The 72,089-nt window shown below is 45.4% G+C and overlaps 2 pseudogenes; both read right to left on the reverse strand.

The window, feature by feature from the left end:
- Positions 1-16,906: 16,906 nt before the first annotated feature.
- Positions 16,907-36,124, reverse strand: LOC133924074 (dynamin-related protein 3A-like; annotated as a pseudogene).
- Positions 17,840-19,327, reverse strand: LOC133923461 (pentatricopeptide repeat-containing protein At5g12100, mitochondrial-like; annotated as a pseudogene).
- Positions 36,125-72,089: the final 35,965 nt, after the last annotated feature.

The raw sequence follows: 72,089 nt of genomic DNA on the forward strand, positions 1-72,089 counted from the left end.
CAGCTCTGTATTCCAAGGATGATATCTCCATCGTCCGGACTCCAAATTGGACGTTTCTTAATTTTAAATTGTAGTACTCGAAAATATATACAACTTTGGTAGTCATTGGAACTTCTGAAAACGTAATCTTAATTTCCAAAAATGCGTCACAAGATAAACTGTTTGAACTCGGACTTCTCTGCGTAGCACTGATTTCGGAGGGCCATAACTCCTAGCTCCCTTATCCAAAAGAGGACTTCCATAGGTTCAAATCGAAGCTCTCGACGAGACCTACAACTTTGGTATTGTCAAGATTTGCATTTGAGGCCGTTTTGAACTCCGAAACATCATGAGAAGATGAGGCTGTCCAGGACTCCGCGAAAATTTACAGATTTCGTGGATCCTTTGTTGGGCCATCTAGAAGACTTGGCTAAGGGTTTGGACTTGAGCAAGATTGAGCCCAAAGACACTTTACATATATCTAGGGTTTAGAAAAGAAACTTTTGCAGAGAAATTTGAATAGGATTTGAATTTGAATTGAGTTTGGAGTGAATTTCAGAGAAACGAAAAATGATGTTGAATAAGAATAAGACTAGATAAGGAATTTGAACTTGGATTTGGGTAGAATTTGAGAAAGAAGAGTGATTGGCTTTAAACAATGATTTGGATAAGATTTGAATTGAACTAAAGAAGGATCAGGTATGATCAAGGATTGAATAGATGATGAATTCAAAAAATTTAAATTCCAACCATTAAGATCCTTAACTTATTCACTACTGAGTTTTGTAAAAACTTTTTCAAAATCTTTTTCACTCAAAACACTAAAGAGAAAGAAAAGGAAAAAGAACTCTAATGCATATACCTGGCTCCTAGCAAAACTCATCATGCAATGCACAGAAAATAATAACCTATATTGATTGATTGATTAAGAAAATAGGTTTTAAACCTATACTACTAGTGAAGCTATTCAATACTCTTGGAACATTTTAGAAATTTGAGAAATCTGAAAATCAGGGTGTTACAATCCCCATCCAAAGGTATTTAAGATAAATGAGCTACATGCAAAAACCTCTAAATTATTCTCATTTACCTTATATAGGATTGAATGTGCTTATTTCAATTTATTGCAATGCCTAGTGTAGGTTTTCAAATGGTAGGTTGCTTGTGTTTATCTCTAACCTATGAGAAATCTACATGGTTTATTAGTTGTAGGTCTCTTACATAGCACTAGTTTTTCATTTGATATCTTTTATGTACCATGATCCAATGTATAGGATAAATTCTTATTGTTATCAATAACAAGTGCATATATCTCAAGTATTCAACACTTGTATGCACACATTTAGGGGGAGTATATCATATAGGTTGTGATTTTGAGACTAACATGTGTTGCAAGTTGTATCTCTTGTAGTCTCATGGAGCAATCAACATGTCGCCGGAGGTATGCAATGCTTAAACGCTTCAATTGTATCATTGTCAAATCTTTTGTCCATTTAAGCAATCTCCATGCATAATATAGTTTAAACTTCCTATCTTGACATATTATTTAGTTGTGCATATATTTTATTCTCATCATATGTATGCACACATATAGGGGGAGTTTAGACTATATTATGTGAGTTTCATAAATTGTTATCCATGTGCTTTCATAGCTTACAATTGGTATCATACCCTACAATTGGTATCATTCATTTATAGTGATATCCATTCAATTGGTATACTTTCAATTAGATCATGATTTATGAAGCTCTCTTACATGTGCTCTAATGTTTTTGTGTTTGAGTTCAACATGTGCATATAGTCCTTTTTGGGGATTGTTGATAAAGGAGGAGAATTTGGACGACCAAAGCAAGAAGCAAGTAACAAGGTAAGGGAGATTGTAGCAACAAGCAAGATGGTCTAGGAATTCCGAAGTTGACAAACGGAGAGAAGAAGAAGATGCTAGAAGCAACATAAGGTGCCTAGATTAACCAAAGAGAAGTTCTTGCATAGGTCGATCAAGGGAGATAGTGGCAATGGATAAAGGGGGAGCCACAATAAAGGGAGACTAATTGGTAAGACTTTGTGCCTATTTATGATCTTTACATTTGGAATCATTTGTTATTCACCACTTGCTTTGATTGTGTTGTCATCAATCACCAAAAAGGGGGAGATTGTAGCGAAAATGGCACTATTGGCCCATGATTGTGATTTTAGTGATTAATGACAACATAGTCAATGGGACTAACATGTTTGTTAAGAATATATGTTAGTAGGTCTCATGGATACAATACATGAAGAAGCCACCGAAGCTAGGAAAAAGTTTGGTTGAATTGGAGAAGTCCCAGGAAAAATGACTTCACCGGATGGTCCGGTGTTCACATCGTTGAACACACCGGAGCATTGTATCCATAGACATTTGACATCACCGGATGGTCTGGTGCTCAGAGGAGGATACACACCGAAGTATTTCCACCAGAGAAGGTTGCAGCCATTGAAGATCGAAGGTCAACACGCCGGGGGTCTAGTAATGAAGAGAAGTGCACCATATAATGAACAGTGCAAAAACAAAGAAGAAGCAGAAGACCCCGCCGGATAGTCCAGTGATTAATTTGAACACACCGGAGCATTGTTGACAAATGGAGAATGCAATGACCTCACCGGAAGGTCCGGTGCTCTGAAGATGTGTACACCGGAGCATATTTTCCAAAGAGGGTTGCATTGGCTCAGCTGGCTGAGAATAACACACCTGATGGTCCGGTGATGAAGTGATGTGCACCGAAGAATACACCAAAGCAATTTACACAGAGAAGATGTTAGCTCGGATGGCCAAGGTATACTCACTGGAATATCCGGTGATGAAGATGAAGTATACACCAGAGTGTCCGATGTTCATAGAGGCTTGAGTGTGGTTCCAACGGCTAGTTTGTGAGAGTGTACTCACCGAATGATCCAGTGTTAGTACTATTGTTCTCACCTGATCATCTGGTATTAACAACTTTTTAGAGCCGTTAGATTAATGGCTAGTGCGCGAGTTTGAGGCTATAAATACCCCTCCACTCAGTCATTTGAGTGTGCTAGAGTCTAGAGAAGTTCATATACACCTGAGAAGACATCCAAGCCACCAAAGTGCTTAAAGTGATCATCTAAGGCAATTAAGCACAAGATTAGAGAGTCATTAGTGCTTATAGGCCTAGAGAGTGTGTTGCTAGGTGATTGCTTCTTAGAGAGTGGATCAAGGAGTGATCCAACAGTGTACCTCTTGGTACGCTGGCACCTTAGAGTCTTGGTGACTCGTTGTCAAGTTTGTTGACCCTCCGACTTGGTGTGGAACGACGGCAAGGTGATTGTGCGGGGATGCGGAGACCCTTACCTTTGTGGCTCAAGCTCTGAAGTGATCATGGCGGCAAGAAACCGAAAGAGAGGATAGTGGTGAGATCTTGCCTTGGTGGCTTGGTGGCTCATCCGGGTGGAGGCCTTGTCTTTGTGACTTGGTGGCTCAAGATCCGTGACCAGGTGCCGTCCGGGAGCATATCCTTTGTGGAGCTCTAACGTGGACTAGGGTGGCATTCATGCTATCGATACCATGGGAAAAAAATCCTTGTGTCGAGGTTGCTTCTCTACCTTCTTAGATAGATTGCAAGTGCTTTGATCGGTAGAGTAGACACACTAGATAAACCTAGAGCATATTTAGATATTGATATGGGTTTATCTTGTGTTATTTTTGGAGCCGAAATAGCTATAAGTGTCCTAATTCACCCCCCTCCTCTTAGGATATCATCGATCCCTTCACGTGTAATTTGGCCATGTTCAATTCTTCGAGTCATGACTTGGTCCCCCCCCCCCAAATAGTGACAACTCCCTTTGCGCTAGGCATCTTCATGCATAGATAACCATGGTGAATGACTGCATCGAAACTAGCCAAGGTTCCCCTTCTGATATCGTGTTGTATTGGTATGGGATATCCACCATGTAGAACAATATCTCCTCCATTCGCACTCTTTCCCCACCACCAAAGGTAACTGGGAGTGAAATTCGCCCAAGGGCCTCAAGCGGTTGGCTCCCGAAGCCCATAAATGTTGTCCCCGGGGGTCGAAGGTGGCTCTTGACTATCCTCATTCAATCAAACACTTCAGTGAATAGCAGATATGTCGAGATCCCTCTGTATCAACACTCATTGCACTTAGGACTCCAACACATTAGATGTGATGTATGCGGGTAGTCCATGGCTCACATGTCTTCCTGAGAGAAGGTGATCGGGACATAGGACCATTCGGACCTAACGTACAGTGGGTTGGTCTCTACATGATTGACCCTTCGCATATATTCTCTTCGCTGCCTCTTGGATTTGAGGTCATGGTTGGATCCGCCAAAGATGGCCAATAACGCATCTCGAGTTCCCTCAATGCTTTGTATTGACCTTGTTCCCTCTGATAGCCATTCGAGGTGGTGGCAACGCCAACTCTGCTAGCGAAGGACATTGTGGATGATAGGCTTTGATCCTTTTTAATGGATGCAGGTGATATAACTGTGGTGGGACCATCGGTGAAGGTCTGAAGGCTTGCTGGCTTTGAGGCTCCATGTTGTATACCGCTCGAGGTTTGTGGGGCGGTCTAGAGGCAGATGATTCTGAAGCATGCCTACGCATTCCTTCCTTCAAAGCTATAACATGTGGGCACCACATTGTAGGATGACTGGCATCTTCACCGTGTATCGCACAGTAGAGTATCCTGGAGCATCCAGCTTCACACCTACGACCTCTCGTTGGAACCTTGTCCTTTCGCCTACTACTACCTTTACCCTCATTGATGTTGAACACACTTTGCTTCTAGCCTCTTGATTGACAAAAGTGTTAATGCAGCTTTTGCTTCTCAGGAGACCGATGGGGCCTCCTCGTCTCTCACCATGTGGCTTCGGGGATCTAAAGGTATGTAGCTGGCGTGCCTCCACAGGTCATCCTCCTCCGCTATAGAATACTCCTCCATTTTCATAAAGAGCTCATCCATGTTTTTGACCAGCTTTCACACTAGTCGTGATGCTAACGCTCCGGCTTGAAGCCCCTATTGGGCCATATCAATCACAGTATTGCCTCTTAGACCCTTCGCCTGGCATTTCACTTGCACAAAGCAGAAGATATATTCTTTTAAGCTTTTGTCCTCCTTTTGCTTCACTGCAAACTATAGTGATAGGAGCCGCATAGTTGCCTTGGAAGTGTGAGAACAGTGCCTCCTGAAGTTGCTCCTAGGAATATATCTTCCCCGAAGGGAGCGAAGTGTACCAAGAGAGAAAGATCCCCTTAATGCCTAGGATGAAGGCATTGTCCATGGTTGTGTCATCTCCTCCCGCAGATTCAACTCCAGCTTCAAAACTCATCATGAACTCCCTTAGATCAGTTTCACCGTGGTACAAATGAAGTCATGGTACCTTGAACCCAGGAGACCATGGTTGTGCCTGCAAGCCCTGAGATAGTGGGGTTTGGGTCAACAACTCGTGATCAGACAGACTCCTCTAAAGCCTATTGTGGCACCACTTCTGGGTCCCTGTTTCCTCTATGCCCCCTGAAGGTCCTTTCTAGAAAGCTGCGGATTGGTGAAGGAACCTGAGTTCATCTTGTAGCTCCCGCACCTACTTCATCGCCTCCTTCACCTGATGCTTGTATTGGACTTCGCTGTCATGATGTGCCCAGACTTCACAGACTTCTCAGACTTTGGCTTCGAGAACTTCCCTAGTTCTAGTTTTGCGACCTCCTTGGACTTTGGCTTCATGGATCTCGGTTGAAGCACTTGTCCCTTTGGCCACCTCAGCCCCCACTAGTTGCTCTGGGCCAGCCGAACCACCTTCAGCTTCCTCCTCCTCCATCACCTTTCCTTTACTAGTCTTCGGAGGCATGCTTGATCACCATGTGGTCGTGGGTTCTATTCGCATGGACAGTGTCAATTGTTAGGACCCGAATCACAACACGGTGAACTAGTATTTTGTGGTGTATTAACAATTTATGCCATCACATCAATAGGGTGGGGTTATTTATAGCTATACCCCAACCACTCCAATTTATATTACATTAATACTATAATATTCTAGGGGTATTATTGCCACTACACTATTACTGATTGTATCATCCTAGGATGCGACACGTATCTGCCGGTACATGTGTCAGTCGGCCTTTTGGCGACCTGGTTGGCCACCTTCGAGCTTTTTTTCATCCTCGTTTCCCTTTCTAGCCCTTCATCCCACATCAGGTGGTCCTTCACTCCTTGTTTATGCCTTCAGTGACCCTCATCCTTCCGATCAAGGCGTGGGGACCTTCGGGACCTTTAATCCTCGTCGAGTGGCTCTTTGGGCATCATCGATGCCTTCGGTGACTCTTGCCCTTCAGGACCAAAGACTCGACCTTCGATCCTCTACATTGGCGTTGGCTATCCCTTTGACTCCACCTCTACAAGACAATGTTCAAAGACAACTCCACCGTTATGTTAGCACTGCCAATTCCTATCTGGGGTTGGCCGAAGTCGAATAGGGGACTAACGTGGTACCATTCCCCCAACGATGTGTTTGTGTTTGTGTGTGTGTGTGTGTGTGTGTGTGTGTGTGTGTGTGTGTGTGTGTGTGTGTGTGTGTGTGTGTGTGTGTGTGTGTGTGTGTGTGTGTGTGTGTGTGTGTGTGTGTGTGTGTGTGTGTGTGTGTGTGTGTGATGCAGATCTAAGACGAAGTGAGTTACTAGTAGCTGGTCAAGTCATTGAGGCATTTGACTTTTGTTAGAGCCTGGCCGATCTGCTTTTTCACCTCGCAAAGGCAGTCCACGCTTACTTCATTGCAGCAGTTAACATACGGCTTGCTTGATGAGTTTTGGAAGAACCCGGGCTCTCCTTTCTTAAGCAGCTCAAAACATCTTTTTTTCTCTGTCACACGCCGTCGGACACATCCGCAGTGAGGGCTGTGGCTGTGGCGAGAACAATGTACACCGCAACCAGCACTACCGTAGACTGGGCAGCCCACCTCAAGAACACCGCCATGAGAAGCTACTTGAGATAGATGGACGATGAGAGTAACTACCCGAGAGAGGTTGCTGTGCTATATGTATGGAATCAAGTAACATCTTTTTGTTCCGGTCCATTATTCCACGTAGCACAACGGATAAAAAGGGGAGAGCCCACACCTCACGAGACCAACATTCGCGTGAGGCTTGTCTCACCCCAACGTTTTCAAACCGATCCTAACGCACGTTGCTAATGGAGTGAAGGCCGCCGCCGCAACACCGATGCCATCCACAACATAGCAATAGCAACCATGTTTGCGTCAACCACATCTACATCGTCGGTCTTCATCAAGACAAACTGATCCATGTCATTGTTCTGCCCCGAGACATCATCAAGCCCTAATGGCTTCTTCCTAATTGGGTTAGTGCTCAAGCTTCAGCATTATGATGTGTGTTCAATGGTTAGGGCTAGCTAGTAATCATGTTGTCTAGATGATTAGCCCCTAATAGTGGGCACTTGCCTTAATAGATAAAGAAGCTCACAAAATGACCATGCCGAAGTGGGGGTTGTGTAGACAATTTAATTTGAAAGAGTAAGCTCATGGGAGTTTTCCCTTTTTGAACCGAGATCAGATTCCCTACTTCTCAAGTATCCAAATTGAAATATACTAAAGTACATAGACTACCAGAGATGTCAATGCTTATTGAGGGTTGTTTTTGGTTGGACGACATTGAGGGTTGTTTGTGGCTGGATGACATTTTTTTTTCGAAGAACCTTTGCAAAGTGCAAGGAGTTCCTACAATTCACTAAAAAATAATAGAGTTGACCTAGTTTATAAGGAAAACCGGGCCTGAAAACCTTACAACCACATTGTTCATTAGAAGGAAAAGTCGGCGAAAACCCTAACAACGGTAGGAAATGGACAGGATGGCCACCTAGGGTGACGCACCACCACACACCTATAATTGACAACCGGTGGAGTCCAACATGAGTCATCGTTGCCAAGCTTATCGCTAAAGTGAAAAAGCAGCTCCGACTTCCCACAGCAGACCTAAGCCACTAACTCTTCGACACCGCACTCAGACACACAGCAACCACCAAGAGACCCGTGAGAGAGAGCCTGCTGCATGCCATCATCGCCAACCTACATCGCCACCCTACGATGTACTCCAACGTCACGTAGCAAACTCCCCCCACACATGCCAGCCATCCACTGCGAAGTAAGAGGCAAGTCCAAGGGGGTAGAGGCTTCGCCGAACGTCCCACCAAACATGCCCCTACCCGGGGCAGGTGTGTACATGGTCGCACCGATCAAAACCACACAGCACCCTAGCCGGTAGCCACCATACCACAATGAAGGATTTTCACGGTGACACCTCCAATAAGGGCACGACGCCAATGGCGTCATCATCACAAATCCAGGAATTGGACTGGGTTTTCACCCCAAAAATCCAGCTGATGGGAAGGGGAGGCACTTCGACAAACGCCTCCACGGAGGAGAACGGCGCTCGAGGGCACCATCGTCATCGACACCGGCAGAAGCCTGGCAAGGCTTTTTCCCCGACCTCCCCCGATCCACCTACTGTGAAGGCAACCCGACCTTGACTGCTCCGCCTCTACAACGACCATCGTCCTCGTGGGCACACCCTGCCCTGAGGCCTCCTGAACGTCAAAAGTCTCCCTGCAGGCTAAATCTGAGGGGAGGGAGACATATCCGGCAAGGGGAGGAGACCACACGCTAGGAAGCTAGCGATGACCACGCTGCAAGGGGACCAGCAGTCGTAGCAGCATGCGCAAGCCGGCCAAGAAAGGGTGACCTCCGGTCATGTCCCCTCCGCGCACCACATCCGCCGCATCGTGTCGTCACACACAACCCCCTGAGCACTTTGACCTGCACCTTGCAGTGCCGCCACAAACTCCGCAACCATCGGACAGGGTGGCTCCAAATGCACAAACTCCTACCACCTACGTGTGGCACCCATCGGATATGAACAAAGCCGAGCAGATCCGCCGAGGCATCATTCATTGATGAGGCTCTATTGCTAGCCCGGGAGCATCAATCTCATCCAGACGAGCCCTTCAATCTCTTGCTCCTGGCTCAGCCACATGAATAGGAACACGTGGTCCGATGAGCTCGCCCGCATGACCTCCTGGTGCATAGATCTGGCTCACGTGCCTCTGGCCTGCCACACCATGCTGTCGGGGGCACGATCGAGCACCCACCCGCACCAAAACGAGGACCCCGGTGGCCCCACACCTAAAGCCGACAATCCGCACGCTGCCACCGAAGAAGTCGCTGGACATTGTGCGCCCACACGCCGCCGCGCGGATCCAAATGGCGGAGCGCAGATCCAGCCACCAAATGATGAAGAATACTGAACCGATGATTATGTTACTTGAGTTTTGTGGTGCAACAAGCAACCAGCTGGGACCGTGCTCTGCAGGTCCTATATGTGTGTCATTATATGCGTGCAATGAAGATGAACCTCAAAGAACTCACGGGGGTTTGTGATTCTACCAAATATGATACTAGTTTAACCTTTTCATATTCAATTGATTATGACTTGTTTTTCCCCTTCCATGGTGCACGGAACGTGATCAAAGTGCACTTCACTATTCCGAGCTATAAGAAATCCGAGGCGAGATGTGCTACTTGTTATAGAGGGAGGTCATCAACTCGACATTAGAGTTTTATGATACTGAACTTATCTTTCATGAATGCTCTTCCGATGAACTTTGTGACTACACGTGAATATGTTTCGTTGGTGCTCTTACAGTAGTGATTGAGACTATCGGTCTCAATCTTTTTGTTGAACTTGTTATGCTCTATGTGATGAACGAATGTATGTGTCTGTGCATGACAGCAGATGATGAATTTGTGAATGTATATGTATGTATTTGTTGTTTTGTTTCAGAGGACATAGCTAGCAATTTCTGGCGCTATCCTGAATTTGAAATATTTGGGATGCTTGCTGTACCAATCATAGTACGATGTGAGGTATGAAGCATATATAGGGATTTGCCAAGCCATGGCTGACTCATTTTAATCTGTCGGTGTTTACTGGGAACTTAGGAACAAAAAGAAAAATAACTCGGCTTGAACGTCGGTGCACGAGCCGTGTTCGAGATGCCACGTGCGCAAAGGCATGATCCGCAGTGGCCCAGTGTTGACAATGTTGAATCCTTCTCATAGTGGTGATATAGCCGGTTGCGGATTAGTGTTTGTGTGGCGGCGATGGCGATAGCCGGTCGCGGCAGTGATACATATGTACTGTTGTATGTTCTAACGGATAAGTCAAGTATGCAATGCACGACCAATATATCTGGGCCGTACGTTACCACAAAATGCAAGAAAAGAGAACATGCATGATCCGGTGTATAGAAAAAGTAGACAGCACGTGGCCACGAACAAACTATACATTCCCTTCCATATATAGAGTTTACACTCAGGGGACTCGAATCTGACGAAAAACCATATCAACAACATGAGCAGCACATATGCTAACACACAGTACTATATGACACTCAAGGTCGACCGACTGACCGACCAAGTGATACATCACGGATATTATTCAAGGGAGCCTCGCTGACGCACGTACTGTAACGAAGCCCTTTATACAGCAAGCAGGTATATAGCCATGGATATATATATATATAGGTGCAGATCTCAGACGAATTGAGTTACTGGCAGCTGGTCAAGTCATTGGGGCACTTGACCTGGCCGATCTGCTTCGTCACCTCGCAGAGGCAGTCCACGTTTACTGCTTTGCAGCAGTTGACATACGGCTCGCTTGATGAGTTTGGGTAGAACCCGAGTTTTCCTTCCTTAAGCAGCTCAAAACATTTTTCCTCTCCGCCGCACGCCGCCGGCACCTCGTCCGCTGCGAGGGCTGCGGCTGCGGCGAGGGCAACGCACACCACAACCAGCACCGTCGTGCACTGGGCGGCCCGCCTGAAGAACACCGTCATGATGAGTAGCTACCTGAAATAGGTGGACGAGAGCAATTATCCGAGAGAGATTGCTGTGTTGTATGTATGGAATCAAGCTCTTGGTGTCCCTGGGGTCTTTTGGAGGAGCCGTTTTATAGAGGCCATCAGGCCAGCGGTGACACTACTAAAGATCCGGTCATGGCATACGGCTCTCAACTAACGTCACAGACGGAATATGAAACCTCCTCCCGAGTGTGTGTGATAACGTCTATCATTACCCAGCATCGTCACAAACGGCCCGGAGTCCACAATCGATTGTTACCACCATTTCTGAACATACAAAAAAAGAGGGAGTGTCTACAGAACACCTGGTTTTTTTAAGTTCCTAACATCTAATTTTTCAACTATCTAATTTTTAAGTATACGGTTCAAATTAGATCAAACTTTGTACTCCTTCAATCATAAATACATGATATTTTGAACAAAACATGATCCTTAATACATAACTTTAACCTCGATTTTCTATTAGAATATATTTTTAAAATCTAGTAAACTTATAATATATATTATAAAAGTATTTTTCAAGACAAATCTTCTCGTATGATTTTAAACTTTTCAAACTAAATATTTAAAAAAATATTATTAGTTAAAATTTTAAAACTTTATCTAAATATTATCTAAAACATCATGTTTTTATGACAGTAGAGAGTGCTAACTAAAAAAGTCAGGCATACCTGAATTTTATTACAACAACATTAGTAAAAAATTATAAAAAAAAGTTATTGCAACTCCTACGCAAAGTATCTGTAATTCGAATATAAACTAATTGCATCTATGGTATACAAAATCCAGGTATATAAACGATTTGGTCAAGGATGGGCTTGAGGGTTGGGTACTCCTTCATGCATGTGAAATAATGCCCATCTGCTGTGTGCAGTTGGCGAGGCAGGGCACGAAGCGGATTGGAGCACGACGACAGCAGCGACAGACCTTCATCTGTTCTGGGGCATTTCGCCGAACACATCACCTACACAAGCCACAGGAGGGTTGTCACACACTCCAACTTTGCAGGCCGCAGCAACAACACAAACGAACACATTCTTACCTCGGCGTGGGATGGGTGCGTGGGCGATTGGCTCCTAAGGGCAGCGGGCTCGTTCTCCTTCGCGGTATCCGCCTCCACCTCCGCAGCGGCTAGATCCTCCACCTCGGCCGTCGGGACTTTCCTGAGCTGCTCCGAGATTTGCCGCACCTCCTAGCTGCATGGCGGTCACGCGACTGCCATGGTTGTGGCCTGCCACACTTGATGCAGGAATATCTTGGTCGTATGCATGCAACATGTGAACGGTTATTCAAAACCATTCGAGATTTTCAAAAAACTGACTCTGATTTTTTTTAATGTCACATACTTTTTTTTAAGAAACCGTTTGAGATTTTTTTTTTAAACTGTCTCTGATATTTTCAATGTCACATCTTTCTTTTAAGAAATATTAGCTCATCATGGATAGCTTTTGCTCAGTCTTTATCACACATGGTTTTTATTGAAAACAAACCGTCTATATGTGGTTTTTATATACGGAATTTGTAAATTGTTTGTAGGTTGCCATCACTTTTGACCCTTCCTATAAGTAGTATGATTATGTCAAATTATTTAACTCGTACGGTTGTACCAACTAGCATGCATACAACATATGAACTTATATTTTACATTCTATCGAGTATAAAATGCAGGAATATATTGGTAGGATCGAACATTCACCAACTAATGATGATGATGAAGAGGTCATGAATGGAGGGACACATCATACTTGCATTGCCTTTATCGCTGGTAAAGATGTGTTGACAATGAAAGATGCTGTGAGCGGAGAGACGAACACATCCTATTGTGCATTGTCTTTATTGGTGTATGGCACTAATTAAAGATGACGAAGGTAAGGACCCTATCCTGCATTGCCTTTAATGGTGTATGACACTAATTAAACACGTTGAAGACAATGATCTCAAAAAAAAAAAGATGATGAAGACAATGGAGAGGTGAAAGCAATTATACGCGCGCGCTCCACATGGATGATTGCACATGATGTGGGCACTTGCCTTGATAGATAAAGAAGCTCACAAAATGACCCTGTCGAACCACTGGTGGGGTTATTTAAACAGTTTGAAGGAGTAAGTTCAGGGGACTCTTTGCTCTTTGAACCGACCCTGCTTTTTAAGCATTCTGACGAATAATAGATAGTTACTATATCTAAATAATGTAGGATTTTTTCTAATTCTTAGGACATATCTCTGTCTTTAGAAAGATAATCTCTAGAAAAAAGAAAACTACCTGTAGGTACTAAGGCATCCTGTAACCGGGAAGGTTTATCTCTAAAAATAGAAAAGACTTTGGAGGATATATGACACCCCTATATATACGGAGTCAGGGGCTCTACGGAGGACAAGTCCAGATAGATCGATACAAGCTAATAGAAGTCAAAGAAGTTGCTCAAACCTTTTCGACAAACTAGAAGACACCCAAAACCGAGCAAAGAAGTTGCCGATTAAGTTTAGATCCATTTAGGCTAGCACATACCTCTTGTAATAGGCTCAGATCAATACAAGATAAACAGGACGTAGATTAATGTCCTAAATGAGGTCCGACCCTGTATAAAAATCCCGTGTGTTCTCATGCAATTCGGCTACTCAAAGCATTCTCTATTTCTTCACAAATTTGTTACATTAGCGGTTCACAAATCGTTGAAATATCCAAATATCCAATTGTGAGATGAAAATATGTAATGACTATATATACTTAAGTACAAAGACTACAAGATGTGGATGTTTCTCGATGGTCGTTTGCGGTTGGACGACAATATTGTTCTCCTTTGGAGAATTTTCTCATATAACTATAAATAAGACTAAACATCATCCAAGTTAGTTTAAAAAATCTAACTGTGTAAAGGTTTGTCCAGCCGGTTCTTTGCTCCATGGGTATATTAGAATTGCACAGTTAGTTTTTAAACACATATTACAGTCAGTTCGAGACGGCACCTGACTGGATCTTCTCCTAGCCACTTCTTCTATGGGACGGAATGTGATATATGCATTATTGTAATTGGTTTCATCCAAGAACCGACTAGTATAAGACCTAGTCAGGTGCCATCTGTAACTAACTATGATAGTCTCCCACATCGTATAATCTCCCACGAGCAACTCCTGTTCAGACCAAGCAAAGCTACCCAAACAGTAGCTACTCGAGAGTGGCGGTCATTTTCTAATATTTCAGTGGAGGAGATTCAATTTTTTTTATGAGGCTTTAGTTTTTTTTATACAAGGTAACTAGTTTTGATCTACCTAGCTTGATTGCATGCATAGATCTAGAATGGTTAGTTCCTTAGGGTTTAGGAGTTGTATGAGATGCATATGTTTCTAGCTATTTAGGGCTTCAATTTTGCATGTAACTCTGTGCATGGTAAAGATCCATTTGAATCTAACCATCTTGTAGAGATCCAAAATCTTGCTCCAATTTATGATTTATACCTAGATCCAATTTAAGAAGGTTCATGAATGTTGGGATTTTATATTTATTTAACAAGGTGAATATGGAAAGGTAGCTATTAGATAAGAAATTTTCCATCTCAGTTCTATGAAATATACATTATTTTAGTTATATTTTTTCAGAATTTTAATTATTTTTATTACTTATAGTTTAATTATTTAAAAAATAATTAAATGATTAAAACTTAATTTTTTCTAAATTTATATATAGATCGAGAATAAATGTATGATGCACCAAAACATGACCAAGAGTATATCAATGGCGTGTCCGCTTTTGTAAAACCCGCCAAAGAAGACAAGTTGAAGAGGAAGAAACAGCATGTACTCTGCCCATGTATTGAATGCAGCAATAAGATGTGGGATGACTTAAAACATATAATATTACACTTGATTCAAAGGGATTTTAGCGAGAAACGCTATCAGATGCAAGGGAGACGATCGGCTCGGATGTGCGTTCTTCACACGTTTACAACATTTCATGGAATATATGTTGTGCAAACGTGTGCACTCACACAGTCGCATAATCCGTTGGATGAACTCATGGCACTCAGGACCGTGATGATATCAAATTTTGGTTCATATTGCGATGTGTCATGATGGTCACAGTATTGTATGGTGGATCACGATCCTAACAAGGTGGTGAAAATAAAGTAGTTTGATCTTATATTTTTAATTTAAAATATAAAAATAAGATGGCTCACTCAAACACCTTGGTATATCCATAACATTGGCTCTACAAATTATTAGAGCTATAAATATACAGCTCCAATAACTTTTTGAGTTAAAAATCTACAAAACAAACACAATGTGTATGTTTTTTTGGAATGGACTGGAAATTTCCTCACGGTGCCCACCGGCCTCATGCCAATGCCTTCTTTCCAAGCCAGGCCACGATGGAGATCCAGGAGAACACCTGACGAACAATTGGGTCCTTCTGAACATCCTGACGCTACCTGGGCTGGGAGATCAAATTGCTACCTAGTAGCGCACTCCGGTAAATTGCTACCTACTGCCACCAACGCATCCCTTACTGGACATCTATACTACCATCTAGCGTGATCTACATGTCAGTAGTGGGTCACTAGCAGTACTTGGGTAAAAAAGGAAGTTGTGGAGAGAACCAAATAGATTTGCAGATAGGGATTGGAGACATTGGGAAAGAAGTGATTACACATTCATGAAAACTGCCCCCGATGTGGTCATCTGACCTACTTCAGTTCAGCGATGTGCTAAGCCGTATTTGTCTAGAGAAGGTCGAAAAAACAGTGGCATCCCATCCAAAAAAAATGCAATTCTACGCTTGGACATAACTACGTCCAAGTTAACTTTGTGCAGATAAGAGATTATTAGAGGACACACACAACGCGGTCGTGTGAGTAATTGGATCAGAGGCCAACTGGGTCAAGTATGGCCTGAAATTCTGTACATCATATAAAATAAATAAAATCATACACTAGACTAATCACCTAGCTAGATGTGTACTAGATCTAAACTAGCACTAATAAAATCTTTGACATTTTGTTAATTACCTTAATCTTCAACTTCAACTCAGGTGGCTATGAAACTCTCCAAGATAAATATGTGTCTATTTATATCCAAAAACTAGCCATTGAAGCTCGGGTTGCAAAAACTCCCATCACCGCATGTAGGATTGCCTCCTTCCAATTGCCAAAAACTAGCCATTTATACGGTAACTAGCACTATGGTACCATTGCCTTGTATGTTATGGTGACCCACCCTATAATACGGGAACCTCTGGTCTTCAAGCCACAAACTCTATGTCTAACAGTACGATGATCTCGTGCTACCATCATATGATGCAGTGACCTCCCCCACCATATGATACGGTGGCTTATCTACTTGGGCACCACATTGACAAACTCTCTATCCAGCAATACGGTGGGTTTGACTAACTCTGTCCAGCGGTACGGTGTCCCACTATATAATAGAGAAGATTTCCAATTCAATCCATCTTAAGCTAGCCAATTCTAAAGTACATCAGCTACTAGTAGGTTACTAACCTAAAGACATTGAGCAAGCTACTAAAGTCAAACCTTTTTATAGTATGTCTAAAAAAAAAACCTATCTACACAAATGAAAAACACTATAATCACTTATCTAAATAATATGTTTATATCTTCATAAAGCTTTTATTTGACCTTAATAATCATCCATTTAAGGTATTTGAAACCCTAAGTTAATCATATAACATCCATGATACTAAGACCATCTCTAACTATATTTCCTTCATTTCATTCTCTTCCCGATTCCTTTTCCTGTTCACATTCCCTTTATTTTCTCTTATCTTTAACAGTTTTCTTTCAAAAGAAATCGCGAAAGGAAAGGAGAGAGAATCGCGTCTTGAAAGAAATGACTCTGAGAATCCCTTCGTGAAGAGAAACCGTTGGAGCGCTAAAGAGAACAAAAATCCCTTCACGATGAAATTTTCAACCACGACAGGAATCCCTTGGACGTGGTCTAAACTCACTAGGAAACAATGTTAGTTCTATTAACTATATTAATATTAATTATCAAAGTAAAAACCCAATTCTAGAGTCACTGATCTTTCACCATAGTTACATGAATTCTAACTGTAATCCCTAATCCCTCTTACATGCTGCATGGGCTTAGATACAGTTCTGCAACTTCGAGATTGCATGCCATACGTCTTAGAGTTACACTGTTCTCATTCTCAGAGGTAACGCAAAATTGATACCTGGGGGCTGGGGCTAGTTGAATATGCTACACAACAACCTTATTCACGATGCTTCTATGTGGGTCCTGGCATTTTCAGCAATACGTAATGAAGGTGCTCTACCAGAAGTAGCTTTCGACTAGGATGCAAATAGCTTGCTAGCAGAACAAACGGAATTTACAGGTCAAAACTCAAGCTCATCGCTCAAAATCCTCGAGAACTGAATCAAAATCATGTGGAAAGCTGCCCTCCATTTGCATCTGGGTACGAATATGACGTCACCACGCATCATGCAGGATCCTAGTGATTAGGGAAGGATGTGTAAATGCAATATGGGTCGTCATCGTTGAGTCCACGGATCTTTGGCAGGCCTGTTGCATATTCAGCTAGGTTGTAGTCCTTTTCAATCTTTTCAGCTTCAAGGGGAAATTCCTCAAGTGTCTGAAAAATATAGATGCCAAAAGTGTTAGGAATAGCAACTTGTATTCAATAGTAGCTCATAGAGGTAATATATAGAGTACATGAGAAGTAGGGATGAAAACAGACGGGAACGGTCGGGAAAACATCCTAACCGTTTTCACTTTCATATCTTCTCAACCGGGACGAAAATGAAAACGGGAAAACCAAAAACAAAAACGATCACAGGATTGCCGGTTATACAAAAACGAACAGATCCGAACGAATATATGTCAATACAGGATGGAAACCGATGATTAAAATCGGGAAGGTGGAACCTCATACCACTTTTTTCATGCATCAGATGAACACTTGAAGCTCCCAAAATCACACATGAATCACGCACTTCCAAAAAATAAATTACTGAGTCACTGACACTGACATTTGTCCACACCTAATTCTCAAAACAAGATAAACATAAATAACAATATATGAGTAATAACTCTGGCGCCATCCATGCCTATTTACATGCAAATCATTCACATGGATATTGGAACCGGCAACAGGATGCCATATTTCAAGAAAAACAATCTGGATTAGAGTATTGTTGATAACTCTTATTGGGACAGTCCTGTGTACCAACATCTCCAATACCTGTTCTGCCTTTGAAACCTTACCATCTTTGCATAGACCATTCAGGAAGATACTGCAACTGTAAGCCCCAATCATGACACCCTTCTTCAAAGACTCTCCAAACAAGGAAAGCATGATCCACGAGTCTCCAGTTATTGAGACCATCAAACAAAATGCTCTATGTAAAACCATCTGGCAACATGCGTTGTGATGCCATCTCATTCAACAAGGTTCTTGTATCACCCGTCCTTCCGGCGCGGCACAACACTAACAGAACCACATTCTGCGTGATCACATTCGGCCTTGGACTATCACGTAGCATTCGATCCTACAGCCTGAAACCAGCCTCCAGGTCCCCACCCTTGACGTGTCCATCAATCATTGTGTTGTAGGTGATCCAATTCGGCGCGACGCTCCTCTCCATCATTTCATCAATCACCTGCAGGGCGTTACCACCCTTCCTGGCCCTCCACAGCCCAATGATGACCACATTGTACAAGAACGCGTCAGGGAGCAGCATGTCGTCGCGACCCATCCGACGTGGCATGCCAACGGCCTTGTTGAGGTCGCCGGCGGCAACGCAGCCTAAATGGCCTTGTTCCACGCGAAGGTGTCCAGGCGCCCCCTGATGCCAAGAGGAGGTCGAACGCGGCACGCGCGTCGGCGTGGTGGCCGAGGGAGAGTAGGGACTTTAGGAGAAGGTTGCATGATGAGAGCAAAGGCATCGGCGCGCGCACACCTGTGTTGGCCCCCACGCCGGTGAGAAGGGAGAGAAGGCGGAGCACGTCGTCGGGGAGGCAGAGGCGCGCGAAGGCTACTACAAGGGCAGAGGCAGCATCACAGAGGAAGGAATGGGGTCGTGGGTCGTCCTAGGTGTCGGCAGTGGCGGCAGGGTTGGCAGCGAGGGCGCGGCAGAGCTCGACAGCGAATGCACCAGGGAGATAGGAGAGGAATGACTTGGCGAGATCCACTGAGCGGTGGAAGCGCCCGGTGGCGAGGAGGGAAGCGAGCTCGCTGAGGGAGGTGATGGCTGGGGGAGAGAAGTGGCGGCGTGGGAGGAGGCGAGACATTTGGGAGGTACTCCTTGCTCTGCTCCTTGGGTGGGTTGGGCCTAATGCATTGAGCCATTGACAAATGAAGCATGTGTGTCTTCAAAACGGGATGGAAATGGCTAAATCCCGAATAAAAACATGATTCCACAAAAACGGGCGCGACGAGGCCTCACCCATTTTCGGCCCTGTTTCCAGACGTCACCATCCAGTTTTCGTTCCGTTCCCATGTAAAAATCGAAAAAACAAAAACGATCAGGAAAAAATGGAAAACAATTGCGGGACAGGACGGGATTTTTCTGTACCACTTTCATCCCTAATGAGGAGTACAGGATAAGAAATCTATCTAACACCCCCTTCAAATACAAAACATATGCAATAGCATTGCATTTGAAAGAGGTGACACTAAGTAATAAACTTATACTAATACAACCAAAAATTGTCTCTTCGAAACCGTCATAAAGTGGAGTCTTGTAATCTCGGAAACACGGATACTGCAGTCCGGTCCCGTATCCGCACCGGATACCGTATCGGATACAGATACACGGCCGATATGTGGCCGATACGTATCCATGGAGTATCCGCTCGAAAATAAATACAGAAAATACGGATACGTGGGCCGGTACGTATTGGTGCCGTTGCGGATATGGCCTAGCCCATATGAAGGCCTAACCTAACCGGCCAACGCACAGGAGCAGTTTCGCGCACAAAAGTTGACCAGCGCGGTGTGGTGGCTCCTCCACGCACGGCAGCGGCGGCTCCTCCACGCTCGGGCGCTCAGCAGCTGCTCCGCCTCCTCCACGCACGGGGGCGGCTGCCGGCGCACGCACAGGCGTAGCCGCGGCGCACAGGCGCATACGCAACGGACGGGCGCAGCTGCGCGGGAGCAGCCGCGGCGGGCACACGGGCGCAGCCGCGCAGGAGCGCGCGCGGTTCCAGGCGACAGGCACACGGGAGCAGCGGCGCGAACGGTGACCGGCGACGGTGAGGACCAGCTCCACCGGTGAGTTCTCCTTCTCCCCCTCCCCTTTTCCCCCTCCCGATTGCCTTAGGCGCTTAGCACTTAGCAGTAGTTGCCGGCTTGCCGCTACCAACATGATGTGGCTGTCTGTTTCAGTGTTATCACCGTGATGGCGACCGAAGGTTCAAGTAGTGATGCTGTTGCTGGTGCTTTTGCAACATCGATAGATATTAGAGCTCCATTGTGGGATCATATCCACATTTTAGAGAGACCTAGAGCAAGGGGGCAATACTAGATGTTAGTGCAAGTATTGTCCATATGAAGGATTCAGTAGCTACACTCGAGTTGAAGCTCACTTGCTGCAGAAGAAGGGAAAGGGAGTGGGTATTTGTCCGAAGGTGTCAATAGATTTGCTTAACCAAATGAGGAGATGTTCAAAGGTGCAAAGACTTAGTAGAAAGGTCAAGACAGAGAACTGTGTCTTTGCCTACTACGGGTTCTTCATATGGTGGCAGCACGAATAAGAGGGGACCTACAAGTGCATTGGAGAAATCTTGGGCAATGGAGGACCGCAAGCACTTGGATGCTCTAATTGCTAGATCATTCTATTCTGGAGGTATTCATTTTCATTGCATTGCACTGATCATTATAAAGTTGCAATTTTAAGTTTTCTTTACTTGTGCAGTTGTGCTAATTCTGTTTTTAATCAATTTACAGGGATATCTTTCAATTTTGCAAGAAATCCATATTTTCAACAAGCAATTTCCTTTGATTGTACCCGCAACTTGGCGGGTTATAAAATGCTCGGGTACAACAAGCTTAGAACTACGCTTCTGAAGCAAGAAAGCGATCACATTGAGATGCTATTGCAAAGTTCAAAGAGCACATGGCAGAGAAGGGAGTGACAATTTGCGCTGATGGATGGTCAGATCCGCAGAGGCAACCACTCATCAACTTTGTTGCTGTTTCTGAGAAGGCACCTATGTTCTTGAGGGTTGATAATTGTGAAGGGCAAGTGAAGACAAAAGAATACATTGCTGAGAAGCTGAAGTCTGTTATTGAAGAAGTGGGTCGTCAAAATGTGGTACAAATCATCACAGACAATGCTGCAAATTGCAAAGGTGTGGGTCTCCTTATAGAAGCTGAATATGAGAATATATTATGGACACCATGTGTTGTGCATACTCTCAATCTTGCTTTGAAAAGTATTTATGAGCCAAAACTCCCAAAGAATGAAGAGGAGGAATTTGTTTGGAAACAACTTGAATTTATACATGTTATTAGAAGTGAAGCCCAAATCATCAAGAATTTTATAATGAACCATGGCATGCGGCTTTCTATGTTCAATGAGTTTAGCCATTTGAAGCTACTAGCTATTGCTGAAACACGGTTTGCATCAGTTGTGTGTATGTTGAAACGGATGGTGGAGGTAAAAATGCCTCTTAAGCAAATGGTAATTAGTGAGGCATGGGACATTTACAAAGATGATGCTCAAACAGCAGCTCTTGTCCATGACAAGGTATTGAGTGAGGTTTGGTGGAGGAATGTGGAGTATATACTTAAGATTCCTACTCCTATCTATGAGATGATACGTGTGACGGACACTAACACACCATGTCTTCACTTGGTTTATGAGATATAGAATTCTATGATTGAGAAAGTGAAGAAAGAGATATATCAATGGGAAGGAAAGCAACCAGATGAGGAGTCGGACTTGTACTTGATTATTCATAAGATATTAGTTGATAGGTGGACAAAAGGCAATAATCCACTTCATTGTTTGGCTCATTCACTCAACCCAAGGTAATAATCAACACTTGCTGTCTTGCTTATGTTTATAGCTCAATTGCTAATTCACTTGCCTATGTTTATATTGTACATATTATAGCCAACAGTGGCTAGATGGAGGTGTTGGCCGTGTACCTCCACACAATGACAAAGAGGTATCAAAAATAAGGATGACATGCTTCAAGAAGTACTTCCGCATACCAATAGAATTGTCTCAAGTGAAAGAAGAATACGCAAGGTTTTCTAGTTGTTCCGAAGAATTCAATGATCCTGACTCCCTCCATGATAGATGGTTTGTTTCTTCCATGACTTGGTGGACAAATCATGGATAGTCTGTTCCTTTATTGATGAATTTGGCCATCAAATTGGTTAGCCAACCAGCCTCATCTTCATGCTGTGAGAGAAATTGAAGTACATATAGCTTCATTCACAGTGTCAAAAGAAATGCCCTAAATCTAGAGCGTGCTGAAGATTTGGTCTATGTGCACTCAAATTTGAGACATTTCTCAAGAAGGACTGATGATTGCAAAAAAGGGGAATCAAGGATGTGGGATGTGGGAGGAGATTCTTTTGAATCTCTAAGTGGTTTAGGAATTCTTGAAGTAGCTAACATTTCCCTTGATGAGCCTGAATTGCAAGCCGTGTCTTTTGGAGATGTGGAGGCTGATATTTGGGAAAATGAAGCTGAAGCAAATCCTGAACAAGCCTAGTTGGATGAACTTGCAAGATACTATCCTAGCTATTATGTTATGTAATAGAACTTAAGTAGAACCTGCTATCTGCTATGTTGAACTTCTATGTTTTATTGTGTGAGCTACTGTCTACTGAACTTTCCAATTTGCTATCCGTGAGATTGTGTTTCTTCTATGTTCTTATGTGTTATTCGATCAATAAGAGAAGAAGGGAAGGGTTGTAGGTCGGCTGGAAGTAACTCCTTAAGGGTGATGACCCAAATGACAGCTACTTATTTTTAATAAAATATTATTGAAACGTATCCACGTATCGGGTTTTTTGGAAAAAAGACATATCCGCGTATCAGTATCGGTGCGATACCAATACACGTATCCGTATCCGTGTAACATAGCTTGTAATCATGTCGAATCAAGCCAAAAAAGCGCATAGCAAAGCACGCGAGTAGAGTTGTCATGATGACAACAAATGAGTGCCCTTGGTCGAGAATCGCAACAAAGTAACTACAAGTAGCAAGACAATAAATAAAGTTGTCATTGTAGGTACGGAAAGACTAAGATGACACAAGGACACCCTAAATCAAGAATTGCGAACAAAGCAATGATGAGTTGCAAGACAACAAAAGAAGTTGTCACTAATGCTACGAAAAAATCTAGATAGCTAACTTGCATCAATAACAATAGGAAAGAAATCGACTAATTGACGAAGGAATATGTGGACTCGCACAGTATAGACAAACTCAAAAAAAGACCGAAACTTGGATGGCTACAGCAGAATTCAAAGACTAAAGCTAAACACCGACGAAGCAAGCATGAGACTCAATATACTAGCAAACCGTAGCATCGCACCCAAACAGTAGTTGCTAGTAGTGAGCACAACCAAACTATTATGAGCATGATGCTATGATATACCCTGAAGGAAGAGCAGCTCACTAGCGGCAGACAAGCACAGGTAGCAACAAGAGCAGAACCAATGGTGTGCAGTAGCAAGACCAAATAGCAAGATATGAAGCCCAAAGCAAAGCCCAGCAAGCAGCCCAAATAGCAATTGCAAGCAGCTTGAACCACCTTGCTAGCCGATGATATGGCTGACATTCTCTCCTCCCGGACGCTGCAACTCATCCTCGTAATTTCCACCGCCAGCTCTCTCCTACCGTCGGCTCTCCCTCTCTATCCTAGTCCCGATCTAGTCTCTTTTTCCACCGGCGGAGGTCGCATCCGTCCTCCGGGGGGGGGGGGGGTACGCACACACGGCCTCCTCAAGGAGCCTCCTAGACCACCCGCTAGACCCCAAGCTTGCCGAGGCGTGGTGTGCCGCCATCGATGCCTCCATCGCCGCTTCCTCGTGCATGGTTGGATCCATCGACTGCTGCCCTCGTGTGCCCAGCCGTCGTCCTCCCGCGCCAACCCGTCGCTGGATCCGATCACGGACACCGCTCCCTGCTGTGCACCCGTGCACTGCTCTCCGTTGTTCGCCCGGCCTCCTGCGCGGCACCCGACCGTCCGCTGACCTCCCGCGCTCCCCCGCCCATCCATGCTTCTACCTCGGCTAGATCCGTCGGTCGTCACGCCGCACGCACCTCCGACCCGACTGGATCCGGCGCTCAAGCCGTGCCTTCTCTTGTATTCAATAGTAGCCCATGAAGGTAATATATAGAGTACATAAATACAGGATAAGGACTCTAGTAATAGATAAGAACTCTATCTAACAAAAAGATTGGAGCACAGATAAAAATGAGAACATTTAAGAATATATAAATACCCTATGTGCCTGTTCAAGAACTTCAAGCGTTTCTTGGATATGCTGCCGTCTGATAAGTACTTCATCAGTTTCCCTCATCAATTCATTGAGCAAGTTCTCTCTGCACAGCAGATCATCATTTCAGAATGATTCTTATGTAAAAAGTTGGAAAAAAAACACTTCAAGAAAACTGTTCATAAGAAACTATAAAACCAAAGAACAACTCATGCACCTGTATAGTTTGCGAATTAAAAAGTTGTGGAGATCCCGCTTTGTATGGTTCACCTGACAAAAAAAAAATCCATCGAACAAGAGTGTCAACAATACATAGAAACCTAAGATTATATCCCAGTTGAACAATAATCAACAAACGTTAGTTTTCATGCACAATGACTAAAGTGCTGGGATATATGACAATTAGCAAACATATCTTAGTCGACGCAAGAATATGTTCACTGGTAACAAAAAAAAAATCAGTTGTAACGTGAGATGCTATTGAAGGTGGTCAGTTTCCATGCCTTAGATTCAGTTTGAGGTACAATACATTGGTTGTATCTGCAACAGGCCATATCCTCAATAGCTAACTCCTATATAGCTTTTCGTGACCTCAGAAACAACATTGTGCCCCCAAAACGTCATATTTGCACCTATGCCACCTCATGTTTTCCTCATTCTCTCGCTCAATGATATCAACTCATGTTAAGAAAATAATCATGTACCAAGTTCAAATTGATTATTTTAAATTTAAGATACGGATGGTACACCATATTTAAGAGACTAAGCAATATCAGTTAGTGTAAAAAAAGAAAAACTTTTTTATTGGACTATGTTTCTCTTGTTTATTTTATTTTATAGTTTATTAAATTAATTGTGATTATTTCCATATACAGTAGAAGCTGTGCACAACAGCTACCATAGCTTTGTCCAAACCTTGCCACGACAGTGCAACAATCACAATTTAATACTTTGGCAACAGGAATTAATAATTCAACATTTTTATTGGAGGTGTGAACATGTAACATCTATGAATACTGGAGCAAACAAAAAGCAAATAACTACATGAGAAAGCCAGAAGTACATGGTCACCAAAGTAGTTTTATAGATATCACAGCATTACGGAAGGTAAACTTACCAGAAAGTGCATTATAGCTTTCGGGATCGCATCCTCAATACTTTTTCTGACAATGTCATAGTAGGATTTGATCAACAGTTTCACAATAGCTACCTCTGTTGCATCCTGCTCAGTCTGGTTTTCTGATGGCTTCAAGGTAATGGGTGGCTGGTACAAACATGAAGAAAAATCAGACGTTAAATATTAAAACAAGATGAATTCCAACTTCCTAGGCTCACTTGGTGATAGTAAACTCTCACCTCTTTTAGCTGAATGCTAGAGTACATGTTATTTAGGCTGCGAACTCGTGGAACTAATTGGCTTGATGAAATCCCACCAACCTGTGAGTTACCCATCTGAGTTCCACCTGTCAGACAATAGCCAAAAATATCTTTATCAAGAGCTACAACAATCAAATTAATTTATATACTGTAGTTTGCAACTATAGAAGAGGAAAGCAAGTTACTTGTGAATGAACATACTTAAGGATCAAAGACTAACCATCTATGAGACTATGCCACTATGGTGGCACCAGAAAGAAAGGGAGGGGGGGCCTTTTTACTACAGTTACCATGTTGTAAGTCAGAGTGCATTTTTAATTAATTGTTCTAGAAATTAGACAGTTGCATGGCCAATCTAATCTCATCACTGATTAAAATGGACCAATTAAATTTCTCAACCAAAGTGTATTCACGTCATGCAGCTTTCAAGTGAGCAAAAGCTCTTAAGAATAGTTAAAAATTGCAACCAGAGGATCGAAGACCATCTGTTCATCTCCATTGGTTGGGAGAATAAAGCAAACAAGACTGAACAACAACTACCGCTGCCACTGCCAGGTACCACTGGTAACTGATTGAAACTCATGTTAAACCAAGATGGTGCTGAACAGCAAATACACTCATGTTTGGGCTTTGGACAATTTCCATTTATGGATAAAGAAACACAGCTAGTAAGCAATTGGCTGTTTTTTCAGGCATTAGGAAAATTGAAAAGATAAGGATATAGGATGGATATAATTTAGTTAATGGCTATCCAGCAATGTGCAGATCATGATTTCACCATACTGTCATCCACAAGATTAGCTCTATCCAGTTTAGGCCATTTTCAGCAGGAAGACAATTCACGATCTCAGCATGCCATCACTAAATGGCCAAGCCGCCAAGAAATGGAAACTCAATCTCACACAGAGTACCGAACATAGTGCTTAGCATTCATAGACTACATAATTGATTGACCTATAATATGATTACATCTAAATCATTAGGAAAGAATGGCTCCAGAGCGAACCATACTACTTAAAAAGAACACTAAGCCCAAACAGAGAATACCATTGGCATGTCTAGTGAACGAACATAAACAATCAATTAAATGCAGCCCAGATCAACATCATGGTTACGCAGAAATACACAATGGTAAAATTCATAAAGCAAAACAAATGCAGGTGAAGCATGTGATTAGCATAATTACAGGTGAACCAATTTACCTGCATCCATATCAGGCTGCAATCCCTATCAAGACGAAACGGAAGACATAAAGAAGTCAGGTAAAACAATTGTTAATATCTTCATACCAAAAACTTAAACAATAAAATATTATTATTTGAAATTCTGATAACCTGTTCACATGTTGCTCCTCTGGTAGCATCTCTTGCAAAAACAGCACGTGACTTTTGACTTCTTTCAGCTGTTAATTGTATCTCAGAACCAACAATAGTACCATCCTACAGTGAGGGGAGCCAAATGGTAAGCAGCAATATTTTTGTCTCCAGGGTAGAGACAATGCCAAATGACACTAGTAACATGTTACATGTATGTGGTGACATGGTTTGAAATAAAAATTAAGCAGCATCTTGTTCAGAAAGTGCAAAATAATTGACCCAACACAATCAAGATTTATTCAATCTAATTGGGCCAACTTATATAGATTGAACAATTTCACTATCCTCCATCCTAGTCAAGGCCAGGGCTTGGGCTGGCGTGGCACCGTAGCAGGTTCGCTACTGCAGCACCACGATATATACTGTATCGCTCAGCAACAGGCACAACTCTGCGTTCAAGGAAACACCCTCATCTGTCCCTCAAGTTTAGGAGTTGCTGATTTGCCCTCAAAAAGGAAAGGTTAGGAGTTGCTACCTTTAGTTATTCCTTTTCTTAAGATAAGGATACATGAGGACCCTACTGAATAAATTATGTTAGAGAATAAAGGTACTATGTACGAAAGGTCCACGGGACTCAAAATAGAAAAGAAAGGGTTTATCAGAATGTACAGGACCACTGAAACAGCTAAAAACAGAAGAGTTACAAAGGGATATTGCTCTAAGTCCAGTTAAGTAGAAATGGCAGGAATTCCTTGAAGGTTCTCTCCTTTAGCAAAATTATATCTTTAAAAGCATTCTCTTGCATCTGTGCTTATTGGGAAGAACTCAATCAAAGATGCATCTGTTTCTCTGGACCTAAATATGACAGCATCCCAAAGTGATAAACTCTTTAGACACCTTTTTAAATGGAGATGGTACATTTACAAAAGCATTCAACCTGCCCAAAAATACTAAAAGAGATCTACAAAAATAAATGAGCTTATTTACTCCTTCAGCTAATACCAAGAAATCCCAGCAGGTTCTAGTGAAGGAACAAGAGAAGAATAAGAAATCATAATCCTTCTGGCTGTTATTTCTACAAAGCAGTAAAGCAAACATAGATCAGAGTCAATGTGGAACCTTTTTTTCTTTAGCATGAGTCTTGTATTAGTCATTCCATGATCTAGTTCTTCTTTTGGGCTTTAAAAGTTACGGTATTCCATATCTTATTAGTTGCACATCCTTTAGATCAGATTGTTAGAATAATCTATTTCCTTAATATTAGAGATACCTTACGACCCAGGATTCCAGCAAAAAAATTGGTTGCAAAGGTACAAGCTCAGGATTCCAGCATTCAGCCCCATTAGATTTTCCCTTTATTCTCTTTAATGAGTAAATGCAGCATTACAAAATCTGAGGTGGAAAAGGAAGTACCTTACGAGCCGATAGTGAAGTTGATGTCTTGGAATGTAGAACTTCATGCTTAGCAAGCTCAACAACCTTGCTGCCTCCAAGAAAGCTTGGATGCGAAGTATTTATATAATCCATCTGTAACAGGAGTACAAAACTTGTCACTACTCACTAAAACATAAGAAAACAAACAAAAATATAGATGTAATGTAGGTACATGCACAAGTGCAGGTTAACCAACAGGGGGGCACGTTAATATGTATATGAAATTTCACTAGCAAGTAGCCATCCCTGAAATTCAATACAAAAAAGAAATATATGTTCACCATTGAAGTAGGAAGCTAATCGAACAACTAACTAGCAACTAGCACAATTGGTACCAGTACAAGACATGAAAAAATTAAACAGCATTGAGATGGTGATATAATCATGCACATGACAGATTCTGAGCTCGTAAAAACCTAATTATTTCTTGGAAGTGGCAAATGAAGATCTTCCAAAAAAAAACTATAAGAAAAGAACACAATTCTCTGAGATTCAACACAGTTAAAGCAAAACTCGTGATAAAAGAATCTTAACCTAACTACTTTGAAAAGGATATGGATATCCAATAGTGTACAATAAAATAATGTTTGATGGAAAATAATTTTCTATGTGAAAGTAATCCGATGGTAATGATTACCTTTTGCTGGAATAATACGATTAAGAGAAAAACACTCAGACAAACAAATTTCGTTTTTTTTTAAAGGAAAACAGCGAGGGATACCCCGACTGTGGGGGGTTTGTGTGTGTGTGTGTGTGTGTGTGTGAGAGAGAGAGAGAGAGAGAGAGAGAAAATAAAAAAGGGAAAACAAAGAGATCAGAACTTAATGGTTTGCCTACAATTGGAAGATCAGAACTGAGGAAAGTAAACACTTGCCTCCATTTCAATAATATGGGTTATCATTGTCTCCACGGGTCGAAGACCATCTCTCAGAAAATTGCTAACTACTTCACCCATCCGCTTTTTAAGAATTGGAAATTTCTGAAGCTCATTGGTTAAGCAACCATGGCTAATCTGCATCAATTAGGATATTTTAAATAGTTTAATTAAAGGCTCATAGGATATAAGTATATAACAGATATAGGAGAGCATACTTTGATTAACTCGTCATAGATAAATTGTGCACACTGAAGACTTGGATCGAGCAGACGACCTATCTGCTTTCGCACAAGGATCTCAAATGGCACCTAAACTCAATAGAAAAACACATTGTTCTGAGCATGCCAAGGAATTAGGTAAAAAGAACATTAATTAGAAATACCAAATGTTCACAAGATAGGATTATGCTACAAACTTAAACCTCTGGCAGAAACATAGCACCCTTTGGACCGCCAGAATTCTGGATGGCTGTGCGGATATCTTCATCAGTAATACTCTTGCAAGGGTTGATTTCCTGCCAGTATACATAAATAATTAAGAGCTGCGAACAACTGAACTACCAGACAAGGCGGTTGATAAAAATGATTATGCGTATTCTTGCTAAAGAAATGGTGGAAATGCAAAAGGATTTGTTGGATGGATAGAGATCAGATACAATCCAAGGCTAATTTTTTCCAACCCATCCAAACGGATATCCCCAGCTATCCAAACAAAGCATTAAGTAGTTTGTGATGCCACTCGGCAACATGGATAGAGATAAGATACAATCCATTCGGATTGATAGGTTCATTTTTTCCAACCCATCCAAAGGGATATCCCCATCTATCCAAACAAAGTGTAAAGTAGTTTGTGATGCCACGCAGCAACGTATATAAAATAATGTGAAAGCTGAAAAGAAGTATTATATTTGTTGGATGGATATCAGAAGGTATTATTCTATGAGACATTGCACAATATTGTTATCAAGGAGCATGGTGATAAGGGGAGGTACAAAGTCAGACTTAGCAGCCAAAAGGTACTATGACCAGAGCATAACTGCTCTTTGCCTGCAGCATAATTGATACATGATGCATCTTATAGAGAGAATTGTTCTATGGCAGGACTGCAGGAAAACTTTCTCACCAGTCACAGCTCGTATCTAAAGGGGCATATCTCATCAACTATTTTGTTGATCATATAAAACTTAAAACCCTAACTTGATCTATATGGAAACAGAAAAAGCAAAGTTACATCAGAAACTAAAATAAAAAAGGAAAAAATTTGTCATCCATTGTGATTTTGTTTTACTCGAAATTTTATGTAAAAGTATATTGTTTCAATATCCATTTCGCACCCATTTTTTTAGAATTTACATCATCATGCTCTTAATAGTGATTCGTGAGTCGTTCTCACACTGGGACATGTTTGCTAGCTAAAAATTTAAAATTGTTGCTTTTGCAAACCTCCAGACTCTTGACAAAAATTGACTGAAAAATGTAGTGAATCCTAGCTCCACCAGAAAGTTTATCTGTTGACACTCTATTTTTTCCCTCCACCATTGAAGAAAAAGCTGAAAACAGGAAAAACAACAAAATGTTAGAATAATATAGCTTTGATAAAATTTAAATTGGCAGATAGAAAGAAGACATCATGTTGGATGAGCAACGACCTTACAAGATAAGCAAGTGACTCAAATTTCAATGTCATGTAATATAAAGAGTTACACGATGGGAAGAACAACAAGCAAATGATTCCTGATTAGAAAAAAAAATACAGATGACTTCTAGTAGTATATTTAAAATTCTTTAAATATTCAATGGGACGACAAATGTTTGTTGCAGCCAGTGGAACATCACATAAGCATAATAGAAACATGTATTTCTAATTTCAAAGAAAAGAGGACAAACAAAACAAAATGTTGTAATTCAGGTTGTTATGAAGGCAGAACAAATTAATCTTTTTCACCTTCACAATATTTTCTCAATATATTCAATAGTTTGACTCCCTGACCAGCCTGCACCCATCAAGATCAAAAAGCTAAGGTTAAAAGGGTAATAATGTCAGTAGAGTAAACTTCACAAAACTACACAAATGTGCTGAAAACTATCATAAAACCATTTCAAGAAAATACACCAATTTGACTTTATCACAAAACTATACTTTTAAGATCCTGTTATATGCGATCTCATCTGACTGCCAAATCCCATTTATAAGACTCATGTGGATCGACTTATTATAGATCACTACACATGGCTTGCCATGTAACTTGAGTCATGCCAGGACACCGCTACTCCACACGGCTTGCCTCCTCACCTTGCATGGCATGACCTGAGTGACAAGGCAAACAATAGGGAGTGACCAAGTAGATCTGTGTGAGTCTTCCCTGTCGGACCAGGCGGTTAGATGACATCAAGAGGTGAACACCAAAGGGAGTGTAGTTCCTTCAAATGTTATGAAAAGGTGAAATTGTTAGTGTTACCTGGACACTCGTGTCCAATTTTTTTTTTGCCGAATCCGAGTCGGATTCCAAGTTGCATTTCACTTGTCCAAATTTTCTTTGCCGAATCGACACCTAAATCCAAGTCGGATTCCGACACCCGTGTCCGTGTCCAGGTAACAATGGAAATTGTGTGATTGTTACTAGCATATATGTGTAGTTTTGTAAAATTTACTCAAGTAACAAAAGGAGTAAAACACAAACCAACATGTGCATGAAATACGATAGAAAACCAGGAAAGAGCATGAGACTATGGTAATGAAAGAACAAGGCATATGATATTCGTAATAAGTAATTCTCTTGTCAAGGCATCTAGCAAACTGCAAAGGTATATACAGTTAATTCATCTCTGGCGCTCCACATCAATCCATCATGTGGCAAGTATTACAAATTTACAAGTATGGAGGTATATATCAATGTGATTACCATTGATTCTACCGTATCACCATAGGCAGCATGTTCCTTCGCAACTGCTACCAACTGAGCATTGATGCGAGTTTTCAAGCCTGGAAGCATATCTGTGATGTGCTTTAGTAGAATCTGCAAACAGGACAATGATAGGACGTAATCAGTTGCACAGATAAAATATCGTTAGCAAATATACTACATTATTTGTGGAAACATCACAAACAATATCGATGGATAAACAAAGGTGCCTGTATATACTGCATAACCACATAAGGGCAAATGTTGCAGTCTCAAGGCTTTGAAATCGTAAAGTAAAAAATCAAGCATCATAATAAATTCATTAATTGCTATGTGATAATCAGTATTCTAATCTAAGCTTCAAGAGTTTTATTTATAGGGCCATTTTCTACTGTGTTTGATAATGTGGCTGTCATACAGCTTTGGAAGTTTCACTTAAGCATGAAAATCTTTCTTTGAATTATTATTCTGCGCTAATTGCAACTAATTCCTTTTATATCAGGTTAAAGTTTGGGAAAAACTTTCCAGGAAACATGAGTTTTTCAATGTTTGTTCAGGATATTGACAGATAAAATCTAGGGAGGCCAACAACATGGTACACAAAGGCAAAGTATATCAAGTAGATATTTAATAGGCTAATATCGATACCGTATTTAGCTTTTTGGCCAACTGAGGAACACCACAACAATGTGCAAGACCATTATAATAAGCCTGTTAATAGCACAGAAACTCATTAAGAAAATATGTCCAATCCACCATATACAAAATATTGCAGAGACAAAATTCAAAAGTTATTGGCATACAGGTATAGACGAGAAGAACTTCTCCTCAAAAGCAAGTGCATCTTTGACGCTTCGGTTAAAGTTGATATCCTGTTGTAATCAGCTAGTTAGAAGTAAGAACTTAAAACTTTAGAAAAGCAGTGGCAAGAACTCATAATACCTAAGTAGGTACCAAACCCCAGCTTCTAAGATCATGTTCATAACCTAAACAAAACGTTATAGCGTATAACCAATATTGCCAATATCAGAAATTTAATTTGTCGGTAACATAAGATCAATGATCTCCAGATTTGGCTTCCAATATACACAAAATCAAGATACTTTGAAACTGAATTACTTCAATAGAAGATGCATGGGTTTTATTATCATTTCTAAATATTGTTTCCTTGTGATTGCAGACAAAAATATAGCATTATATGCTATAGAACTAACTACTACAACAACAAAAAAGCCTTTTGTCCCAATCAAGTTGGGGTAGGCAGGCTACAGACTAACTACAAAGGGGGGAAAATCAAATTAACAATCAAATCTATCAAGGCCTGTGGTTTGGCTGATAAAATACCTCTTGGCTGCGATTTATGACGCCTACATAACCAAGCTTGAGTGGGATCACATTTCCCAGTAAAAAATTACGAGCATCAGTGCCCCTGTCCATGATATCTAACTAAAGACATTGAAAGAGGTTATCAAAGTGATCATAAAGTAATCAAAGGACTAGAGATTATTAACAGTGTACAGTACATTAATACCTTGGTGATAACACCAATTGTACGAGACCCTGCCAGTAAAACAGCAAGCAGTTACAGGTTTACACTTAACTAGCTGTCCACTACAAAGGAACTAGTAATCAAATGCATTATTTGAGTGCTTAAGTACCATCAGGATCAGCAAGCCTTGCCAGTTGGAGCGCATCAGAATTAGCTAAATCTGCATTTGCTGGAGAGACAGCCAAGATAATACAGCTTGGATGCTTAATGTACTGCATGATCATTGTTCTTATTCTTGACTCAATATCACTAGGCTGGTCTCCAACTGGCACCCTTGTTATACCAGGGAGGTCAACCAAGGTGATGTCTAGGACATTTGGTGAAAAGATTTTCAGACGAATTTGTTTCTCAGAAACCCCTTTGTTATCTCCAGCTTCTTTGTCCGTTTCTAACTGAAAGCAATCAATTTCTTTCATACTGTGAGAACATACCAAGGCATACAAGAAAAGTCTTTCAAAAATTGTTCCACAGGTGGTACTAATGGAAAGATTAGAATAAGATAAACAAACGACTTAACGGTGTCCCATAAGAGTTGAATAAGACTGTCCTGTAACTGTAAGGGTAGAATAAATAAAACAGAAGGAACAAAGTACAATGTTAATAATTTAACTGTTCATAGCCTTCTGGTCAATTACACAAAGACTTTGAACAAAGGGGAGGAGCCCAGTGGAGGCGAAACTGGGCTCCAGACCACCCTGCCCGAAACAAAATTTTAAGGAACCAGGTATACCCATGCCTCACTAGCCCACTGGGAGTACTAGTTAACCAGTCCAACGGTGAAACCAAGTGTATAGCCTGCTGCAACTAGCATGTAGCAAGCCCACCAGGCCACCAATACCATTGTCCAAAAGTGCTATGCAGTATGCACGGATCCACAGACACGGAGGCCGAAGCCAGGAGAGGAGTACCGGCACAGTGGCGATAGGGACTGAGGAGCTCGTGTCCTCCAGCCTCTGTGCTCACCCACCTCGCCGGCCCTGGCCTTTCCCGGTTGCCGCACTCCCTGGAGCAGGCGCGAGCTCCCAAGAGCTGGAGATTGGTTCGAAATGCCATGGCCTAAGCAAGTTAGATGGTTGCACTGGACAGCAGATTGGTTAACTTCCAGCGCATTATATATACTTCCCGTCGAATAAGCAGGCAATCACATCACATAGCTGCAAAAGCACACTCCCTGAGTACCAAACGCCAAGTGTTCAACCTTGCTAAACCTCCGCGGCATATGATAGGTCATAGGTATGCAAGTACATGAGAGACTATCCAAAGCATTCCATATAGGGTTGCCTGGTGGATTCTTCTATTTTCTATGACCCACTCACACGGTGAAGTTCAATTCTCTTTGGCATTTGAGAAGATAAATGGCTAACAAGTGCAACTGAGCAAATAGTAATTAAGAAAATCTACAGTCCAATGTGAATGTATACTAACATTCAAGTGATTTGCAATGTGGTGCTAAGCGAAAAACAAATTACTGTCGAGTTTTGACATGGTCGTCATCTTTTCCACCATACAGTCATAGGCAAATGCACGAGTTCACCATAACCTATGCTAAAAGTGAAAAAAGTATTCATACAATGTGTACGAAATCTAAGGAACAGTAATATCACCAAAGGCAGTACTAAAAGAAACATCAACCAAGCAAAATTGAGCCAAAAAAATTGTTAGTTTTTACCAACAATATTGGCATATATTAATGCTGGTACGTGTAAACGCATCAAAACAGCACATTGTTTGCTCCAGCAGCACATTATAGAAACTATTAGTTCAGAATGGTTGTATGTGTACCCAAACAACCCTTTCTCAGCTAAATAGATCTCTCGAGCCCCAAGCAATTCACCAAACACATCGCCGAAATGCAGCAAAAAAGCGAAGCTGCAGAAACCACAGCGGCACGGCACTGACCTGGATCTCGCGCTTGATCTGTTCGAAGTCAAGGAATCGGCGGCCGGGGACGTGGAGGAACTCCCCCCACTCCTCGGGGGCCGAGTGGCGCACGAGCTGGAGCACGAGGGGGCGGCGCGTGCAGATGTCGGGCCCCCGCGGGAGGAAGTCGCGGCCCACTAGCGCTTCCAGCACGCTGGATTTGCCGCTGCTCTGCCCGCCGATCGCCGCCACCTGCGGCAGCTCCAGTCCGGCAGCGTCGTCGCCGTCCAGCCGCGCGATGATGTCCTGCAGACTGTTGACGAGCGGGATCACCGCCTGCCCCACCGTCTCCGGCGCCGCCGCCGACTTCGCCATCGCCGCCGACAGAGTAAGGGTTTTGGAAGAAGATTGGGAGGCGCGGGTTTTTTTCCCTTCGTTTTGCATTTTTGGTTGGGTTTTGTAACCATCATTTTTCTCTTTGTTTCGTTTTCTTTCTAATTTTTTAATTCTTATTTTTTTTTTCTCATCTTTCATTTTTTTTTAATGGATTCATTAAAAAAATCTCGGGATGAAAGAAATATCTTAGAAATCACTTTGTAAAGAAAACTAGGAAGAAAAACCGTTATAACGTTGAAGGAAAAAAAAATCCTTTCATAAAAAAAATCGTCGAAGATGTTCTAAAGATTGTGTGTCTGGTGTGATATACCTAGTGTGAACTTGCAATGAAGTTGTCGTTTTCAAATTTTGAAATTAGTATATTCGTAAATTGTTTTTAGTTTGCCAACAGATTTTTTGACATAATAAATAATATACTAAATTATTAAATACGGAGAAACATTGATAACAATACGCAACATGTCAAGAGAAACAACTTACCCATCAATCAGAGTTCAACAATTTTAACTAAATTAGCAACAGTTGTTCAAACACTTAAAATTTAGAAAGATAAAATTACTTCATTTTCTAAGCTAAAGTTGGCTATAGCGGTTTACACTTTGTTTGTCATTTTTTTATCGGCTTTTACGTTTACCCGTGAACCAAACGTACCTTGGGCAGGGAGGGGTGGCCCTTGGCCTATTTTGCAGTTGTTCCAAGCTACGTTGTCACGCTCCCTCCCTTGCAAACACTTTGGATGCTGGTCACGCTCACATCCATCTCCACCGCACGCCACCCAAGTTCATCACCATCCTCGCCGCTCCCCTCCTCACCACCTCACCGCCGACACTAGTGCGAGCGACAGTGAGGACGATGAGGCCCTTCCTTCACGCCATGTGTGCCTACACACTCCATGAGGGTCAGTCCGGTAGCTTCCACCACATGCCCTGCGGTCGTTCTCCCTATGATCCCTAAAGGCGCAAAAGACATGCTTCTCTTCACAAGAGCAAACAAGATCTCATTTGTGCTAACTTTGGTGGCAAAATTTTCTATGCAAACTCATCCCACTGTGCAAACATGAAAACCAGCTCTGGAGGTCGTCAGATCTGAAAGTGCATCTAGGCCCCCTAAGTGGGTTTTAACTTATTGATGACAAAACGATTAAGGATCTAATATATTTTATCTAAGTCATGAACAGGTCTAAGTCTAAAATTGAGAAGACATATGACGATTGACGCCATTCGAAAAGAAAAGAGAAGCAACGAGGAGTACTCAATATAATTTAAATTTTTTTATTTTTGAAATTGAGTCTAGGATAGCCGCTCTATTAAGAGGGTTGCATTTGATTGCTTGTTTAGTGTCTCAATGCTCAAGATATCCTTTAGAACCAATAAGTTGAGAGACACACTCACCCACGGACACCGGGATGTTAGACAGAAGTTCACTGAGTCCGGAGTCTCCGGTGTTCACTGGATACTTTGGTACTCAGTATTTAGTCCAGAGTCTCCGAGTCAGACTCTGGCAGAGGGTGCTCGGTTCCATTTTATTTTTTAATTGTCCGGAGTCTCCGGTGTTCACCAGATACTCCGGTAGTTGGTGAGTTCTAAGGCCGGAGTCTCCGAGGGAGACTCCGCCAGAGGTCGATCGGTTATGCATTAATTTTTGTTGAAAAAGACCGGAGTCTCCGGTGTTCACCGGATACTCCGGTAGGAAAAAATGTTTTTACCGGAGTCTCCCTCGGAGACTCCGGCAAAAGTGGCTCGGTTAATATTTACTCTTTTGATAAAAAGGACCGGAGTCTCCGGTGTTCACCGGATACTCCGGTACCTGGAGAAGCCAGAGGGTCCGGCAAGTCTCCGGACTTAGTCTGAGTAGTAGCTCTGTCAGGACCGGAGACTCCGGTGTTCACCGGAGACTCCGGTAATTTAACAGAACCGTAACGGGTAGTTCTGACACAGTTCTGTGACCGTTCTAACGCCGTTTTAGAATTGAGACCAGATACTCCGGTGTTCACTGGATACTTCGGGTTAGGTCTGTCAGAACAGTAACGGCTAGTTTTTGAGAGAGGGCTATATATACTTCCACACCCCATGGCATTAAATGCTTGTTGTTGCTGCTAAACTCTACACTCCTAGAGCATTCCAAGAGCATTCAAAATTCCTCCAATCATCTCTAGTGCTAAGTTTTGCGCAAATTTAGTGAGTTTGGGTTTGGAGTGAGATTAAGGCACTTGAGCATTGAGTTCTTCATCGAGCATTCGCTATGATCTTTTCTCTTGGAGCTTTGTGCTTCTAGACGGCAAGACGTCGCCCGTAGAGCACCCAATCTTTATAGAGTGTCACGGGAAGTTTGTAATCGACTTCAAATTGAGTAAGGAAATTCTAGCTTGATCTTTGTGGTCGCTAGAAGATGATAGGGTTGGAAAAGACACGGCTCTTTGTGAGCTCCTCAACGGAGACGTAGGCACTTCTTTGTGAGATGGCCGAACTCCGGGATAATCCCTTGTGTTCTTATTTGTGCAATTTACTTAATCGTGTAGCTTTGAGATTTTACATATAAATTATCTTAGTGATCATCTTGTTAGTATTTATTGTTGTTTAAGCTTTGTGATATTTAGTAGACTTAGTATCACTTCTAGATTCTAGTTGCTCGCTTTAATTCTTAGTTATTCTTGAAATCCTATATAGACCGGAGACTCCGGACTAGACCGGATACTCTGGACTGACCGGAGTATCCGACCTTCACCGGAGTATCCGGCAGCTTTTAATCTGTTGTTTAGTTTTAATTTTCAGAAAAGCCTATTCACCCCCCCTCCTCTAGGCACTTTCAAGATCTGCGTCCAACAACAGAGAGTTCTCCCACCATCCCATCATGGCATTTTTGCATAAAACCCCTACGTGAATTTGTCCCATTGCAATTTAGTAATTTCCCAATCCCCATCCCACTAAGGTTCAAGCAAGGGGCATCCGTCGTCGGCCTCCTCCTCCGCGGTATGGCTCCCCTGTCAGCCCCCTCCTTCGCCCCTTTTCATTGCATGCAAGCACCAAGTCACCACCGTTGACTGCCAATCACCCTGTCCCGTTGGCAGCATGCTCATATTCATCTCTAGCTTCCTGTAGGTCAGTGAGGGTGAACACCCCCTTAAGTTCTCGCAGGTGATCCCCCTTTAGCATATAATGATTATTTCACCTCAACTGATTCGTAGGCATAGCTAGAATGTGTTTGATGATTGTGTTTGAACTAGATCGCTCTATTTTGTGATGGTTTAGAAGTGTATTTGGATATATCGTAGCGATCTCTGGTTACTTATCTTCCCTCTGCCCTAGAATGTTTGAGAATGTCATGCATCGCTGCTATTGTGGTGGATGTGTTAGGTCTCCATTAGGAATGTCACATAAACAGTGTCAGGTTTTAGACCTCCTTTGGAGGAGAACACATGATTTCGAAAATGCACAAATAGGAAAAACACAGGATTGAGATTGTACGTATTCTTCAATCCTATGGAATCAAAAACCACAGGAATTCACAAGAAGTTCTGTTTGGTTACACCATAGGAAACTCTAGAGCTTTGAATATTTGAAATATGAAATGGCCATTAACAGGCCTGCTGATGTCCTTGAAGTGGCTCCATAGCCGTTGGATAGCGATACATATATAGTGACATCAACTTGTTGCATCTCACTCACTTGCTTAATGCGTTCACTTGCTCCAGTGCTTCTGCTAGGTAGCCAAATCCTTGTTTCAGCCTATTCGCTTCATCTATTTTGCATTTGGGAATACAAAGGTTAGTCATTGTATTATGCAGTCAAGCTGGTTCTTTTTTCTTATTGGTCTGTGTCCCTTTGCCTTGATTCCTTCTTTGTCATCACTAGCTATGGATCCCACTATCGCCAAAGATCAGAAAACGATGAAGAGTTTGTCTTCTTTGTTCTTCCTACCTTACAAGGAGAATCATCACAACCATCCTCCAATAAGAGGCCAATGCATACATCAGAACTTTCAGGTGCCCGTCGAGTTAATGAAATTTTAACAGGATATGAGAGCCTATGCAAAAGGAACTACAGGACGGAAGTTGGAATTTTTCAAGCTTTGGTTGATAGGTTGCGTGAAAAAAATCTCCTTGCTGATACAAGGGCAGTCGCAGTAGACGAGAAAGTCGCTATATTCTTTTATGCGTTATCCAAAAATGCAAGTTATGAAATCTTGCAATATGAGTTTCAACATAGTGGAGAAAAATTAGCCAACATTTTGCGGCAGTGCTTGATGCAATCACACAACTCACATGTGTCTACATACATCCACCTTCCTTGCATCCACATCCAGTCTTGAGAAGACCCCAATTTCACCCCTTTTTTCAGGTATGAACATAGCAAGTTAACTAATATAATTTCAGCAAGTTATGCACAATATTTTCTAATGAAATGCAACTTTGTTTTTAAAATTGCATTGGTGCTATAGATAGCACACATGTTCCTATGACCATTCCATTGCAACAACAAGAACCATACTGGAATAGGAAGCAGACACTCACAAAATGTTGTGGTTGCTTGCGACTTTGATCTGAAGTTGTGGTTGGGAGGGATCAGTTTCAATGCAAGAGTTCTACAAGATGCACTTAACCATGAGTTTCAAGTACCACCTGGTTAGGCATGTCAACGGGGAATATTCCTGCGGGGAATGGGTAACCATCCCCGTCCCCGACCGGGGGAAATTTCCCCGTCCCCGTCCCCGTCCTCGCTCGCGGGGAAAAAAATTCCCCCATCCCCGCCCCCGCGCGGGGAATGGGTACCCGACGGGGTCCCCGTCCCCGCTATCGAGAAGGAATTTTGGGCTGGGCCGATTGTAGTTAGGTAGAAATTTTTGGGCTGGGCCGATTGAAGTTAAATAAATTCAGCTCAATAAAAATAAAACTTAATATTCGGGGCCCCGCGGGGAAACGGGGACGGGGGATGGGGAATCATCCCCGCCCCGCCATACCCGACGGGGGGGATTTTTTCCCCATTAAACTCCCCGTGGGGGAAAAAATGATCCCATCCCCGTCCCCTAATAGGGGAATTCCCCGTCGGGGAACGGGGAACGGGGCCCCGTTGACATCCCTACACCTGGTAAATTGGATCTTGTAGATGCTGGTTATGCAAATACACCATAATTTCTTGCTCTATACCGTGGACCGTGGTAGTAGGTATCATTTACAGGAACTAGGAAGAGATCATCAAAAGCCACAAAATTACAAGGAGTTATTTAACCTTCGGCACACACAACTTCGAAATCATTGAGAGAACTATTGGTATATTGAAAATGAGATTTCCTATGCTGCGAACTACTTCATGTTACCCTGTTCATAAACAAATTGACATATATGTCGTTTGTTGTGTTCTGCACAGTTTCATACGCCCAGCAATTCTAACTTGGAGAGAGATCCACGCCAGATCATTGATATGCCAAATGGAGACAACTATCATGATGATATACAAGCATTCAATTACTCTAAAGAGGCTGGAAATCAAATGCGAGATGCTATAGCACAGCAAAATGTGGGCTATAGCACAGAGAACTTAAGATATGTACACCAAAAGTATGCAGTTTACCATTCTAGTACTTGTAACCTATGATTGTACTTTTCTACCTAATTAAGTGACTATTCTCATGCTTTTCATCTCCTTAAGATGATCAGAGTCTTAGCATGAGAAAACAAGGACATGACTTTATACCAAAATACATTGTAATCATGAACCATCTAGTCAATATTGGGCATGTAGTGAACAAAAGCACCCCTCCTGCATGACCACATCCTAATTCTGATACTTTGGTTGCCCACGTGCATTCTCCCTAGTAATCCAAGCTAGCCGTAGTGCATCAGTAGAAAAGGACAAGAAAACTTCCCTGTTATCCTTAATTTTGAAGATATCTGCTGCCATCAACATATCACTCATTTGTAGACCACTTAGTCCTTCGATTGTTGTGATGCACTCCTTAATACTGTAGGGATCCTCCAATTTCTTCTCCTAAATAGCTGCAAATATATCTATTTCTTCTTTCTTTAATTTCAAGTATCTCTCATGAAGACCATCTTTAGAGTTGACAGGCTTTCTCTGTTGTTTTTTTCCACGCCTAGTTTTAGCCTTATCTGAATGCATTTGTGTGGAGCTCGGTGTGCCTTCCATATGCTGCATAGGAGTAGATGAATTATGGAGAGAATCCAAATTGAATTCTTCATTCTCTTCTGTCAAATTAATTGGTGAACCAGAGTCGCCAAGAACATGTGTTGTAGGTGAGGGAGACTGATACATGTCAGCCACTTCTTCAGTTTGTGACGAGGGAACCGGTGGATGCTTTGGCTTGCTAGCATAATGGTCCATACCATGACGAGTCCTTCCTTCAGCATAACGACCTATCATAGGATTATTTGTTCATGAAAATCACGAAGGGTTTAGAGAACTCAACTGAGAATTATGAAACGTATTTAAAGCTCACCATCATAGAGAGGAGTCAATTCATCAAAAAATGGGAAAGACTTGTCTTGCCATTGGAGAGCATCCTTGTTGTTCTTGCGAGCAGCAAAAGAGGCCCAAACATTTGCTGGTGCATCAACCATATTTCACTCATTGTCCCATCCAAAACCACTTTCAGCCAGCAAATCCTTGACACTTTGATAATCCTTCTTCAAATCTTGCTCCTTTTGTTTCACTTGACTAAGAGTAAATGATACACCAAACTTTTGATTCAGTCGACAAACAATATTTGTCCATGCCTCCTTACTCCAAGCATTTTGTGTTTGAAAACCAGGCACATCATAATCTTTTAGGAGCTCAATGAGGAACAACTTCATTTGGTGGCTCCATTTGGCTTGAGGAAAACTCCTTAAGGTCCTTGAAAACAGTAGATTTAACCACAAGTCCACAACTGGACAGTTCTAGTTTCCAACAATGCATGTATGTAATCATATATTTGAGGCACTATACCAATGTAACTGAAACTTCACAAAATTTCAGAGCAGTACATATATCTTGAAGAGGATCTGCATTCCCACTAGCATCAGCATTTACCCTTGCTTGCACGCGATGACCTCGCCACCTGACCAAACCACGTTGCTCGGTCATCTGCATAGGTGCTAAAAATTTTTACTCAAACTTGTTCCAGTTTAAGGTTCTAGGTTTTCAGATTGGGAATTTTTTTTAACAAGAGGAGAATCCCCAATCTGCAAACCTAGAAGCCTCGCAAAATTCTCCAAAAACTGATTGAAAAACAACTCCAAAATAAACCAAATCATTCGCAACCTAATTACATGTTAACTTGCCGCGGGAAGAAAAATTGGGGCAAAATGAAGAACCAAAAGAACACATATCCTATGGAGGTCAGGAAGAGATAGATGACGAAACCTGCTACTTTGCTGTTGAAGAACGTAGACCAACCAGAGGAGAGGAGGAAGGAGCCTCACGGCCGGGCGACCGCGGAGCAGCACGCGAGGACGCGTAGCTCAGCGACGAGAAGGTGGCGGCGGGGTGTCGTGGCCTGACTGGAAGAGGCTTTGGTCGTTTTCTTTCTTATTTCAGTGGCTTGAGCAAGTAAATTATATAAGATTCTGTTTTATATCTAAATCTAATTAGATATTGACATATATTTTTTATTATAAAAAAACGTGCAAGTAAGAAACCGTTAAATTGAAAATGAATAATATGGATACAGGTCTCGCAGGATCTTTCTCACCGAATTTTATATAATTTACTTTCCTAACAACTTGCTCGTGCACTTTCTTCCCGCCAATAATTTTTTCAAGAGGTCTGAGCTAATAATGTCTAGGATCCTATGGAATAAGGCACAAAGGAAACTAATCCATAGAAAAATGGACTCCTCAATCCTTCGATCCAAACAAGCAACATAGGAAAAATTCCTAAGGAATTAAATCCTACAGAAATCCTTTGAAATCCCTCCAATCCAAAGGAGCCTAGTTTGATTCCTGATTTGTTGAACTGTCAATTTGATTCGTCGGTTGATCTGCATTCTAGCTGACTTGCTAATGTTGTGGATCTGTTTTATTCAATATATGTTTATTTCTCTGGAGATAGGATTGGTCATAATTTGATTGATGTACATATCTAGTTGCCTTCTATATTTTTCAGATTATCTCTAGGATTCATAGTGTGATCTGTCCTTGCCAGGATTCTTTTCCCTCTGTGGCAGTTGCTGAATCAAAAAAAAAAAAAAAACCCCTGCTAGGTACCTTGTGGAACACAAGCAGAATTTATCTAGCGAGGGTGAGGCCCAGATCTACCTTGAGTTCTTTGACTGAGCCTACCTGAATAATGTACTATTTGACAGAAATGTTGTATATTTAGATTAGCTGTCAAGTTGTAAAGTGAAACGAAAAGCTGTAATGTTGTAAAGTCAAACAGAATCTGTCATGTTGTAAAGTAAAATAGAAAACCGTAATGTTGCAAGTTTTTTGTGTAAATTTTCGCACAAATTGTATTAACAATTCAGTGTAAATATTAGTTTGTAAGCTACTCTTCTGATGTGAATTCCTGAAGCTGCCACCTTGCATCAGAGATGTTTCTTAGGCTTGGATGGTATGTTTGGAGGTTTAGTCTTGAAGCTACTCTTCTAAGGCTGGAGCTACTAAATTATTGATACTTACGAATACGACAACAGTAAGTTGCGAATGATTTTATTTTTATTTTTATCGAAGCACGTTGGTAGATAAGGATTTTCATGACTTCCCCGCAAAAAAAAAAAAGGATTTCCATGACTGTCCGAAGCAACAGCTGCCTCCAGAAACGCACAAGCATGAAGCATCTGATCTGTCTAGCAGTTACAGCAGCAAGGTAGAATCAGTTGCCTGCTTCGCACTTGGCGTTCCTGCTTCACTTGTTTATTACAGCTCCGGTCCTAATCAAATACATCACGCAAGTGTGGCTTGTTGGTTAGGAAAGAGATTTTCTGGTGTAACTGTACCATGATATGACATTTGATAAGTGGGCTAATTTCCAGTGGCCTTTCATAGGTTAGCGATGAAATTATCGTATACAATTATATAAGGAAAATTATTTTTCTTACTACGTGAAAAATAGATAAAAGAAACACAAAATTAATGATAGATTGTAATATAATCCGTCACTGATAATAATAATGACGGATCATAGTCGTGACCCGTCACTAATAACGATTTATCAGTGACGGATCATTATATGCCAGTTACTGGTGACGGGTCATCCCCACCTAGGCTCTAGAGTCTGCATGGTTCTAAACATTTCTTTCACTAGCTGGCAATCTAGCAACTTCAGTCGACCCCCATTTTCATCTAATCTGCAACATACCATGTCAGCATGGATGCCTCGACGAGCCAAGCTAGTGCGCAAAGGTAGACTGTTGTGTCCAAGTCGCCATAGAAACATCTTCATTTTGTTTGGCACTGGCATCTCCATATTTTTGTCCAAATTGATTTGATACTTTTATCTCCCTCCAAAATTGCAGTATCTCTTTGCAGACGTTAATCCCATAGTTGGATTCCCAGTTTATAAGTTGATTAACAGAGAACAAGCCCCTAGCATCAAAGTGCCATGCAGGCATGTCTTTGAATTGTTCCTTTACTGGAATTGACAATATACATTCTACATCATTTGGGAAAAAGATCGAGTTTACTAACTCCGAGTCCCATTCAGCTGTAATTGGATCAATCAGTTCTGAAACTCGATGAAGGATGCATTGACCCCTATGTGTAGTTGGCATACGGGTTACCCCTCGTGGGAGCCACATGTCATTCCACATATATATTGATTCTCCATTCTCGACCTGCCATATTATTCCTTGTTTAACCAAATGTGCACCTTTAAGAATACTGAGAAAAATACCGAGCCTTTAGGACCCTAGCACAAAGTGAATGGGGATCAAGTACAAACACCGTGCCCGCCTTTGACAGCATGGCCCTATTGAAAATGTACAGGTCTCTAAATCCCAATCCACAAGTCTTCTTGGATCATGTCATTTTCTCCCGGCTGGCCCAAGTGTATCTTCCTTTCTTCCTCTGGCTCCACCAAAAACGGCCAATGAGTGTGCTGAGCTGACCAATGAGTGTGTTGTCAAAGTTTTATCGAGGAAAAAAACTTAAATGGGCTATCCTGGTAAAAGTATGTTGCTATATATTAAATGTCCCTTTAATTCATTCTTGTTTCTTTCTCTCTCTTTTTCCTGGTAGAGGATTCCCTTGTTGTACTGAATGAAATCCTTTTCTTAAAGAAAAATGAATGAATGATATGATATCCTTGAGCAAGAAAATGGTACGTGCAATCATAGCCGCATATCCTACACTGGACTTGACCAGGAGAGGCGCTGTTGGGCATCCGATTTTCATATATTAATTGTCAAGAGAATGCAACATCGTTCGTTGGGAAGGAATCATGGAAACTATACACACATGTCTTGTAACCCGCAGCCTTGTCCAGCAAATCCTAGTCGCCTATAAAAGGCGCAGGGTCCCTCAGCGAATCCGATCCTGGGCGCTACTCTTCCAAGCAGTGCAAGATGGCTACACTAAGAGCAGCCGTGCTCATGATTCTGCTGCTGGTTGTGCTAGTCTTTGCAGGTACAGACGGCCGTGTGACAATGGCACCTTCCGTATATTTGAGCAAAGCTCCTGTCGTGTCCCTGTGATCTCTCTTCTTCCATGGTCGAAACCTACTGTTGTACGCTTCTCCCGTGTTACGCCCTTTTCCTCCTGCCATTTTTTTCACCTGACGATTTAATTCATTCGTTTGAGAACATCAGACCAAATCCAAGGCGAGCAGCTGGGCGGAAGCAACGGGCAAGATCTCAGCCCCGCCGGCGGCGGCGGCGGCGGCGGCGGCGTGGCTCCCAAGAGCGAGTGCGTCGAGCAGCGTCTATACAAAGGGCCGTGCGCCCAGGTGTTCTGCACATCGGCCTGCCTTCTGGAGTTCCACCAGGGCGGCCACTGCAAAGGCGATTTCTTCTGCGGCTACTGCTACTGCTTCGTATGCTCCTAGTCGCACGTGGATTCGTTCGTCAATGCTGTGAGTGAGTGATGCGGAATATGTGATCCAAAGAATAAAAGTGGATGTGACTCGATTATCTGGTTTGTTCACGTGCGGTCATGGCTGCGAGTGACTGCCGCTCGTGCCTCCCGGTAACCCCACGTAGCACGATACCTGGCTCCAGAATCGCGCGGCCCGTGCCCTGCCCGGCCGGCGGCCGCCCGCCCGCCGAGGCAGCCTCCCCTCATCTCCCGCGCGGCCGCGCCCAGCGGCCCGCGAGCGCACGGGCAAGGGCAAAACTGACAGATTTCTAGTTCCGCAATAAAAATGGGCATGCAATAGATTGCTTTTTTCAAGGTGCTTACAAATCTAAAATCAATAGCAACTCATTTTTTTTAAAAAAAATTACTCCTCCGTTCAAAAATAGAAAATGTATTTTGTTTTGAAAAAATCAAACTCTATATATTTTGATCAATAATTAGTTAAATTATAAATATGTTTAGTATATAAAAATTATATAACTAGATTCATATTTAAAAAAAATTATACTATATTAGTTTTGTAGCTATAAACTATATATTTTATGAGAAAATAATAGTCAAAGTCTAACGTTGAAGACTTTTTTAAAATAAAATACATCTTGTATTCTTGAACGGAAGGAGCATATACCGCCATAAAAATGGACATGCAATAGATTGCTTTTTTCAAGCTACTCCCTCCGGCCCGAAATTATTATTGTTTTGGACATCAACATGATTCTCAAAATACAATTTTGGCTACTACTTTTTGTTGTAATATATTGATAAAATATAGTAAAAATATACTATTATTAGAGTACTTTTTAGATAAATCTATCTATATTATTTTTATATCCAAACTTAATACATAAAAAATAAATTACAACTAAAATTTAAAACAGTTGACTCCACGTAACTAAAACAACATTTATTTTGAACAGGATGAAGTAGCAACTTTATATGTAACTTCCTACCAACTTTAGAGAAAACTTGCTAGCGGACATATATGTCTTCAAATTTATGTAATATGCGTCTCATTTTTTAATCTTATCGTGTAGAATATAATTATGCAAATGAAACTCAAAACGGATACTCGACCAAAAAAAATATGGACAATCAAAAGAAGTAAAACAACTACCATCATCACAAAAGCGACATCTGTCGGCTCTATTCGATTTTCTGGTTGTTCGATGCAGATCGAGTGGAGGAGATTGGCGCCCTGCATGCATGGATGATGACATTTAGTTCCTATCACGATGGGTTATGTGGTACGCCTAGTCATGGGTTAACATGGTCCTACTTTTATAAGACTATCACTCTATGAAAGTACTTATATTGATGTTTTATTTATATGGTCAATCCATCTAAGTGCTTTAAGATTTTGGTGTGTCCAAAATTTTGAAGAAGAAAAATTCAATGATTTATTCTGGTAAATTATGTCAAGTATTAAATGTGCCTTTGTCTCCTTCCTATTTTTTTTGGTAGAGGATACTCCGTTTGCAATGAATGAAATACTTTGTCCGAAAATTGTAATGAGATAAATTCTTGAGCAAGCCAGATGACATATGCAGTTATGATTGCATATCCTGATTTGAATAAAAGCATGTACGATTGAGCCCGTCGGAGATTTGGATACCTGATTTCCGTATATTTATTGTGGCTGAGAATCTAATATTGTTAGAAAGGAATAATATAAACTATCCACGCTCATAATAGCAAACTGTAGGACCGAGAATGATGACTAGAGAGGGGTGAATAGGCACCCCAACAAATTTCTTTCGAAATAGATGATCTTCTTCTATTTTATCACCCAACACACGTTAAGAAAAAAGCGCAACATAAAACACAGAAACACAGCGAAAATACAGAGCTCAACCCGGAAGAACCATCTAAGAATAGAATAGAAACTCAAAGAATTAAAAAACCAAACTTGAAGATCCAATTAAAATAGGTTTCATGGTTAAAATCGAATACTAGGTTCTACAACAAACCAATCAATAACTCATCTCTACCCAAAATTTGGAACTTGAGAACAAAGATTAAAAACTCAAAGATAAGGTCACAGGTTGAAGAAATTCTTTAAGTAAATGATCTAGATGCAAGAGAGTTCAAGACCCATAAGTTACGTCTGTATGTGATTTTTAGGTCTCTAGCAACAAGAAAAATGACTTCACAAGATGCTGAAAATTCAGACTAAAAACCAAAAACGAAAATCACAACTAAACACCAAAAACTTGCAAATTTGCAAGGTAACAAATAGAGGGAAACTACAAGGAGGGGAATTCAAGCATATGCAAAAATATAAACTTTATTACTCAAATAGGTCAACCGTATTTTAGGCAGATTACAAATATTTTTTACTTAAAACTCTCACATAATGCATAGGCTAAACACTCATCCTTCCTATTATCTAAAACCCTAACACTAGGCTCTCAAATGAGTGGCACAATAGGCTTAAATGGTTGGTTCAAACTCTCCTATAGCTATACCTCTCTATTTATAAACCTAGGAAACTTGACCCCTAAGTTTTCAAGCTTTTTTCTAAAATTCATCTCTCTTATAGTACACTCTTACCTACGCTTGAGGAAAATTTGGTCTATTTTCTTTTCCATTTATCGGACGACCACGGCACCTTCATGACTTAGCTTCGCGATGGTGCCATATACTCCTCCAGTCCTCTCACAGTTTTGAGGTTAAACCGCGAAACTCTCTGCACACTTCTCAAAACGTGACTCGCCACTTGCTTACTCCTTAAGCAAGCACTCTGATGTCGGCACATGTACTTCTTTTTACCATCCTGACCGCTGGCAAGTCTCTCCCGCTCTCGATCCCTCAGGCCACCTTGTCACTTGCACCGACATCACTTTTGCTTGACTTTGTCAACATATCATCTTCATCCTTCGTTTCATGCTTTGCTTGATCTCCACCTGTACAATTAGGATCACCTTGACTCTGTTCGGACTCCTTAATTGTCCGGCACAAAGTACCCGCTTAGCCACGACCACTCATCGTCGATCGCCAAGTTGCATCTGTCACCTGCACACCATGAGACAAGCAAATAAATTTCTCCAATTTCAACTCCAGTTAGTTCATAATCAAAATGCTCAAATCAAGCTCAAGCAATCCAAAACTCGACAAACCAAATTGACAACCTTGTTATTTACTCATCACATATAAACTAAGACACATTTCAACTTGGTTTCTTAATCTCTCCCTTGATGAGTGCATTGACAACACATCGAGGCACAAAGATTTGGGTTTGAAGAGATGAAACACATCCAAGTGACCAGAACTCAAAAAAGAGCAAAAACATGTCACTTGGCATAAGAAGGATTATAAAAGGCCGAAGAAGGGCAAAGACAAGCCAAAACATCAAAAGAGAAAGAAAAACTCAAAAACAAATGCTCCCCTTGATGAATGCACATTTTTTATTTTTCTTTGAGGTTTGTTGCAAATATTCTCATTTCTCTTCCTTTGAAGCATATTTATGCATATTCTCATCTTTGTGCATATGCTCTCCCCCTTTGGTAATACAAACATCAAGGATAAAACATTATGAACATGCAATCCTAAATGAACTTTTATAAGTATAGCACAGAGCATTTGCGAGAGCTAGAAATGTCAAAGGGCTGTGAAAAGTAGAACGTAGAGCTCACAATCGCATATAGACTCAAAAAGAGACAGTGACACAAGAACATGAAGCTTGACAAGCTAAACCCGAAGAATTGGTTGGCGCACTTAATTTCACATAGCCAAATTATTTTCAAAGTGACCACTACATAAGTATCCGCTCATGCCGAGGCAACACAAGCATTAAGAACTAGTCAATTTCAACCTCAAACTAGGCAAATAAGTGTTCGTGACAGTAGGTTTTACAAACGCTCATATATGAAACTAAGACTTAGATTGATCAAGTGATTAAAAAGAATTAAACAGTTATGCACATTTCTTTGAATTTTATTTTATCATCAAGTTGACTCTTATCCAAGCAAAGTGTCGCATGGCTGGGTACAACAAACACCTCGAGGCTTCAAGACAACTATATTGGATCACATTTTAGCATAAGAGACTTGATTTTTTATGATTATTCAATTTGTACAACTTATCAAGATGGTCACAAGATCAAGTTAAGCAGTGCCTTTGCGACATAAGGAACACATATTCCTCCAAGGTTCTATCATGAGGTAAACATTTAACGATGATAGAAAATATAGTGTAATGTTCCCCAATCCACTGTCTTGAACCAAGAAGACTTAGAGCAAAATATTCATCAAACTAGCCTTAACACAAGCATTGATTAAGCCAAAGCAATTACGAACATGGTGATTAAGAATGTAGCATTTCATATCCTACATGATAGATAAAATTGCTAAATTTTATCTTAAGAAAAGCAAGCTTACTTAAAATGTATCATGTCAAAGCATCAAAAAGAGTCTAAGATTAAAAGATTGCTCCACATAACTACTCAACTTAGTCCAAATTCAAGTCTAGTAACCGAAAATGCTAAAGACATATAAGTCAAAACTCAATTACTATGATTATCTTACATAATAAAATATAATACAAATACAACAAAAGTAAGATAGAATATATACAAAGGATAACTTCCCCTCATACAATACCATAGGGATGACACACACCAAGTTCTCCTCTCAAATAGGCAAATCTTGTAGCATATAGATGCTTAGTGAATATATCAGCTAGCTGGTGTTAGGTATTTATATAGCTCAACTCAATATCTCCCTTCTCATTGTGGTCTCTTAGAAAGTGGAATCTCACATCTATGTGTTTAGTTCTAGATTGTTGAACTGGATTACTGGCTAAGCTTATGGCACTAGTGTTGTCATACAAAAGTGACACACTCCTGAAATTCAACCCAAAATCTCTTAAAGTAGCAACCATGCACAAAATCTGTGAGCAACAACTAGCAGCAACTACATATTCAGCTTCAACAGTAGACTGCGCAATGCTAGACTGTTTGCAAGAAGATCAACACACAAGAGAAGTACCCGAGAAGTGACAAGTACCAGATGCACTTTTCCTGTCAATTCTACAACCAGCAAAATCTGCATCTGAAAAACCTTGAAGAGAAAGCAAAGAGGAAGTTAAAAAAACCAATGCCCATACTTGAGAGTGTGCTTGAGGTACCTCAGAATGCATTTCGCCGCTTGGTGGTGAGACGTCCTCGGTGAAGCTTGGAAGCGAGCACACAAGCAAATGACGAAGTGAATGTCGAGTCTTATTGCTGTCAAGTACAGGAGAGAGTTGATCATGCTCCTGTAGTCCAGCTGGTCCACCTCCTCACCATCTTCATTTGGATCAAGCACGATCGAGGTAGCCATCGGTGTCGCCAAGGGCTTTGCATCACTCATGTCGAACTTCTTTAGCAAATCCTTGGTGCACTTCGTCTAGTGAATAAATGTACCTTACTTGCATTGCTTGATTTGCAGCCTAAGGAAGAAATTGAGCTCATCCATCATCGACATCTCGAACTCCCTGCTCATAGTTTTTGTAATCTTGGCCACAAGTACATGAGAAGAGCCACCAAAAATGATATCATCCACATATATCTGAACATGTAAGAAATCATTGCCATACCTAAGAGTGAACAACGTTTTATTAGCTGTTCCCATCACATACCCATGCTCTAGCAAGAAAGACCTAAGCCTATCATATCAAGCTCTAGATACATGTTTAAGCCCATACAAAGCCTTTCTAAGCCCATACAAAGCCTTTCTAAACTTATTCAGGATCATCCCCCCGGCCGAATGTCTAAAAAGGGGTCTCTCGGGATCCCTACGACAGGAGTTAATCCTCCGACAGCTGGTGCGCCAGGTAGGGGGGAAGCATCCCTAAATCTGTTTGTTTGTTTTCTTCCACAGAAAAAATGGCCGGTGGTCACCGCCTCCAGCGTTCCGGCTCCAGTTCCAGCGGGAAAATGCAGCCCCTCGCCCAGGAGGCCCCAGCCGCTGCTGCGTCCCAGCAGCAGCAGCGATCTACGCGCACGGCGTTCCCCTCCCAAGGGGACCAAGGCGCTGGGCCCAGCAGGGCCGCCGCCGCCGCTGGTGCACCATCCGACCCCCAGCTGGTGGTCGAGACTCCGGCCGCCAGGTCCGCATATGGACAGCGCCGGGCACCTCTCCGGCGTAGGCTCGCCTTCGGCGAGGCCAGCCCCGGGAGCGCGCTGCTTGCGGCGCACGCTCTCCTCAGGCATCCGCCTGTCCAGGCGACGGCGGAAACCCCGGAGGGCGGCTGGCTCCAAGAAATCGCTGCTCTGGTCGGCACAGCTCGCCGCCAGGTGTTGGCCGAGAGTTCTCGCGCCACCACCCAGCGTGGTGCCGCCAGAACCGTCCCATCGTCGGGTAACGTTCGCACAGGCCGGGGGGCCTCCAGGTGGAGCGTCGCCCCCTGGCCGCGTCCGGAGCCAAGGATCTCCGCTTACGTCTTAACGAGCGGAGGGGCCTCGAAGATGCGCGTGTCACTCTTGAGCGCCAGCGGGAGACCCGGCAGGAGGCCGAAGCTGAGGACCAGGCTTCCTCTTTGCCGGCCTATGATCGCCAGGATTCCCCGGCTCGCCGGGGTTCACTGCCAAGGAACGCCACCCGCGCCACAGGGTACGGCACCGGCTGCCGTGCCTTCACTAGCGAACTCCGCCGGGTCAAATGGCCCTCCAAGTTCCGCCCTGAGCTGCCGGAGAAGTACGACGGGTCCATCGACCCCGTTGAGTTCCTCCAGATATACACTACGGCCGTCCAGGCGGCCGGTGGCAGTGAGAAGGTGATGGCTAATTATTTTCATGTCGCCTTGAGGGGCTCTGCCCGTTCTTGGCTCATGAACTTACCCCTAGGGTCTATTAGCTCCTGGGATGATCTTTGCCACCAGTTCGTGGCTAATTTTCAGGGCACGTTCACGCGCCCCGGCTTGGAGTGCGACCTCCATGCCGTCAAGCAGCAGAAGGGGGAGACACTGCGGCGCTTTATTCAGCGCTTCAGCTTGGTCCGCAACACTATCTCATGGATAGCCCCCCACGCTATTATCGTCGCTTTCCGGCAGGGCGTCCGCGACGAGCGGATGCTCGAGAAGCTAGGTACGCACGAGATCGAGACCACTGCGGAACTCTTCGCGCTGGCCGACAAGTGCGCCAAGGCGGCGGAGGCGCGGGCTTGGCACGCTCCGCGCCCCGAGCGCCCCGCCGCCGACCAACCAAGTTCTTCCTGCTCCGACAGGCGGGAAAAGAAAAAGAGAAGAAGGCGTGAAGCTGTTCTCGTCGAGCCGGCCCAGGGCCCCGCCCATAGGCCGGTCCAAGAGCCCGACCGCCGGCAAGAGCGTCGGGCAGCCACCGATAGATGGCCTGCGCCCGCGAGAGCCCCGGCCAAGGCCCCTCCTAGGGCTCCGGCTCCTGCGAGGGCTCCGGCTCCCGCAAGGGCTCCGGTCCCCGCCCGGGCTCCCGCTCCAGCAAGGCCCCCCGCTCCTGTGGGGCCCGAGCCAAGCAAATGGTGCCCAATCCACCAGACCAGATGGCATGACCTCACGGAGTGCCGTACGGTCAAGGGCCTCGTCGAGCAGCGCCAGAGGGAGCGCGACGAATCCCGCGGGGGAGGCGACGCTGAGGCCACCCCCGGCAACATAGAGCTCGGTTTTCAGGAGCCCGAGCACACCGTCGCCTTCATCGACGGAGGCGCCTATACGCCTTCCTCGTGGCGCGAGGTATGCTCAGCAACCCCGAGCGAAGAGGCCACAAGGACCCTGAGATGGTCGGACGCTCCGATCACGTTCAGTATAGCCGATCACCCCGCCAGTACTGCAGGCGTGGGGCGACTACCCTTGGTGGTGTCCCCCACTATCTGCAATGTAAAGGTTGGCAGGGTGCTGATCGATGGGGGCGTAGGCCTCAACCTCCTCTCCAAGGAGGCATTCGAGAAGCTGCAGGTGCCCTCCAGGCGCTTAAAGCCGTCGCTTCCATTCTACGGAGTGACACCCGGGCACTCCCTGCCCCTCGGGCAGGTCGAGCTACCCGTGACCTTCGGGAGTCGGGACAACTTCCGCACGGAGAACGTTCTCTTCGACGTCGTGGAGCTCCCCCTCCCCTACAACGCCATCCTTGGGCGTCCGGCGCTCGCAAAGTTCATGATGGCTGCGCATTATGCGTATCTCACGGTCAAGATGCCGGGCCCAGCAAGCCCCATCTCCGTGACCGCCGACTCCGACGGCGTCGTCTCCTTCGCCGAGCAGTCATACCTGGCCTTGGTCTCAGCTCAGGCCGAGGTCGAAGGCTGTCCAGGGGGCCCGGGACCCTCTTCATCCAAACCCTGACTCATCGCCGACGGCTCCGTTCCTACAAGGGAGGTCGTGGTGGGCGAAGACGCCTCCCAGGTCATCTGAATCGGCGGTGACCTGGACGGCAAATAGGAAAGCGCGCTCGTCACCTTCCTCCGGGCTAACGCCGACGTATTTGCATGGCAACCGTCCGACATGCCCAGGATCCCTAGGGAGGTGATTGAGCACCACTTGGCTGTGCGTCCGGACGCACGCCCGGTGAAGCAGAAGGTCCAGCGGCAGGTGCCTGAGCGCCAGGAATTCATCCAGGAGCAGGTCAGCAAGCTCCTCGACTCCAGATTTATCCGAGAAGTCCTCCACCCCGAGTGGCTGGCAAATCCAGTTATCGTCCCGAAGGCCAATGGCAAGCTCTGCATGTGCGTAGACTACACTGACCTAAAGATCCTTTTCCTTTGCCCCGCATATATTAGATTGTAGATGCAACCGCGGGATGTGATCTTTTGTGTTTTTTAGATGCAAACTCTGGTTATCACCAGATTCTTATGACCGTAGAGGATACTGCTTTTACCACCCTGGTGGGGACTTATTGTTATATGTCAATGCCTTTTGGTTTGCGCAACGCTGGGTCTTCTTTCCAGCACACTATTCGCATCACCCTTGATTCGCAGGTTGGCCGCAACGTCGAGGCCTACATCAATGGTCTCGTGGTCAAATCCCGAGACCGCACCACCCTGCTCGAAGACCTCGCTGAGACTTTCAACAGTCTCCGCACTACCCGCCTGAAGCTCAACCCCGAGAAATGTGTTTTTGGGGTACCTGCGGGCAAGCTCCTCGGTTTCTTGGTTTCCAGCCGAGGGATCGAGGCCAATCCAGAGAAGATTCGGGCCATCGAGCAGATGCGACCCCCGGCTCAACTCAAGGAGGTTCAGCGTCTCGCCGGCTGCATGGCGGCCCTCGGGCGCTTCATCTCCAAACTTGGGGAGCGGGGGCTCCCCCTCTTCAAGCTTCTGAAGAAGACCGGTCGTTTCGACTAGACGCCAGAGGCCGAGCAGGCCTTCCGCGATCTGAAGAAGTATCTCACCTCACCGCCCGTGCTGGTGGCTCCGTCCGAAGGCAAGCCACTGCTACTATATGTCTCGGCCACTCCTCAGGTCGTAAGCATGGTGCTGGTGGTAGTGCTCGATGAGTGCGCGGGGCCAGGTGCTGGGTCCCAGCTCCCGGCCGCCCCCGGGCACTCCCCCGTCCTCGCGGCTCGTCCCGAGCAGGGGGTCGAGCCCGAGCACTTGGCTCCCCTCGAGCAGGGGGTCGAGCCCGAGCACTCGGCTCCTCCCGACCATGGAGTAGAGCCCGAGCACCCGGTCAGCCTCGACCGCACCGCCGAGCCTGGGGGCTGCAACAGCCCCTCGGGTGAGGTCGCGGTCCGGGCCCGCTGGGTACATCGACCGGTGTACTTCGTCAGTGAGGTCCTCCGGAAGGCCAAAACAAGGTACCCCCAGGCTCAGAAGTAGCACTACGCCGTGCTCGTCGCTTCCCGGAAGCTGTGCCACTACTTCCAAGCGCACAAGGTCTCGGTGGTTACCACGTACCCACTGGGACCTATCCTTCGGAACCGAGAAGGCACTGGGCGTGTTGTCAAGTGGGCGGTGGAGCTGGCGGAGTTCGACCTGCACTTTGTCAGTCGCCAGGCGATCAAAAGCCAGGCACTCTCTGACTTCGTGGCGGAGTGGACACCCGTCCCCGAGGTCGTTCCAGAAGAGATTTCTGCATATCCCGGGCACGATGCGCCGGGGTACTGGATCATGCATTTCGACGGTTCCCTCTCGCTGAAAGGCGCGGAGGCTGGAGTGGTTCTCACCTCCCCAACGGGTGAAGAACTCCGGTACGTCGTGCAGCTGCAGTTCCGCGCATCCAACAACATGGCGGAATATGAAGGTCTCATCGCTGGCCTCCGAGCCGCGGTGGACCTCGGGATTCGTCGCCTCCTGGTCAAGGGAGACTCCCAGCTGGTAGTCAACCAGGTATCCAAAGAGTACCAGTGCATGGATCCTGAAATGGCGGCGTATGTGGCGGCAGTCAGGAAGCTGGAGAAGCGCTTCGACGGCCTGGAGCTGCGGTACATCCCTCGCCGCGACAACGCTCTGGCCGATGACCTCTCCTGCCTGGCCTCCTCCCGTGCGCGTGTCCCTGCCGGAGTCTTTGAAGAAAGACTCACATGGCCTTCCGTCCTGCCTGCCAGACAGGGCGAAGGGGAAACCTCGAACTCAATTCAGGGGACCCCGGCGGCACCCTCAGTGGGAAGCCCCGTCAGGGTGCCGCCGTCCGGCGAGTGCGCTGCACTTGCTGAATGTTCTCAAGATGCCTCATGGATGGACGGCATCCGAGGGTACTTGAAGGAAAAGTTCCTCCCCGGGGATGAGGCGTCTACCGAAAGAGTTGCTCGGCAGTCCAAACGCTATGCCATAGTAGATGGGGATCTCTACCGGCGTAGCGCAGGCGGTATTCTCCTGAAATGCATCTCCCGGGCAGAAGGCGGTGAGCTTCTCGCTGAGATCCACGAGGGCGAGTGCGGTGGCCATGCATCGTTCCGTACGCTGGTCGGGAAGGCCTTCCGGCAAGGTTTCTACTGGCCTACAGCCCTCCAGGATGCTTCCGAGCTAGTTCGACGCTGCAGAGCATGCCAGTTCCATACAAAGCAGATTCACCAGCCAGCTCAGGCTCTTCACACCATCCCCCTGTCATGGCCTTTCGCGGTCTGGGGGCTGGACATTCTGGGTCCATTCCCCCGAGCAATCGGGGGCTATGAGTACCTCTACGTCGCCATCGACAAGTTCACCAAGTGGCCGGAGGCGGTCCCAGTCATCAAGGTGACCAAGAACACGGCGCTCCAGTTCATCCGCGGCATCACCAGTCGCTTTGGTGTCCCGAACCGGATCATCACCGACAACGGCACCCAGTTCACGAGTGCCCTGTTCGGGGACTACTGCGAAGACCTCGGCGTCAAGCTCTGCTTCGCCTCCGTCGCTCATCCTCGGAGCAACGGGCAGGTTGAGCGCACCAACGCGGAGATACTGAAGGGGCTCAAAACCCGGACCTACGGCGTGCTCGCAAAGCACGGGAAAGGGTGGGTCGACGAGCTGCCTACCGTGCTATGGGCCAATCGGACCACGCCAAGTCGCGCTACCGGGGAGACTCCTTTCTTCCTCGTGTACGGCGCTGAGGCGATCCTCCCCTCCGAGCTCACTCTAGGCTCCCCTCGGGTGCATGCCTACTTTGAAGGCGAACAGGAGCAGCAGAGGCACGACGACGTCGACTACTTGGAGGAGCGCCGGTGGCGTGCTGCCGTCTGGGCAGCCCACTACCAGCAAAGTCTGCGGCGCTACCATCAGCGCCACGTCTAGGCCCGGTCTCTCGAGGTGGGGGATCTAGTTCTCCGACGCGTCCAGTCACGCGAAGGAAGAAATAAGATGTCCCCTATGTGGGAAGGCCCCTTCACCGTGATCGGGGTCCCGCGAGAAGGCTTCTTCCGGCTGGCTGCAGAAGACGGGCAACCGCTCCCCAACCCATGGAACATCGAGCACCTGCGCAAGTTCTACCCGTAGATGGCCATGCTCGCGGCTCAGGTCAACCAGGCCGGGGGCTTCCCCCCTGCCCAAGTTGACCGGGGGCTACCACTAACTGGGTAAGTCACCCAACCTTGTAAAAAATTGTCAATACAGTATGAATGTTAATGTGCAATCATGCGTCAATATCATTTTTTTTCTGGATTCCATATGTTTAATCTGTCTGGTGAGATGCTCGATTGTGCGAGAAAAGTTCGCTCTCTCTTTTTCCCCGCTGATAAAAGAATCCCGATCGGTATGCGCGCGGGCAGTTGCCGCAGACTTACGTCTGATGTGGTAGGCTATGGTGTTCGGTGTCGTGGTAGGCTCCCGGGCACTACCGAGTCCCTGGGCGCCCTGGGTAATCCTATCGCTCGAGCTGCTCGAGTAGTCCGGAGCCTAGGCCCCAGGGGCGGGCTGTCGGTGCTCGGTCTGGTCTGTCATACCCGGGCGCCACCGAACCATAGGACCTCTGGGTTATGCCTCTGTCTGCTCTTGTCCGCCGGTCTGGGTATTCGAGAGGTCTCAGGTTGAAAATGAGAGCAGTCTATAACGAGTACCGCACTAACAGAGCGCACCAAGCAAAGAATTTCTCCATTTTCTCTTAAGTCACAGATCGACAATCAAAGCAAAAGCAGCTCGACCGCGAGGGCCTCAGCGCCTAGGTCGCTGCTCGGCCCCAAGGGTCCTCGGGTGGTCCTACCGCTCAAGCGTGAGTGGTCGAGATCACCTGACCCCGGGCTCCTCATGCGCCCCTTGATGTTCGGGCGCCCTGGCTGTGGGAACCAAGTCCCCGGGCACCCCGAGCTCGGAGCGCATGCCCCTCCTGGATCGGTTGGCTGAAAGGCTGACAGTTGTCTGATGAGTGGTTAAATTCAGATGAATTTACATTCAATAATATTTTGTTCCCGAGTCGTACTCGGGGACCCTCGTATTCTAATCTGCCCGGTGAGATGGTCTCCTCGCGCACAAAACCCTACCGCGTGTGCACTTTTTCCTAGAACGACAGAACGGCCCGTAGAAAGGTGTACCGTACGTGCGGTAATGTTTGATCGAAGTCTTTCATGGTGGTCGTGGTGTTCGGTCCGCTTTTAGGGCCCCGAGCACTACCGAGTCCCTGGACGCCCTGGGTAATCCTATCGCTCAAGCTGCTCGAGTAGTCCGGAGCCTAGGCCTCAGGGGCGGGCTGTCGGTGCTCGGTCCGGTCCGTCCTAAGCCCGGGCACCACCAAACCATGGGGACTCTTGGTCGCATTCCCGCCCGCGCGTGTCTCCAGTCTACTGACTGAGTGGTCGCAAGATGGGAAAGTGTTCACCGGTCTTGGCGTGCTTCGTGCTGGATCGATCTATCTCCCGAGCAAGGAAGTTCATGCCTTTGTCTTTTGACTTAGCCGTTGCGGACTCGCGAGGGCTCGGAGGCTGAACGCACCGAGAAGGACGATCGGGACGACTTCGTTCTTGGGGACGGAAAGGTCGGGGTCGGTCCGACTGAGTACTCCTCGGGGCATCAAGTGAAAACAGCGGAAACTACACTAAGTACTCAAAAATACTGGAGTTGCGACCCCAAAGAAAGGCTTCCATTATATTCACAAAGAAGGATAGCTGTTCTGAGGGATCACTCCCATATTTACATCAAGTCAAAAAGAAAAGAAGAAGGAAAAACTACTACAAAAGCCTAGTCGGAGTCGGATTCAGAGCCTTCGTGGCCGCTCCTCGGGACTGGGGGCGGTGGCACCTCCCGCTTGAAGCCGGCCACCACCGCGGCGGCGGTGCTCCGAACTGCCTCCCGGGCGGCCTCCTCCTCGGCTTCAACCACCCCTTCCTGAGCTGGCTCCAACGGGAAGTTCGGGTCTCGGCTCCGGTAGCAAGCCAGGACGTGTTCGGCCACTGCTTGGGCCAAGCCACGCCCCTCCCGGGCGGCGAGTTCCTGGACGGTCCAGGGCAACACATCGAGGTGCTCGCAGACCTGCTGGAAGCCTAGGGTGTACCGGCCAGGGCCTCCCCCCTTCGTCTCCACGATGAGTTGCCCGAGCCCGACCGCCGCCACGGACCGCTGCATCCGTCGGAGGGTGTCTTTCAGCATCAGCTGCAGGCTGGCCCGCGCGACCGAGGCGGCCTCGAGCTCCTCATTCGCAAGCCGCAGCCGCTCCTCGAGCCCCTGGCCCCCGACCGCGCCAGCAGGGCCGGCGCCGGGTGCATGGCCGGCGGCCAACTTTACCTGCCCCGCAAGGACGGCCAGGGCCTGCTCGCGGGCGGCCAGCTCCGTCTCGGACTTGGCAATCCGCTCCTCCCTAGCAGCAGCGGCCGCCGTCGCCTCGGCAACCTCCGACTCCCGGCGGGCCAGCAGGTCCTCCCGGGCGCCCAAGTCCTCCGCCGTTATCTCGGCGTCGGTCTCCCGGATCGCGATGTCCTCCTCCCGGCGTTGGAGCTCCCCATCGACGTCCTGGAGTTCCGTCGCAAAGTGCTGGAGCTCAGCGCGGGTCCAGTCGACTTCGCCTTTCTGGCGAGCTAGTTCGGCCTGGAGGGCCTCCGCTGCCCTCTTGCGGTTCCCCGCCGCCTCCTCCCGCTCCTACGCCTGCCTCTCCCTGGCAAGGGAATCGGCCAAGCGGGCGGCGTCTTCCCGCTCCCGCGAAACCTTCGTGCCAGTGTCCTCCAAAACCTTCCGCTCCCACGCGACCTCCGCGCGGGCCTCTTCCAAGGCCTTCTGGCCCTCCTCTGTGGCACGCTGCTCATCCTCGTTAGCGGCGCGCACCGTGGCGAGCTGCGCTCTTTCCGCGGCCAGAGCGGCGCGCTCCGCCTCTCGCCATGCCATCTCCTCCGCTACGGCCGCCTCCAGCCGCCCGATCACCTCCCGGGCACTCCCCCAGCACGACCGGGAGAGGTTCGGCGGGTTGGCTAGGCGGCGGCTGGGCGCTGGGTCCCCTGCGAGCCTCTCCCGGGGGGCTCGGGGTCCCCAAAAATTGCCACGCGATCGCCAGCCCCGCGCTTGCCAGCCCTGGCTCCGCCGGCGTGCTCGGCTCGGGCGTGCTCGGCTCGGGGGCTGGCGCTGGCCTCGGTGCCTCCGGCCGCCCCTGGCCCTCAGCGGTGCCCGTAGGCGGCCTGCAGGACAAGACCAAAATCAAAATCCAGAGCTTAGTTCGGGCAAAGCACGCCCAAGAAAGAATGAAGGACAAGACTTACGCGGTTGTGGGTCTTCAGTACTGCCATCGTGCTGCCGGAATCCTGAACTCCGGGCTCGATGGCGCCGGCCCGGAATCCTCCCTCCTCCTCTTCCACCGGGGGTTCTGCGGGGCCACCGCGTGGTCTCCGGGCACTGGATCGGGCCCCAGCCGAACAAGGCGCGGTTCCAGAACCGGGAATGCCGCCCCCGCCGATGGCGATGGCGGGGACTCCGGCACAGGAGTGAAGAGCCAGGGGCGCTTCCCCTGGTCCTCCGGCGCCGGCGCCGCTCCGCTGCCGGCGGTGCCTCCTGCTCCGGTGCAGCGGCTGCTGCCCGCAGCGGCCCCACTGCTGGCCTGCGGTTCGCCGCTCCCGGCGCCCGGGCCACCAGTCCACGCCGGACCGCTTGCGGCCCCCTCATCCAACTCGGGGATCTCAGTGGCCTCGGGACTCCGGCGCCTTGGCCGGTCGACCAACCCCTGGGCGTCGAACTCTGGCAGCTTCGCCTGGATCGCCACCCGCTCAGGATTGGCGCAGAGCACCATTTCTTTCCACGGGAGCTCCGCCCGGCTCATCTCATCCACCCCGGTCACCACCCGGAGCATGCCCTTCAACTCCGCCATGCCCAGGTCCCAGTCCTCGCCGATCTGGGTCTGGGTGATGTTCTCAGGGCCGGTGTAGAGCCAGCAAGGCCGGGCCCGCTCCTGCAGGGGCGCTAGGCGGCGGCGCAGGAAGTCCGCCACCACCATCACCGAGGTAAGCCCGGCATCGTGTAGGAACCCGATGCGCTCCAAGACCGGCTCCAGCCACGCGTCCATCGACGGCGGTACCTCTCAAGTCGCCTTTTGGGGCTCCGCCGCCACCTCCGGTAGGGTGAGACGGTCGTGGGGGTCGACGTCGACGTAGAACCAATTGCGCCGCCACTCCTCCCACTTGCTTCGCAGCACCTGGGGGATGTATCGCTCCCCCAGGCTGTCCCGCAGCCGGAAGCTGCAGCACCCCGCGACGTTCGCGGTGGAGAAACCCCTCTTCTTCCCGGCAGCTCGCAGCGCAAAGAAATGCCGGAAGAGTGTCACCGATGGCGGCACTCCCACGAACATCTCGCAGAAGTGGGCGAAGACCGCCAGGATGACGACCGAATTGGGGCTCAGGTGCACCAGCTGAATCCCGTAGGTGTCGAGGATTTGAAGGAAAAACATGAAGAACGGCGGCACCAGCCCGGCCGCCATGAAAGAGGTGAACAGGACGATGCGCCCCGGGCGGGTCGTCGCCGGCGGGAAGCTCGCCGGCGTCACCACCAGGGCCCCCTGCTGGCCCTCGGGGACCAACAACTTCCTGATCTTCCCCGCCGCCTCTTCGTTCGTCAGGCGAGACTCCGGCAGCACTCCGTCCGGAGTCCTATTGCGGCGGCTTCCTCCAGCTCTCGGCATTTTGTCGGGGGGGGGGGGGAAGAGGGTCTGGACGGTGGAGAAGGAGATGTGCTCTGATCGCCTAGGGAGATTCTAAGGGCTCAAGGGCGTGAAGGAAGCAAGGGCTGGATCACGAGATGGCATAAAGAGGAGGGCGGTTCGCTCCCCTCCCCCTTTTATACCTCAGGAAATTCAAACGTCTCCTACCACAGCACACTCGGCGGGACGGTTTCCTCGATAGACGCAACTGCCAGGCGAGTCTCCCACAGGTCGTGCGGTGTCAGCGGTTGCCAGGCGTATTTTCCTTGATTTGCGCGACTGCCGCGCGTGCCGCCTGCTCTATCGTCACTCACCGCCCGTCCCGTTGTCATGCCCTTCGGGAGTTGTATGGACGTGTGTCCATTCATCTCCCCGTTGGGCCGTACCAAAGGCCCGGACCGAAGGGGCCACCTTCTGAAAGCTTGCCACGTGGCGTCCACGCCGGCTTCGGCCTCGTTCGTGACGAAGGGCCCATCCGCAGTCTCTGGGCCATCGCCTACCAATGGGCCTGGGGGCTACTGTCGGTGTATCAGGAACCAGGGGTCCCCGAATCCCGAGGCCAGGCCAGCCATCCGCCACATGGCGCCATCCCGCGAGGTCTCTCCTGTAGGATGAGAAAGGTCAAGTCCCGGGAGAAGGTGCTCGGGGCCACGGTTGGTGGCCCCCCGAGTACCCCAGTGCCCCGATGATCCACGGAACCCAAGTACCGGGAAGAAAGTGCTCGGGGAGGTGTACAGTCACCCCCGAGCACCCTAGTCCCCCGATGATCAGAAGAGCTAAGTTCCAGGAGAGAGTGCTCGGGGCTGCGTGCGGCAGCTCCCGAGCACTTGGTTCCCCGAGGATCCATACAAGAGTGCTCGGGAGAGAGTGCTCGGGGCTGCACGTGGCAGCCCCCGAGCACTCGGTTCCCCGAGGGCCCGTGCAAGAGTGCTCAGGAGAAAGTGCTCGGGGAGGTGAACAGTACCCCCGAGCACCCGGCACCCCGAGGACAAGGATAGGCATTCTCGGGAGAGAGTGCTCGGGGATGTGAACAGTACCCCAGAGCACTCGGTACCCCGATGACCCACCAATGAGATGTCAGGCAGTCAAATGCCCGAGGCCGCATTTAAAGAGCGTGCGTGGCCTGTCACCTCCAACTGCTCCCGCCGCGCTCAGCGTCAGTTCCTGCCACGTTCTGGCAGAGAGGCGTGGGGTCATTAATTGCACGGGTCCCGTCCCGTGCCATCCGGCTTGTCTCGGGATAACGTCGTAAGGATCAAGGCGTTCCGTCTGCCGCGCTGCTGTGGCAGGGGAAGAAGACAGGGCGAGCATGCCGGGTTGCTCTGCGGCTGCCCGGTGGGCCCTCTCCACGGCGCCAGTTGCCAGGGCATTTACGGTGACGGGTGACCGGGTGTGCGACGTATTTTCCACCCCCGGTCACTTCGCCCAGAGGAAATGATGACGCCCTTTCCATTTATGGTGTCTCGGAACTCGAGCCCCCTCCTTCCGTTCGGGGCATGTCACGGTCGCTGAGTACTTAAAACAGCCGGCGGCACAGAAGCAGGGACGACGAAAAATAGAGACGAAGAATAGCAAAACAGAGACCAAGAGCCTACACGAAGAACACAGCGCAAGAGAAACACTGTGAGCAAGGCTGAGCCCAGTTCCAGCCGAAGAATAAGGAGCCTCAAGCTCTTAGTTAGGCCAACATTCTTGTAACCAGCAACATCCTTGAGGGACTTCCTCAGGACAGTTATAGCATCCATACAGGAGTAGGGTATTACGCCCCCGTGCGGTCCGAACCTGTCTAAATTCCGGTGCATTTACTTCTTCCTGCACTAGGTCAACACCCCCACCGCCGGCCGTTGCATTCATTCCCATTTATTTCTCCGACAAACTTATTCAGGATCATCCCCCCATCCGAATCTCTAAAAAGGGGTCTCTCGGGATCCCTACGACAGGAGTTAATCCTCCGACAAAACCATTTAGAAAACCACTCTTGACATCCATTTGATACAACTTAAAACCCTTAGATGCCGCGAATGCAATAAGGATCATAATGGCTTCTAGTCTAGCTACGGGTGCAAAGGTCTCTCCAAATTCTATCCCCTCAACCTGAGTGAAACCCTGAGCCACTAGTTTAGCCTTGTTTATCATTACAGATCCATCCTCCCCCTATTTTTTTAAAACCCATTTGATTTTTATGGTGTGAACATTAGGGGGTAGCTCTACAAGGATCCAAACTTGGTTTCTCTCAAAATTTTCAAGCTGTTCATGCATGGCATTGACCCAACTCGAATCGGATAAAGCATGTCAAACATCATGGGGCTCAAAAGAAACAACGAATATAGAATCAATAAAATGAGCATGAAAAGCAGTCTTGGACCTCGTTACCCTCTCATCAAGATCTCCGATCATCATGTGTGGAGGGTGTCACCGCTAAATGTGTTGAGAGGACTCATGCCTAGAGATGAAGTCCCCCTCAACCTGTGATGGTGAAGGCTCCAGAGCAGCTGAAGTGGAAGTAGATGCTATAGGACCCTCTGCTGGAGTAGAAGAAGCAACTGCCAACTCTGAAGTAGGTGTGGTCGCAGAAAGTAGCAGATCATCCTCATCCTCATCAAGAGCTGAAATGTCATCATCTACAAAGATGCTCTCGCTCATCTCCTGATCATCTGCACACTCAAAGACAGAACTAGCATAAGGGTTGATTCATCAAAGGTCACACATCACAAGACTCCATGATGGTGTTAGTATTAAGATTAAAGACCCTGTAAGAATGACCATGAAGAGAATACCCCAAGAAAATATCATCGGAAGAACGCGACTCAAACTTGTCAAGATTGCTATACTTTAGGATGAAGCAACAACAACCGAAAACTCTCAAATGTGAAACCTTCGGTTTCCTCCCAAAGCGCAACTCATAAGAAGTCAAATTCAAGATTGAGCATAAGAAAATCCAATTGGAGATGTAGCATGCTGTGCTAATGACTTCTGCCCAAAATCTCCTAGGAGTCCTATGCTCATCGAGCATCGTCCTAGCCATCTCTACCAAAGTGCGATTCTTTCTCTCAACCATGCTATTTTGCTAAGGAACACATGAGGTAGAAAATTGATGCTCAATACCATAATCAAGACAGAAAGCATCAAAGAGATAGTTCTTGAACTCGGTGCCATTATCACTGCGAATTGCTTTCAATGCACTAGGGAGTTCCTTGAACAATCTCAAATCTAAGCTGCAAAAGTGTGAGAACACTTCATCCTTGCTCACAAGAAAGAAGACCCAAGAGTAGCGAGAGAAGTCATCAACAATAACAAGAACATACCACTTCACGCTCGCCGAACAAACCCGAGAAGGGCCAATAGTGTCCATCTAGAGAAGCTCTCCTGGTCGTTCAGTTATCACCAGATTGACTGGTGGGTAGGAGGCAGCAACCATCTTGCCATGTCGACAAGGAGCATAATCAAACTTGAGCTTGGATAATCCTCGGATCAAGTCTAGGGCACTCAAACGAGTAAGCAAATCAAAGCTCATATGCCCTAGTCTCCTATGCCACATCTAAAGCTCAGAAGAAGGTTGAGCAATCAAATATCAAGAAGAACCAAAAGACTCAGAAAAATCAGGTCTAAAAACTCTCCCAACTCGAGAAATCTTACAAAGCAAAGCGCCAGAAGAATCGAGAACTTGAGAAATATCGCGTTTGAAATGCACTTCCAAGTCTGAAGGGATTGGTGACGTCCTAGGGGGGTGAATTAGTATATTTAGAACTATTTCGACTCCAAAAACAATACAAGATAAACTTATATCAATTTCTATCTAAATATGCTCTAGGTTTATCTAGTGTGTCTACTCTACCGATCAAAGCACTTGCAACCTATCTAAGAAGGTATATTGCAAGAATGCAAATGCAGAAACATAAATAAGGTAGAGAGAGCAAACTCGGCACAAGGATTTTTTTCCCCATGGTATCGATGACATGAATACCACTCCTAGTCCATGTTAGAGCTCCACAAAGGATATGATCTAGGTCGGCACCCGGTCATGGCTCTTGAGCCATCAATCATAAAGACAAGGCCTCTACTCGGATGAGCCAACAAGCCACCAAGGCAAGATCTCACCATTAGCCTCTCTTCCGGTTTCTTGCCGCCATGATTACTTCGGAGCTTGAGCCACCAAAGTAAGGGTCTCTGCGTCCCCGCACAATCGGCTTGCTACCTCTCCACACCAAGTCGGAGGGTCAACAAGCTTTTCGGTGAGTCACCAAGACTCCAAGGTGCCATTGTATCACTTGATGCAGGTTGGGCCACTCCTTGATCCACTCTCTAGACAACAATTACCTAGCAACACTCTCTAATATTGTGCTTAATTGCCTTCGATAATCACTTTAAGCACTTTGGTGGCTTGGATGTCTTCTCAGGTGTAAATGAACTTCTCTGGACTCCAGCAGCATGCTACACATCCAAATGACTGAGTGGATGGGTATTTATAGCCTCAAACCAGCGCACTAGCGTTAACCCAAGGGCTCTGAAAAGCTGTTAACACTGGATGATCCGGTGAGAATAGTAGTACTAACATCGGATCATCCGGTGAGCACATTCTCACAAACTAGCCGTTGGAACCCCACTCAAGCATCTGTGAACACCGGACACACTGATATATACTTCATCTTCATCACCGGACTATCCGGTGAGTTATCCCAAGTCATCCGAGCCTTTCCTTCTTTTTGTGTAAATTGCACTGGTATATGCATCTGGTGCACATCACCTTCCAGTGAGGTCTTCAGGCCTCTCTCCCACTTGACAAATATACTTCGGTGAGTTCAAACACCTAGAGTATTGGACCATCCGGTGAGGTAAATCTTCCTGGGACTTCTCCAATTCAGTCCAACTTTGTCCCTACTATGGTGGATTCTTCATATATTGCATCCATGAGACCTACTAACATATATTCTTGACAAACATGTTAGTCCCATTAACTATGTTGTCATTAATCACTAAAATCACAATTATGGCCTAATAGGACCATTTTCGCTACAAAGTCCTCATCCAATAACTGACATATAGAGAGAAGGTTGTATCCCAGATGCTCCACCAAAGCTACATCTTTGAGAGTGAAACTCTCATTCACTCTTACCATACCTTTGGCTTTCACATTTCCTTTTCGATCATCCCCGAATGTGATGTACTCGTGTCTATTCAGTACTGGAGAACCATGATGAATCTCTGGTTATGTGACGCGAACAACCAGAGTCAATGAGCTACTTGTTCTCCAAGCCTCCTCCTACCACCTACACATGAGAAGAATAATAGGTGGATGGCTTAGCACTTGGGTTAGTAAAAAATCTCTTGGGAATCCAGTATTGGGTCATCCGCCCTGAAGTGGTAAAAGCAGATGTAGGTAAAATAGGTCTAGTACACTGAGGGCGAGTACCAGGATGAGAAAAACGCGGTCCACCAAAATACTGAGAATCAAAGCCTCTTACACGTGTACCAAAACCATATGAGTCATGGCAAAATTCATGCCAGGAAACACCTCTAGGAAGAGACTGAATAGCGCTATGGACTCATGAGTGGAAGTGAGGAAAAGGCTCATGTACACCAACAGAGGAACGATACATGTACTAAGTGTTCTACTCCCACTCACGCCGCTCATGTCTCCTATAGTGAAAGCAAAACCCAACCAAGTGACCCTCTCTCTGGCAGTAGGTGCAGTGGTAGCGTATCTCGGGAACTTGTCTACCGGTCACTCGGGGCTCTCTCATAGGCTCTCTCATCTTAGGCTATGGAGCTCTCTTAAGTTGTGTTGCATGTTTCTTCTTTGTGGGTTCAGAAATGTGTTTCTTGATGGGTTGTGGTGTGGCATTGATTTTGGACTTCTCAGCTTCTAGGGTAGTAGGTATGGTGAACACAGTCTTACTCTCCCCACTGTAAGCCACCATCTCAAAACCCAACCTAAGAGCCAAACCCGACTTGTCAGCACACATCTTGATCTTAGCCAAGATCAAATTCATTTTCTCTTTGCCCTCTGAGCACTTCTCCACCAGAGAAAGGAGGTATTCATTCCTAGTCAAAAGCTTTTGAACTTGCCCTCTAACCCAGCTGAGTTTGTCCTGAAAGATGGTGCGGGTGGAATAATTTAGCTGCACATCCTTAGAACTCCCAACACTCTCCAATCTAGACTCTAGCTTATTCAGGCATTTATCTTTCAGTTCAACATCCTTTGCAAGCAAAGGGCAATTCTTACAAGCACCTAAGAGAGTAGACTCAGACTCCTCCTCAAGGAGCTTCTTCTCGGCACTCTCAAGCTGGCTGACAACTTGAGCATGCACATTACGAAGCTCGATTAGTTCAGCCATGACAATCAGGCAACTCTCACACTCCTCAACATCGGGCCTAGACCTAAGCAATGCATGTTCAGTAGAGACAAACTCGTACTTAGGCCTAAGATCCTTCAACTCACGCACAACTTTCGTAAGTAACATATCCTGACTAACAAGAGTATCATTCAAGATATTGACTTAGATGGAAAGCTGGTCGTAGAAAGGCAATACCTTAGAAGGATCCAACTTGTTGTCGCTATCATCGTTGTTGTTGTTCGCCATGAAGCAGAGGTCGGTGAAGTCTTTAGCCTTCTTCTTGTTCTTTGCTTGCGGTTCATCCTCCTTCGAGTTCTCCTCCTCGCTGGAAGAGATGTCGATGTCACTGAGAGCCACCATGAATGCCTTAGAAGCCGCCTTGGCTGCCTTCTTGACCATCTTGTCACGGTTCTTCTTGAAGAAGGGCTTTTTGTTCTTCTTCTTGTGCTTGTTGTAGTCGTGGTCACCGTCCTCCCTCATTTTGAGCTTGGGACAGTTTGTCTTGAAGTGAGTAGTGTCACCACACTCAAAGTAGGCACGAGAACCACCCCTCCTCCAGTCTCGGTGATTGTTGTAGAAGCAGATGAACTTCTTCATAATTAGCTCATGGTCCTCACCATCCAGCGCATCCACCTGCTCCTCTATGACATAAACCAAGTAAGACAAAGCAAATTCACTCGATGAAATGTTCGCATAAGAAAAGCCAGTTGCAGACTGATTGCCACCATCAGGTCCAAAAACCAATGCCATGTTCTGAGATAGAGGATTTTCGAGACTCATCCAAGCTATTTTGGCTATCTTGGTGGACTTGAGCTTGCTGAAGAGCTCATCACAAGTTAACGTAACGTAACTTGGAGACTCTTCAATGCTCGAGATCTTCACTTCCCATATGCTACGGTCAAGAGCATAAAGAAGCTTGATCGCTCTCTCGTGGTCAGAATAGGGCAAATCACTAGTTGATCGAAGATTGCTAACAATCCCATCAAAGTAAGCAAATATCACATCCAAAGACTCTCTGGGGCCTTACACAAACATTTAGTATTCTTGGTTATATGTGCTTCAGCGTCTGGCCTTAATGTGATTAGTATCTTTATGAAAGACGCTCAGAGTATTCTAGATTTCTCGGGCAGTACGAAGGTGCTGGACCCTTTCAAACTCATTCCAACTTAGGCTAGTGAACAAAATATTTCTGGCCTTGTGTTGTCCTCATACTGTTCAATTTGAACCTAAGTCGTGCGAGCAACAGAGATCTCATAGTTGGAATCAACTACTTACCATATTTCACTTCATTGGCTTAGAAGATAAGCCTCCATGCACACCTTCTAGTATAAAAAATCATAATCATCAAACAACGAATCTTCCCACTTCTCTCCATGTCACCTATGAATCATAAAGCCGGTTAAGATCAACAAGTGATCAAACTGGCTTTGATACCAATTGTAGGACCGAGAATGACGACTAGAGGGGGTGAATAGGCGTCTCAACAAATTTCTTTCGAAATAGATAGTCTTATCCTATTTTTTCACCCTACACACCTCAAGAACAAAACGCAACATAAAGCATAGAAACACAGCGAAAACACAGAGCTCAACCCAGAAGATCCATCTAGAATATAACAGAAACTCAAATAAGTCAAAAACCAAACTTGAAGATCCAATCAAATGTGGGTCTCATGGTTGGAATTGAATACTAATTTCCACAAAAATCCATAACTCACCACCACACAAAGTTTGGAACTTGAGAAGAAAGATTTAAAAATCAAAGATAAGGTCACCAGTTGAAGAAATCCTCCAAGTTGATGATTTAGAGGAAGATAAGTCACCGGTTGATGAAATCCTCCAAGTTGATGATCTAGAGGTAAGGGAGTTCAAGATTCATGAGTATACACTCGTATGTAATTTTTATGCCTCTAGCAACAAGAAGAATGACTTAATAAGGTGCTAAAAATTTAGCCCAAAAAGCAAAACAAAAATCACAACGAAACACCAAAAATTTGCAAACTTGCAAGAGAACCAACAGAGGGAAACTAAAAGGAGGGAAATTCAAGCATATGTAAAAACATAAACTTCATTACTCAAAGAGGTCAACCCTATTTTAGACGTATTACAAATATTTTTCACTCAAAACTCTCACATAATATATAGGCTAAACACTCATCTTTCCTATCCTTTAAAACTCTAGCACTAGGCTCTCAAATGAGTGGCACAATAG

This window comes from Phragmites australis, chromosome 7, assembly GCF_958298935.1.
Source record: "Phragmites australis chromosome 7, lpPhrAust1.1, whole genome shotgun sequence".
Classification (NCBI taxonomy): Eukaryota; Viridiplantae; Streptophyta; class Magnoliopsida; order Poales; family Poaceae; genus Phragmites; species Phragmites australis.